At 40.5% G+C, this 72089-nt stretch overlaps 1 protein-coding gene across 1 annotated transcript; it reads right to left on the bottom strand.

Moving 5' to 3' along the window:
- Window positions 1-20372: 20372 nt before the first annotated feature.
- On the bottom strand, window positions 20373-68879 carry LOC137383854 (ADP-ribosylation factor-like protein 8A). The gene is made up of 7 exons (XM_068057160.1): window positions 68457-68879; window positions 49814-49894; window positions 48206-48279; window positions 47471-47564; window positions 34006-34073; window positions 29342-29412; window positions 20373-22186 (listed from the first exon to the last, which is right to left on the bottom strand). The coding sequence occupies exons 1-7, from the start codon at window positions 68577-68579 to the stop codon at window positions 22137-22139; spliced, it is 561 nt and encodes a 186-aa protein (XP_067913261.1). The 5' UTR covers window positions 68580-68879; the 3' UTR covers window positions 20373-22136.
- Between the last annotated feature and the right edge of the window lie 3210 nt (window positions 68880-72089).

Raw genomic sequence — 72089 nt, 5'->3', positions numbered from 1 at the left:
CCAGAAGCATTTTCCGGCCCCTCCCTGCCACAACCCCCGACGTTGGGGAGTCTGTAAACTTCAGCCCTATATGTCCGAACAAGAATAGTAAACACACACTCAAAGCCAAGATAGACACTGGAGTTAGTGTCAACATTCTGCCATTAAGAACTTTAAAAGACATGTATCTTGACCGATGGGAGTCAATGGTACAGCCTACAATAGCCAGGTTAACAGCTTATAACGGGTCACCGATCCAAATGCAGCTATGGCAAGTCTGCAGGGTTATCACAAGTTTTCTACCTCGTAAACACGAATGGTCTGGCAGAAGCAGGATTACTGGTGTGTAGGAAGCTCAAAATTGTGATTATACACAAAATCAGTGGAAGAAAGTGTTAAAAATGACCTATCGAATCAGTCCTTGACTTAACAGCTGAAGTACCCAGACAGGTTCAATGCTGTGTGGAGTTTCAAAGGTGATGCTGTTTTGCATTTAAGAGAAGATGCAATTCCTTGAATTGACCCATCTAGGAACTGCAATGTACACATCCAGGAAAAGCCAAAGACTGAATTAGATGATATGGAATGAAATGGCATCATTTATGAAGTCCGTTATAAACCAGAGAACAGGGCGGTTACATCGGACACATTAAGCCAATTTCCAAATCCAAAGAAAACAGCTGAGGGGAGGCCGTAGCGCAGTGGTAATGTCACTGAACTAGTAACCCTGAGGCCCAGGCTAATGTCCTAGGGAGAGGCGTTCAAATCCCACTATGGCAGCTGGTGAAATTTAAAATTTAATTAATAAATTCAATTAATTAATACAAATCTGGAATTGAAAGCTAGTCTCAGTAATGGTTGTAAAAACACATCTGGTTCATTAATATCCTCTACGAAAGGAAATCTGCTGTCCTTACACGGTCTGGCCTACATGTGACTCTAGACCCACAGCAATGTTGCTGATTCTTAACTGTCCTCTGAAATGGCCTAGCAAGCCACTTGGTTGTCTAGGGCAATTAGGGATGGGCAATAAATGCTGGCCTTTCCAGTGACGCCCACATTCCATGAAAGAATTGAAAAAATTATTAGACCTAAAAGTTGACAGTATGAATATAGAGGTTGAAGAATTACTTAATGTTGACTTAACGAGCTTTGGACAGCACAAGTGCAACCAGTTTAGAAAAGAAACAGCCAAAGATCCACGGCTGAAGACATTGTCACGGGTTTTTGTCTGATGGTTGACCTGATACGATACAGGAGGTTCAAGACAACCTAAGATCCTTTTGGCCGTGTAGGGACTAGTTAGGTATCTCAAGAGGAGTAATATTTAAAGGAAGACAGGTGCTGATTTCTGAATCGCTTTGTCAGGATATATTGCTGCAATTGCACTAGGGTCACATGGGCATCGAGCTAATGAGATGCCTGGCGAGAGAAACTGTGAACTGTGTACTGGCCTGGGATTAACTGCATGAGGATGTGCGAGACATGCCAAGAGCATCAGCCAAACCAGCAAAGAGCAACATTACACCCTCACGAAGTTCATCGCATCCATGGTTGAGGATTGCAACTGGTCTGTTCACTATTCATGGTGACGATTTCCTCTTAATCACAGATTACTTTTCAAAATTCCCAATCATCATACAGTTGAGAGATACATCAAGCACATCTATAACGAATATGATGAGTGCTATATTTAGTCTTTTTGGTACACCGGAGGAGATTATATCAGATAATGATCCATATATTACAGGCGAACCATTTCAGGATATGTGTGCCATGGGGGGCATACACTATGTAACAGCCTCTCCACATTATCCTAGATCCAATGGCCTTATCGAGAGGATGGTTCTTTTGGTTAAATTGCTTATTGTGAAGTGCAGGGAAATGGAGCAAGATTTCCAGGTTGCTATATTGCATTTACGGGCAACACCATTAGACATGGGATTACCGTCACCAGCAGAAATCATGTTCAGGAGGCAGATCAGAATGACACTTTTGAGTCATCATCTCTCCAGGTTTGCATCAGTGCAGAAAAGACCACTGGAGAAGCAGATGAAGTTTACACATGATCGACATGCAGGTGCGAATTGCCTAGTTTGGGACAAAAGGTTCAAGGTATTCACCCAGGTGGAACCTGGCTCCCCACAGAGGTATCTATGATTTGCAGCCAGCCATGATCATATGAAGTCACAACACCTAATGGAGTGACATTGAGGAGGAACACATGTCAACTAAGGGAATTGTCCAACTGCATCTTATCCAGTAGCGACAAGAACACATTCGCAGGTGAGGTCTGCGAGTGAAATTCTGGAAGACCAATGTGAAGACAACCAGCAAAACGCTAATGTGCAGGATACCCATATGTCTATGTCGACGAATCAAGAACACCACAGTGATGATTCTAGATCTCAGAGGAATCTTATTATTATGAAGTTTGGTACTCTTCAATCATGGGTGGAGGTCTAACTTTTATGTAAATAGTGTTCACAGCAATCCTGTTATGTTATGTGATTTATTTTTATTAAGGGCGATGTTGTGATATTGTTTGAAAGGAATATGTAAATAATTGTGCATCATCACTGCAGGAAGTTATGTCACATGACACAGGAGTAGGGGTTGTGTTGTAAGATGTGCATATAATATAATATAATGTGTATATAATATTGTGAGTCTTCAATAAAAAAGAAAGTATTTGTTACCATTCATCAGTGTGCGATTGGTAAGTTTGTGTGAAGAACCCAGTAACATAACACCTATCTAACTAAATTATAAAAGGCAGGATTGTATGTGTGGGGTGGGGGTGGTGGGCAGGGGGAGGGGGGTGCTGGGGGTTGGTGGGTGGTGGTATAGTGGCATGTAATGAAAATCAGGCAAGCTGAATCGATAACGCCCATTTTACACTTTCACCCAAAAGTCAAAATTATCCCCAGTAACAGAGAGAAAAAAAATCTAAAAATTGCAATCAAAATAAATCAGCAACAAAGAAAGCAGAAGTGAAACAGATTGCAAAAAAAAAGAATTTCAATAGGAGAAAGAGTAATTGTAAATGTTATATCCAATCCTGAACCAATTTTTTTTCTTGAATATTCACCATTGAGATCACACCAAGAAAATGATAGCTAACCTTTTCCATATTTTTCCTTGGTTTGTTCACTCTTGTGAGTACACAGAAAAACATAGGGAACTTAGGTAGCAAATATAGAGAATAGGCAGCAGCACACAAGATCATATTTATTTACATAAATATATATACATTTATGTATAGATATATACTAACAGTGATCATATTACAATCTTGCCAAAAGAGATAGTTCCAGTTCTATAAGTATGACAGGTCTCAGGTCAGGAATAATGGATTCACAGTAAGGGTATATTAAATTTTTCAGTACCAGATTTAGGTCCAAAACATGTTGGAAAGTTGCCCCAGTGTGCCATTCCATAAATGGAGACTAGAGTATTTTGTCACAATTTGATAGAGGAAGGGCAGCAGATGCATGGGAACACCACCACCTGAAAGTTCACCTCCAAGCCACACACCATCCTGACTTGGAACTATATCACCGTTCCTTCACTGTTGCTAGGTCAAAATCCTGGAACTCCCTTCCTAACAGCAGTGGGGGTGTACCTACACCACATGGACTGCAGAACTGCAAGAAGGCAGCTCACCACCACCTTCTCAGGGGAAATTAGGGATGGGAAATAAATGCTGTCCTAGCCAGTGACGCCCACATCCCGTGAAATAATTTTTTAAAATGTGAGTCGTCCAGGCACGAGTGAGCTGCAGACAGGCTTAGGAGTAAGGATGGCTCATTTGCAAGCTCACTAGAGGTTGCAGATGAATTTTACTGCAGTGGACTCAGATGAAGATTCAATGGGGCGGCATACAGGAGAACGCTGATCGGCAGGTACACCGAGATGCTGGGTGCATTGGCTGGCCTGCCAGTCAGCCTCTGGTTACTGTCAAAGAGCATGGAGGAGTCTGGCTCCAAGTTGGCAGAGGGCATCGCATTGAACTTGCTCTCTCTGCAGCCTCTGCTCCATCTTCCTGTCGTGCTGCAGACCCAGAGGCACTGCCACTGCTGCTCCCATACCTATTGCAACCTTTGTACGGACAGGCCACCTACTGCTCTGCTATCCACAGGATGCAACAACACTGTCCGGCAAATCCAAGAACTTATCACAACACCTCCAAAAAATTCCAGAGTACTTCCGGACAGTTGCAATAGCAGAAGTTCTTAAAATTTACCTTATCTGTAATTGGGTATCTGCCCCTTTAAGGAACGCTTGTGTAGGCCCATCTAGCAATTTCACTGTTGTTTGAAGAGTGACACGCAAATTTGTTGCCTGGACCTGTGTGGTCCAAATTAGGGATCCTGGCAGCTCATCAGCTGGTTGGGTTTTGTGGCATCAAAATAGTATGCATTCACAGCCTTCCAGCACACGCTAGGATACCCCTGTGTGCTCCCATTCCCTGATAGAACGCCAGGCAGGAAGCAGCTGGCACGCTTCATGCCCCAGCAAAGCGGCACCACTGTGACACTGAACTTAGCGTCCTCAGTGTTTAAAAGAGCTCTCTCCAAACACAGTCAATACCTGGTTTCCTATTTTATGAACGTTTCTGTTATTATTGAACTCATACTATATAAAACAGAATGCAAGGTACTTCGCTAGCTGAATGTATTGCTTTAAGAAAGATAGAAATAACTTAGTTCACAAAGCAAATGAGACCAAGTCAGTGTTTGAACAATTAAAAGTAGCTGTAGGGATCTGCACATTTTAAGACAAACTGTTCATAAATTACATGGGAAGCTGATGGTAACAGACAGACAGAATTAATATAACATTTCACTTTATTTTCTGACAGATTTCAAAACAAATACACTCACTTTTGAAGATGGCCAGCAATTGATGGAATGCTAATTCAATTATGAAAAAATACAAAGAGCATAAAAAGCACTTGTGACCTTTTTAATATTCACTCCAGAATTAATTTATGTCATCCCCTTAGCAACTGTTCGCGCAAAGGGCTGCTAGAGATCTGAACATTTTTAAATGTAAGTGCACAAGTATTTAATGCTTTCATTTAATACTAAATTGTAGAATTTGAAACAAACAAGAAATGGATTTCTTAACATGGATGTTGTTCCAATTCTGTTTTAGTAATACTTTCAGAATTTGCTTATATTTTACCAATTATTTTTCCTCCTTCTTTCTCCCCAATCATTTCTTGCATGGCTCTAATGGCACAAATCACCCTCTGGCATCATCATTTAAGTGGTCTCTCTCGTGGTGACATAATCTGGAAGCAGAGGATCAAATTCTATATGCATACTGATAATACATAGCTTTACCTTTTCATCGACTGTCTTGCTGAACTACCATTTGCCAATCTCATGTTAAAAGGCCAATTGTATGACAAACATACTGTGTAAGCATGCTACTCTTAATTGCCTGTCATTAAGGATGTAAATTTATGGAAAGCACATCTATGATTTCTCAAATTCCAAGGCTCCCAACAACAGTGGAAGCCCAGAAAATTAGCCCTTAAGCCTTGGAGGGATAAAAAGAATTACTCCGGTACAATGTAGCCAAAACTGAAGCTACCTTTTTCAGCTCTCATTAGCCTCTGTCCTTAATACACCAACCTCACTCACCTCAGCCTAAGTCCAGTGGTGTGGGGCCTTGGTGTGTGGTTTGATCTCAAGCTCAGTTTTCTTATCCGCATCTGTTTCATCACCAATACCATCTCCTTCACAATACCACTCATCTCCACTTCTACTCTCTCTCACTGCCACCAATGTTTTAGTCCACATCTTTGTTGCCTTGATTCTCTACTTTTTAACAATATTCCTCTTCCACTGTAACTCATTCAGAAAGCCTCTGTCCATACCCTTACCCAACCCTCCAATTTTATCATCCTGATTCTCATTAGGATCCACTAGCTCCCCATTTCCTTGTGAATCAACTCTAAGATCCTGTCATCACCTTCAAATATCTGCATTGGCCTGTGTTACTCTATCTCAGAGACATGATCAAGATTACGTTCTTGATTGGAACCTTTGCTCTTGTGACACAAGCCTTTTAACATCTTCTCCTGCTAATAGTAGTACTTCCTATGTCAGTGGTGGCTTTTTATTTGTTGCGATGATTGCCGTACAAATGGAATTTACTATCGCAGAGGATGCTCTTGTGACACAAGCCTATCCCTCAGTTTCTGTCCTCTTCATCCATCATTGATATCCACTGTTTTCACCGCCATACCCTTGCTGTCTAGTACTCACTTCGAAAATCACTTTATTTGCTAAGTCCTCTTGCTTTCAAAATGTTAGCAAATTTTCTCTTCAAGATTCTTTTAGCCTGTCTCCAAATTCAAATCTACTCAATCTTTCAACTTATTAAATGTCTATTTTCTGCTCTGTTGTTATTTTGACTTCTTAGTAGTGAGAATGTGGGGGGGAGGGGGGGGGGGGTTAAGAAGGTACTGGGGAAGAAAACTAACTAAACATCAATTACCAAATAATTACATTTTTGAATTCTTCTTCATTTAGTTTTAATCTATGTGAGCATGAGTTTGAGCTTGGATGTGACACTCTCCATGGTGGAAACATGGTAACAATCAGTGTCTAGGTCACATATGAAGAATGTTCACACTGGAAGTCCCAGAGCACCCAGGAAACTGAGCACTAGCAAGAATCAGCTACTTGAGTTGAGGAGAGAAGGGATAAATTGGGGTGGGGAGGTGGCGGGAAAGAGTTCCATTTGGCTTGTGATTTCTTCAATTTACAATGTCCTCTGGCACTGTTATCCTGATTTTGCAAAAGAAAATAGCCTATACATCCAGCTTGGTGATGCACCTCATTATTTGAATAGTTACTGTTATTCCTGTTCTTATTTAAATGGGAACATGAACCAGGAATAATGAAAGTATCAAAGGAAAAAATACTCATAAATACAAAAATGGCAGAAAACACTGAAAAAGCAACTAATGCATTGAATAAATGCAGCAAAATATTAAAAATAAAAAAAGACTTTTACCAGCAACTGAAACTTTCATCTCCCTTTAAGAAGGCTGCTTGAGTAGCTGGTGGCCTGGGGTCCATTGTACGTATTTTAAAGGCAAAGTGCAAGAGGTGAGCAAAGCCTCAACTGAAGTTAACACCATTCAGTGTTGGACTGCCTTTAAATAGCATTATTGCCCAAAATTAGCCACTGCTAGGTGCAACTTTGTGTGACTATTAATTCAGTCACCATCTATCATCAGTGAGATCCTGCACCACTCCCAAGGCCTTACAAAATCTGCCCCATATTACCTTAGATTACTCATTTTATTTGAGTTGGTAAGCATTTCAAAAATGAGCCACAAGGCTGATCCCTATTTTGAGGAAATACTGAGGGAGAAAACATGGGTTTTTCAAACTCAAAAGGAGACAAATGAGAGGTGAACTTATTGGGGTAAGCAAATGAGATCTAGAAAATTGCATCAAACTAAATTGTAAGATTAGGACAAGGAGACACAAACTGGTAAAGACAAATTGAGAGCTTATATCGGCAAGTTCTTCTTCACACAGCATGTGCTTCCAAGTAGGGTATTGGAGGCAAAAACCCTAGAATTGTTTATGAATCAATTGGATTCCTCAACAGGGGCAGGTGGATGGGTGAACTAAAATTGGCCAAAAAATCATTTTTATTTTGTGACCTTGTGGTTCATCTCTCAATTTGATCTTGCTGTAGGGTGTGAAAATAACTATTCATCTGTTAATCATGGGCTAACTGTGGGTTACTAAAGGTCTCCCCTGCTGGTATACACACAATTTTGCTATTTTCAGCTGAGACATGCTACAGCCATTACAGTGACAGTGCTGAATAGTGCTGATTTATAGCCCAGCGAGTTATAGGGCCACCAGAATTCCAGCAGGGTGATTGTAAAATCTGGTACTCCTTGAGATTATTCCAGCATCAAAATCCACAAACACTTCCATTTTAAAGGAATTCAATCAGTTAAATCTGTAACATTACCACTAAACTGAGCATGACCCTGATAAGTAACTCCAAAAATTATTGTCACCCCCTAAGCACACACTCCGTAACTTACTGCTGTTTCCTAGCAAACACTCTTTATCCCAATCCTTCTACTTGTTGCTACCATAACAGACTCCAATCGCTCCTTTGCCATGATCTCCTGCAATCTCCACCTCCCAATAACAGCAACCACTGTTGACTTCCTCAGGGCAGAGCACCTGCCCTCAGCAGTCAAATCGCTACTGACTGGCAGGATAGGACTATCTGTACTAGGATCCAGACACTATCCTCTCATCTAAAATAAAAGCAAAATACTGCGGATGCAGGAAATCTGAAATAAAAACAAAGTGCTGGAAAAACTCAGCAGGTCTGGCAGCATCTGTGGAGAGAGAAGCAGAGGAAGCAGAGTTAACGTAAAGCGGGGGTGGGGCAAGAGATAACAAAAGAGAAGGTCAAAAAGACAAGATCACAGAATAGCTGACCAGAAGGTCATGGAGCAAAGGCAAACAATATGTTAATGGTGTGCTGAAAGACAAAGCATTAGTACAGACAGGGTGTTAATGGACTGAAAACTGAACAGCCGCAAGTACAAACATGAAACAAAACAGTGGGTAGGCATAGTAGAAACAAACTGAACAAACGAAAATAAAATAAACACAAAATATAAAAGAAAAAAGAAAAAATAACTAAAGATAATGCTCTGAAATTATTGAACTCAATGTTCAGTCCAGCAGGCTGTAGCGTGCCTAATCGGTAAATGAGGTGCGATTCCTCGAGCTTGCGTTGATGTTCACTGGAACACTGCAGCAATCCCAGGACAGAGATGTGAGCATGAGAGCAGGGGTGTGTGTTGAAATGGCAAGCAACCAGAAGCTCGGAGTCATGCTTTTGGACTGAGTGGAGGTGTTCCGCAAAGCGATCACCAAGTCTCCGTTTGGTCTCCCCAGTGTACAGGAGACCACAGTGTGAGCAGCGAATACAATATACTACATTGAAAGAAGTACAAGTAAATTGCTGCTTCACCTGAAAGGAGTGTTTGGGGCCTTGGATTGTAGATATCCTCTCATCATCTGACAGAATTGCACTACAATGAGTCGAGTCAGTGCATGTCCGTACACAGCTGTCTTTTATGCAAAAATTGGGTGTAAGAAAACCTGCAAACTAATTAGCAATTGTAATGATGCAGTTGTTTATATGATTAGTGTGTGCTCTGACTTTAACAATAACAGAACACTTACCTCTTTAAAAGTGATGGATACTGTTTTGTAGGAAGCAGTAAGGGGCTAAGCACAATATAAACAAAATCCCAGTGGCAGCTTTGGGATCTGGCAGAGCCGCTCTCTGTAACCAAGTACCAATCAGCAGACAGAGTCAGCGACCCAGTCCTGACGCGGCTCCCCAAGCAGCAATCAAAAGCAGCTGGAAAAACTTGGAGCAGTAGCTGCTTTCACCTCAACTCCAAACTTTGCAAAGGTGCAGCAACTGGGCTGAAGTAAGCCAAATGAGCCAAGAATCCAACAAATGGCGACTGCCTCAATATGTTCCCCAAATCCCCAATTCAAAGTGGTGCCTTCAGAAGTTAAACAACTATCAAGAAGTCTCCTACCTGAAAGCAAGTTTTCATATTTGTGTGAATGCAGAATGTATTCCGAGGAAATCGCAAGACTTCAGTGCCTTCGCACGGGATTGTGAGGTTTAATTTTACTGACAAATCTTGGATAAAATGACAAAAGTTGGCATTGATCATTGTCTTTTCTCGCTCATCATTTAACACATTTATCCAATGTATTACTTTCTCATCCTCCCCGTCATGAGGGTGCACAAGTTCTTCCTGAGATACCTTATCAAATGGTTTCTGAAAGTCAAGGAGTGCAACAACCATCACTTTACCATCACTCACTAATTGAGTTACATGGTTAAAGAACTCTAGTAAATGTGTAGCTTTGATAAAACAATTTGGGTTTTGAAATATTGGCTTTAGTCTTGTTAAATGTATCTGAATTGCTTCCTTTACAATATGTGCCAGTGATTTTCCAGTTGAAGATAATTGAGCTCAAAGGCCTACAATTCCCAGCATCATGCTGCTAACCTTTATTTTTTGAAAGGAACAGTGAGATGTTTTTCGAGTAGTACGTTCTGTGATTAACAAACAACCAAAAAACTTCATCACAATTCCTCCTAGTTCGATCCTCTTTTTCAGTATTCTTGGCTGATATTTCATCTTTTCCCACTGCCTAATGAATATTCAAACACTTCATTACCTTAATGAGTGTTTTATTACTAATTTCTATTTTCTCCATGAATTTGCATTTATATCCTGCCCCACTACTGCAAACATATCACTGTTTTCAATAGTGAAAATTAATTCGAAAGACATTCCCACAAAGGTTTTTTCACTTATTGTTCCACTTTGTTTAATTTTAAGGGACCCCATTTATTTCTTCAATACTTTGTTTAATATTTTGACAATATCTTTTTATTCATTCTAATATTCCTCAATATATTTTTTCAATATTTTTCTCAAACTTGGGATTATCCTTTTAGCAGCTTTAGATACTTTCCAATCTTTTTTTTTTATTTCCAAAATATACTTTATTCATAAAAATCTGTAAAAATTACATTGCCAAACAGTTTCCAAACAGCACCAAAAAATACAAACATTGCAAGGTAGATCAGTTTCCTTCAATACTGTCATGAGTTTCTTCCCAACCCTTCCGTTTCACAATTGTCATGTCAATTACAGTTTTACATTTACAGCAATTGAGAATATTAATTATACAGTTCGAGGGGTTTCCCATGGATCCAGCCCCTCAGTCCAGCTTGGTGGGGGAACCTTACACTATGGTCTTTCCCCATTGAGCCTTTGCTGCGGCTGCCCCAAGCTTTAGTGCGTCCCTCAGCACGTAGTCCTGGACCTTGGAATGTGCCAGTCTGCAACATTCGGTGGTGGACAACTCTTTGCACTGGAAGACCAGCAAGTTTCGGGCAGACCAAAGGGCGTCTTTCACCGAATTGATAGTCCTCCAGCAGCAGTTGATGTTTGTCTCGGTGTGCGTCCCTGGGAACAGCCCGTAGAGCACAGACTCCTGTGTTACAGAGCTGCTTGGGATGAACCTTGACAAAAACCACTGCATCTCTTTCCACACCTGCTTTGCAAAGGCACATTCCAGGAGGAGGTGGGCGACCGTCTCTTCCCCACCACAGCCAACGCGGGGGCACTGTGCGGAGGGGGCGAGACTTCGGGTGTGCATGAAGGATCTGACGGGGAGGGCCCTTCTCACCACCAGCCAAGCTACGTCTTGGTGCTTGTTTGAAAGTTCTGGTGATGAGGCATTCCGCCAAATGACTTTGACGGTCTGCTCAGGGAACCATCCGACATGATCCACCGTTTCCTTTTCCCGTAGGGCCTTGAGGACATTCCGTGCAGACCACTGCCTGATGGACCGGTGGTCAAAGGTGTTTTCCCGCAGAAACTGCTCCACGAAGGATAGGTGGTACGGCACCGCCCAACTGCATGGAGCGTTCCGCGGCAATGTGACCAGGCCCATCCTTCGCAACACCGGGGACAGATAGAACCTCAGCACGTAGTGACACTTGGAGTTTGCGTACTGGGGATCTACACACAGCTTGATGCAGCCGCACACGAAGGTGGTCATCAGGATGAGGGCCACGTTGGGTACATTTTTCCCGCCCTTGTCCAGAGATTTGAACATCGTGTCCCTCCGGACCCGGTCCATTTTAGATCCCCAGACGAAGCGGAAAGTGGCTCGGGTGACTGCCACGGCGCAGGAGTGGGGTATGGGCCAGACCTGCGCCACGTAGAGCAACAACGTGAGCGCCTCGCACCTGATGACCAGGTTCTTACCCACAATGGAGAGAGATCGCTGCCCCCACATGCCCAACTTTTGTCGTACCTTGGCTACTCGCTCCTCCCATGTTTTGGTGCACGCCCCCGCCCTTCCGAACCATATCCCCAGCACCTTCAGGTAGTCTGACCTGACGGTGAAGGGGACAAAGGATCGGTCAGCCCAGTTGCCAAAGAACATGGCCTCACTCTTGCCGTGGTTAACTTTGGCTCCTGAGGCCAGTTTGAACTGGTCGCAGATGCTCATCAGTCTGCGCACGGACAGCGGATCCGAGCAGAAAACGGCGACGTCATCCATGTACAGGGAGGTTTTGACCTGAGTGCCTCCGCTGCCTGGGATTGTCACCCCTCTTATGCTCGCATCCTTCCTAATGGACTCAGCAAAGGGTTCAATACAGCAAACAAACAAGACCGGGGACAGAGGGCAGCCCTGTTTGACTCCAGATTTGATCGGGAAACTTTCAGATTCCCACCCGTTGATTGAGACTGCGCTACTGATGTTTGTGTAGAACAGTTGGATCCAATTGCAGATTCCCTCCCCAAACCCCATTTTGGAAAGCACGTCCATCATGTAGGTGTGCGATATCCTGTCAAAAGCCTTCTCCTGGTCCAGGCTGATGAGGCAGGTGTCCACCCTCCTGTCCCGTACGTAGGCGATCGCATCCCTGAGTAGCGCGAGACTATCAGAGATCTTCCTGCCGGGTACAGTACAGGTAGATACTTTCCAATCTTCCTGCTTTTAGAACTGCATTTCCTCTCACTTAACCTTTTAAGTCTATGCTCTGACGTTGTCCAAAATGATGTAGTTTTAATGTGCACCTTTCCTTGAATATGCCAAAAATATTCTATATTTCACACCTTTGTTCCCCATATTTGCCACCAGCGCTTCACCCTTGTATCTTTCCAAGCTCACACCTTCCATTGTAAGCTCCTCTACTTTAAAATCAGGTTTCTGAAAATGTGGAATGTTAATTTTATTGCCTCCATTGCTGCTACCCATTTTACAATGTGAAACCCAATAGAGTCATAGAATCAGTTACGGCATAGGAGAAGGCCATTCGGTCCATCTGACTCATGCCGGGTTTAGATAAGGTAGACAAAGAAAAGATGCTCCCATTAGCTGATGGTACAAGGACTAGGGGACACAGATTTAAGATTTTGGGAAAGAGATGCAGGGAGGGAATGTGAGGAAGAATTTTTTTTTTTTTACGCTGAGCAGGAATGGCCTGAAACTCGCTGCCTATGAGGGTGGTGGAAGTGGAGACAATGAATGATTTCAGAAGGAAATTGGATGGGCAATGGAGGGAAATAAACTTGCAGGGCCACGGGGATATGAAGGAGAATGGGACTGACTGGATTGCTACACAGAAAGCTGGCATGGTCTTGATGGGCCGAATGGCCTCCTTCTGTGCCATAATGACTATGATTCTAATTCCATTAAATTAAACCTCTCCAAGTGCCTGTTGATTTTTCCCTGATTATTGTTTCTAAAACTTTACTCACCACTGAGGTTCAACTAACTGGACTTGTAGTTACTTGAACTATCCTTACACCTTTTCTTGAATAAGAGGTCAGATTTGTCACTCTCCAATCTTCTGGCACCTCCCCCATATCAAGGGAAGATTGGCATTTTCATTATTGTTACACAAGTATTCCTCTACCTTCAAATATTCCACCTATTATATTAATTAACTGCATCCTTTGTATACGAGTCCGCAAAGCAATGTTCCCTCTAAGCCGGGCGGCTACACAGCGGCTCAAAGGTCCTCGCACAGGCCATGCACAGTCAGCCCTTGTGGTCCGCACAAAACAATTTAAAGAGGCTGCGCACTTAAAACAAGTTGCCTGTGCATTCCAAAACAAATTAAAAGAAACATTGCTGCAAAGCAGTAAATAATTTTAAAAAGTAATTGTCACAAACTGAAAGAATATTCTTACACAATAGGGAATCTATAAACGACAAAGGAAGTAACTAAGGAGACAGTTATATTGCAGATAGTGATTTTAGAGTTGTACTTCTAGCTCTTGTATCTTACACTGTCCAATGACAATTAACCTCCAACTGCTTCTGAAAGCTAGTTAGCTTTTACTATTAAGAGCTACTGAAAGATTTAAAATTAAGTTTAGGAAAACTTTTTATAACTGGCAAAACTGCTTTGCATCAATCCAAAGCCATCAGTATAATAAATAAAGGGACTAATTTTGTTGTGGGTTCACAGCGGGCAAAGTTGGGTGAAATGATTGCACTGCCCACCCGATGGCACCAGCGAGAAGTTTGAACCACTTCATAGTTGAGCCTCAAGACAATACTTATACTCAATTAGCGCTGATGGACAGTTTGCTGATCTGGGAGAGGTGAGAAATGTGATGGTTCTTCTACAGTTGAGCTGGTAGTAGGTTCTTAAAGTAGGAGGAATTACAGGGGATAACAGCCACCTAGTGCCGAGGGGTGGGGGGAAGATTTTTGTTGGGCATGCTCCTTCTGGCTGCAAAGAAATCAGTAGCACAACTTTTTTTTTTAAAAGGCGGCTTTTTCAAACAGTCTGCAGCGGTCATTCGAAGGTCTGTTTGTTTGGCCGCATAACAATCAGTTCCACTGGATGCACACTTCGCCCTAATTGAATGCCAAAATTATATCAGGAACCTACAGATGAAGTAGGACTCTAATCTGCATATGTAAGCATGGTCCCACCTCTTTTAGGTGGGAGTGCTGCTTGCTTGCTTTCTGGGCCACTGAAAATTGCAATGGGCTGGAGGTAGAAGGGAATGGGTGGTAAGTAGTGCCCCAGTGATATTTGGCCTACTGCCAGCCTATTCCCACTCAAACAAGGGGACAAATATTTCCCCCAAAATGTTGTTTAGAATTCAAGGTGAGCAGGTTTGAATGGACAATCTCAGGAACAGGGCTGAAGCTAATCCTTTTCAATATGCATAAGTAAACTTTCTTTTAGTACAGAGCTCCTGAATTTAAATAAAAGATTTTCCCAGGGAGTTCAGACTTGTTGTACTGCCAGCAATCAATGGTTACCTACACCAAAGCAGCATAAGAGTCCTTTGTTCTGGGTACTGAAGGAGAACAATAGGCACAATGTTCAAGAGGATAAAAAAGAAAAAAATGAAAGCAGCAATCTGAATTAATGAATCTACCAGCTAAGATACTTGAGAAAAACATTTGCTGGTGGCAAGGTCAAGAACAATCTGTGCACAGCTGAAAGCAAAAGGTTTTACTTTGTAGTTTTTCAAAATCTGTCGAGTGTTATATGAATGTGAACATGTAGTAAGCTCCAGGCAAAACAAGATGAACAAAAATGAAACAATATTGAAATTCATTTTAATATAGTATTATATGAACATTGATTAGTTTCTTCCAATTAACAGCATCATTCAGCACAAGTGCTATTCAACATAGAAGTCTAAAGGAAATCTACATCTTATTCTTAACAATGCTGTTGGCACTGCTGTGACATGAACACGAAGTTGCTATCTTAAAAAATTTAAAGCCAACATTGCATTTATTTTTATTTGGCTGGAAAGTTTTCCTGAACTTTGAGCTTTTATAGTTGCAATGGCTATTTGTTATATGATGTATATGTTCAAACCACTAATTACAAAATGCATTGTCGACTTTTTTTGTTTTTAAATAAAGTTAGAATGGCAATTTTTAAATAGGGGACTTTTTAAAAAAACATTTAAAATAATTATGCATTTTATACATACAGCTAAAGTAGACTTTATACAGTTGTAATCAGTTTTACATACTACACTACAATTATAGATTTTTTTTGATTAAGCCGAGAACTGCAATTTAGTATCAAATTGCCTAGATAGAATTAGACACTTTTCCTTTGTAGTACCATTGAAAGAGTCATGCATATTAAGGAAATTAAAATATCTAGAGAACCTATATTTTTAAAATCTTGTTTATGACACTTCCTGCACCATTTTTCATGTCAACATTTATATTGGAAAAATCATATATAAATACTTGTCATATTTTGATGACCCAAATGAATCCCCTAATTCACAAAATAATAAGTCTAAAATATCAAATTACACAAGTTAAAAAGTAAATATTTCACAATAAATTTACCCACTGTTGTCTTTTCTACCTTTTTATTTTTTAATTGAAGTTGTTCCTTCAAGGTGACAGATGCTCAAAAGCCTGGACTCAACAGTTGGAGGGAAGCTTCAATTACATATGTGCAGTTTACAGATATTCCCAGTATGTAATCCACGTATAGGCAGAAGTTGAAGTAGATGTCCCTTCATCCTGAGAGCTTCTTGTGGCTCCATAGAAATCAGTAATACAGCCCTGTGATCTCAGAACCACCTTCAATGGTCTTCCACTAAGCCTAGGTATCATCAGTACCTCTGCATTCAGATAACCATTTTGCCTTTCCCCAACTCGTGTATAAATGGGATTAGTGGTATTATCTATACACAGAGAAATTCACTTTGATTTCAGTTTGGTAAGTTAATCCTTCAAATTCCTTCTGCAACCTATGTAACTTAATTTAACATTTATACATCCTTTATTTGAAAATAGAATTTCAAAGAATTAAACAAGAAAACTTCAACGGTAGCCTAAGTATTGATCGCAAATAGAGTTGGGTATTTATTACACTCAGTTTGCCAGAAAAGTTGTACTATGGTAATAAGGTTAGTCTGATATAATCACCGGGAATTTCTTTCCGGGTTATCCTGGTCAGTAAAACCCTTTAAGTTATGCAAATGGCATTTTCACCGAAGTTTGGAGAAGTTATGCTTCACCCAGAACATGCCCTGTTGGATCATATCTGGAGTACTGTGAGCAGTTCCAGGCACCATATCTCAGGAAGGATACATTGACCTTGGAGGGATTGCATCTTAGATTTACCAGAATTTTAAAAAATTATCCATTCATTGGACGTGGGTGCTGCTGATAACGTCAGCATTTATTGCCGTTCCACAATTGCCCTTCAAAGGATGGCGGTCAACTGCCTTCTTGAATACAACCATGTGACTTGCTTGGCCATTTCAGAGGGCAGTTAAGAGTCGAACACATTACTATGGGTTTAGAGTCACATTTAGGCCAGAGTGGGTGAGGACAGCAGATTTTCTTCCCTAAAAGGACATTAGGGAACCAGATGGGTTTTTATGATAAAATGGTAATTTCACAGTCACCATTACCAATACCAGCTTTTTATTCCAGAATTAGTTAATTTTGAGCTTCCCAGGTGGGTTTGAACTCGTCTCCTGATTAATCCAGGCCTCTGATTACTAGTCCAGTAACGTAAGTACTATGCTACTGTCGCCACATGATACCTGGATTCCAAGGAATAAATTAAGAGGACAGATTACACAAACTAGGGCTGTGGTCCTCAGCATTTAGAAGGTTAAGGGGTGATTTGATCCAAGTTTTCAAGATATTACTTGGAACAGAGGGTAGAGGTAAACTATTTCTGCTGGTTAGGAAGTCTAGGACTGTACAGCATAATCTAAAAATTAGGAGTGAAATTAGGAAACACTTCTACAAAGGGTGGTAGAAGTTTGGAACTCTCTTCCACAAATAGCAATCGATGCTAGATCAATTGTTAATTTTAAATTGGAGTGATAGATTTTTGTTAACCAAAGGTATTAAGGGGTATGGGGCAAAGACAGCTTTCTGGAGTTCAGTCGAAGATCAACAATGATCTCATTGAATGGTGGAACAGGCTAGCAGGGCTAAACAGCCTACTGCTATGTTATTGCTATGCTCCTAATTCCCAACAAATCACAAACTCTCATTCTTCCCAAGTGCAAGCAATATGCCATCATTTTTTTTGCCCTCTATATCCTCACTGTTGAAATCATGTTTAGTTGTACACAATCTCACTACTCGATTTGCAAATTAGTCAGGCAATCTAACAAACAAATTTGCTGACAAACTGAGCATAAGAGGAGTCAACTGTTTGGAATCAATATTTAGACTACTGGAGATCAATGTAGATGTTTTACAATTCCAAAATGGCTACATGTGCTGCAATGCTGTCTCACAGTGAAAGAATTCAAATCTTAGTAACAAGATCAAAGCTTATTCCAAAGGAGATATGAATGCCAAAATGTTATACCTTTAACAATCAGTATTGGTTAACTGCTATGTGCAATACATAATGCATGACTGGAACTTTTAACTTTAAACTCATTGCTTAATAACTGGTTATTGCTATGAAGGTGCAAAGAAAAAAAAATCCTACAAGACATGTACTTTGAAATATTCACCCTCATTATAAATCGCTCCATGGTTTTGTTCTATTCTACCTTTGTAATATTATCCAGCCTTACATCCCAGCTGGCTCTTCTGATTCTGGCAGACTGTGCATTCCACCTCTCTCTACTTCACCAGTTGTGTCAGAGCCTTCAAACATCATGCCCTGAACTCCAGAATTCTCTTCTACCTTGCTATAATCTTTCCCCAAATCCAAATACCTCCTCAAAGCCTATGCATTCCACCACAGCTTTAGTTACCTCTCCAATATTTCCTTCAGTTCCTGCTTAGTGCCCATTCATTGCCCTCTTCTATAACATCTTCTAAAACATGCTATAGTAGTCCAAGGCCATCTAATTGCACCCACCACCTCCCATCCAAAAAATGCCACATCTCTTAAACCCTTCAATTATTAAACATATGTAGCCCTCTTACCCATTTGAGTAATCTACTTCACACATTGACCACACTTTATTCAGTTAAATCTCAGCTTTGTTCACCTTTCCTTCTTCAGCACAAGTCTGTGCCCCATGGTACAGAATTTGGTATTATGCCAAACAATTTATCAGGGTTCAGTTTATCTGCATCTCAAAATCTTGAAAGCTTCAATGAAGTCTCCTAATTATTCTTTCAATTGGAAGCATTCTTAGCTTCCTTTGTAGCTCAAGTGCTTAATCCCCATGAGTTTAATTGCCCTCCTCTGTAGCCACTTAAAGGCAAGATCATCCTCACCATAAGAGGCCAGAACTGTATGCAGAAATCTAGGTGGAGCTGAACCAATGGGCTGTATAAGCCCATTAACCGAAACCTCTGATATACACATTTTAAGATTATGGCTGTTTTACTGTTGTCAGAGTACACTGACTGCTTCAATGAGCAAACCATGATCACTTCAAAGTTTTATAATCCACTATTATTCATCTTGTATTCTCATTGGTCATTCTTGTCCCGCCAGATTTATGACTGTGCATTCCTTAACCATTTTGGGCATGCAGAAGTCTAGAAAAATTTTAACTCCTCTGCCCAACGCTCTTCCCCTTTATAGACATCCTAAATAAACTTTGCATTCATAAGAATTAGGTTTGAGCCCTCACATGGTGGCTTATAGTGCATCCCAATTTATTCCCAGCTTTTCATATTCATTCACTTACCTCGATCCAAAATGTTGCCACTTTGTCAACACCAGTATTTCTGCTTCAGATTAAAGAGCCACAGCCCTCCTGATCTCTGGAAAGCAATTTAAATCCTGCAAATGTATCCAATTTAGATTACTGAGCCAAGTCTCAATGGTGCCCATGAGATCAAAGCTTCCCTTGATAGAATAAACCTCTAGTCTTTTATTCTCAAAACTCCGAACATTTGTGTACAATTCTGAGGCACATTACCTCACTACCTTGCCTTCATTGTCCACACTCAATCTGCCATCTATCATGCCTCTCTCCTCCACAACATCTGGCTTCAATATTTTCTAGCTCCAGCATTCAATATTTATTGTTTTTAGTCTGTCTGCTTTCAGTGTCCTCTTACTAGTTTAAAATGACCTCCACTGACCTGCGTATCTGTCTAAAAGGGCAATAGTACAAACTCCTACTTGTGAATTCTCCCTCTCTTTGGTCCACCATTGGCAGCATGCCTTCAGTCACCAAGGGCCACGCCCAAGTTCTGCTGTTTCTCCATCTGCGTTTCCTCCTTTAAGGGTCTTGTTGAAACCCACTGCTTGGATCATGCTTTTGGTAACCGCTCCTCATATCTCCTCCTTTAGTTCAATGTCAATTATTGTACTTAGGGCACCATAAAATGCCTGGCAACATTTTTTCTATGCTAAAAATGCTATATAAATCCAAGTTGTTCTTTGAATGTTCTTTACTACAGCCTCAGCCTTTCACCTTGATTTTGCCAATTTGAAAGAAACCTAATAATTTGAACATTTAAATGGTCATCCCATGCTATTAAATATGCAGCTGACAAACAGGTAATACAAACTGATTACTGATTTAGACCATTGTAGATGCAGCAAATCTGGCATTAGAAGCTGACAAAAACTGAAAATACATCTAATCACAATATATCAGACCATGTGAAGTGCTTGCACATCCTCTAACCCCAACAGCAAAAGTACATGATCCCAAACTTTCTACCAAGTTTGAGCCAAGACCAAACTTATCAATGCATCTGACGTGTTTAAATTTAGACTAACTTCCTTAAGAATAAAATTGTGCAGTAACATTGCAAGGGAAATAAAATCAATGCTCACTGTGTGAAATGACAAGAAAAGATGCAGAATTTGTGTGTGGATGTATTTATTACAGCATTAGCTTCATCAAAAGACAAGAGCAATAGTACATCAATCACCCACAGGACAATTATTTGACAAGTTGACTGTACAAGTCAACAAGCTATTATATGTGACACAGTATGCATTAACTTCAATTATTTATCAGTTTCTTAAAACTGCAGGATAAAGGATTCACTTAAAATCAGTTACAGTTCAAGAAAACACGCTACAAGCTATTAGTCCGTCATTCTCCTTATACAATAGCAAACACTGCTAACCATTAGCTTTTACAGCCAAGTACCTGTATGTAAGCAAATTACTATCTAATACAATATTTATCACAAATTCATTTGTACTTTTTAAAAATTTCAACGATTTGGTTTAAATCTGTATGTACAAAACTGCAATTGAAAACAGATTGTAAACTTATTAAAAAGTCACAACAAAAACCAAAGCTCATCGCCCGTTATGTAACCTGTCAAAAGTAAAACTACTTCAATGTGCAACTATAGAGATGTGCTATTAAAACAGCAGCAGTTTAAACACTTAAGGAACCATGCGGGTAAAAAAGCCAGAAAAATTAAAAAGCAGATAGTAGTAGCTTGTCTCATTTCCCCATCCTGAGTAGATTTCTATGCTTTAATGGCGCTTTAAAAAAAATACATGCATAATCAAAGAAAATCTTCAAATCAGATTTCAGCTATTAAGCATGAACACAATTTATTGTATGTGGTAAGGATATCAGTGAAAGCTAGTTCAAGCTACTTCACTGGACTAGTGATAGTGCTTAACCCTTACAAGGTCACAATGCACATCTTACATGCCAAATAACAGATACCAAATTGCAACTTTATACAAAGTTTCTCTGCAGTCCACAATTTGCCATTGTTGGAAATGACAAACAGAATAACAGGCTTTGAGTAACAGAATATCCACAATTGAAGGGTAAAATTAATCATACTTAAACTCAAGGCTATATTGTTCCCTTTAAAATTTTCCCCAATTAGGTTTGCAGATGGCATTTGCTAATGCTAATCACTAGAGTATTGGAGGGGTGTTGAATTTTTTTTTGTAATGAGTCAGTAAAACATTAATCACCTTAATGTGTATGGCAGATTATATAAGCACAAAACATTTCTCTCCATTATTTACCAGTAACCGGCATTCATTGACTGGGCTCTGTTTATATTGACATCTAAAATGTCTCACAATTAAACATACAAGAGATATGGCTTCTCTGTAGATGACCTGCATTGACTTTTCTTTATATAAATATGTTAGCCACTGTATCAAATAGCTCCAGACTATTATTTGAGGTGCAAATAACAAGACTAGGCTAGTTAGGTGAAATAATGAAACATTATACAGCCTAACAATGGGCCGCTGCAAGAATCCCCTGAGCATGCTCAGTTGATGCAATGGAATCTAAATGTGCTTCCTCAACAGGAATAACTGTGGCATTCTGGGAGAAGGCATTCCATCCTACAAGGGGCTTTCTATAAGTATGCATATTAAAAATAAAAACATTCCATTTATACAACAAAACCCCTTTCAAACCAACAGTAAATTAATTTTCACAAGATCAGCTTTAGTAACTCAGCTTAATTATATAAAAACATAAAAAAGTGCAAAATAATATTGTACACTCTCTTGTGATAAAAATTTTAATTTGACCTCAGTGTTGGTCAGCTTTCTAAACTTTCTTTCCAGGGAAGAAGGTCGGAGTTAACTATGGCAGGTCCTGGGTGAGTAAGAATTCAACATCCTTGCTCTCAGCTGCGTTTGGTCTTTGAGTGTTGAATGAGCCACTGTAGTGTTATATCTGAAATTAATTTGTAGAAAAAAATTAGAACGGCAATTGGTATAAAATTCCATACAGTGCTTTTAAATATAAAATGTCACTGAAAGTCAAGTGTAATTTTAAACGCACGAGCAGCAAATCACAAACATGAACCATTTTCTGCATTTGAAGATTACTTGCAAACAGTTTTTTCTTCATTACCCATTGTAGTCTTAAAACTTTGTAGCCTCTTCCAAAAGACATTGCTGCAGCCCTGCCTATGGATATTGTGTTAAACCCAACCAGAATTCAATCTATTGATCAGTGCAAATACATAGCCCCCAACTGTATAAAAAACAAAAATATATATTTATAACATATTGATTCTTTGCTTTTTGTAAGGTGTACTAATAAACACTCAATTTTATTTTAATAAGTTACACAGGCTCGAAGAATCTTTTTCATCCCTAGTGCAAAAACAACATGCATAGTTGAAATGACAAGATCTGCAGAGAATGCTTTTTAAAAAAATTCATTCAGGGGATATGGGCATCACTGGAAAAGGCAGCATTTATTGCCCACCCCTAATTGGTTTGTTTGGCCATTTCAGAGGGCAGTTAAAAGTCAACCACATTCCTGAGTGCCTGGAGTCATACAAAGGTAAGAACGAGTAAGATTGGCAGATTTCCTTTGCTTAGTGAATCAGTTGGGTTTTTAGGACAATCTGCTAGTTTCATGATCACCATTGATGATACTAGCTTTTTATTCCAGATTCACTTAACTCATTGAATTTAAATTCCCCAGAAACCATGCTGAGATCTGAATTCATGCCTCTGGATCATTAGTCCAGGGCTTTGGATTACCAGTGCAGTAACAATCACTATGCTACCATACCCAGTTAATGAATACATCAATGCTACTACTGAGCTCCAACACAGAATCAAAGTGCAGTTGATGAATGACAATTCAACATTCATCAGTTTATGTTTCCTCAGCCTCTCAATATATTTACTACCGTACAACATATCCCACCTTGCTGATATCGGCATATTAGTGGAATTTGCCTCTATTGTACACCAGGTCAACAACAAGCAATATAAACTGCAACTGCAAGGCTGTAAGTTTACAGCTCATCTACTCAAGTGGTAGAAAAAGAGTAATAGTCCAGGGAAGGAGACTTACAAAAAGCATCTTTCATTTTCAAAGATGCCCACCTGGGCTTCCAAGAAAATTAGGAACATAATTGGGTCACAGTCTTGATTTAGTGGATTCCCTACTTTGTACTGATATCCAACACAAAGAGGAGTGCCATAGAATTCCTATATTTTGGTTCACTATCCAACTACAGCCAAGAAAAAACAAACAAAAAAAGAGACAGGTTTCAAGCAGATTTTTTAAAAACAAAATTGGAATACTGCAATAGCCATAAAAAATGTTTTGTGTAGGTTTTATGTGGCGAAAGGGGCTTAAAAATAGTACTTATCCTTGATCACAGAAACATATTGAGGCAGTACTTGGCTTGTTGACATTGAAAATGGCCCTCTCCCCCTCCCTTTCAAGGCCACTGAACTGAGATATATAAAACTGATGAACTGGGAGAATAAAATCAAGCCTATCCCATACAACCCTTTTTGCAAATATGCATCATGATCCCACCAGCAGCCACATAATCTCAGAGACACGATCCTAATTCTGCTTCTCATACCCATCAATAACCTGTAACTCACTGCTGACTAGGCCATCCTCCAAACACAAGTTAATTCCTCTTCTGCAAGACAAGTGGTGTAAAATCACGATAGAAAGAGATCAATAGATTGGACAATGGGAAGACAAATGCTTCATTATTTTCAACAGCGACCACTATGACATAATGGTCAAGAAAAACTAACAATGGGGCCACTAACATATTGTTGCACTGTTAAGGTAGCAAACACTCAATTTACAAGATCCATTAACACTCCATTAACTGCCGTTAACACTCTCTCTGAAATATTGCTTTGTCTTTTAATACAACTATTAGCACTCCCTTTGCCTTTGTTCCATGACATCTTTGTCATTTAATCTCTCCTGCCCCATCACACACCTTCCATTTGTTGTTCTCTCCCTTCCCCTTTTCACTTGCTCAAAACTTCTTACAGTTCTCATCTTTGCCAGTTCTGATGAAAAGTCACAGACCTGAAATGTTAACTCTGCTTCTCTTTTCACAGATGCTGCCAGACCTGAGTATTTCAGCACTTCCTGTTTTTAATACAAAATCCTGGACTTGATGATCTCATCTGGCTTACCCTGGGAAAATAACTAGCAAAAATAACTGGAAAAACTGCCAGAAGCGCGGCAATCGTCAAGAAAGCGGAACCTTCCTTTATCGCCATTGAGACGTCAGTGTTTAACAAATCTTATTTTTGCCTGAAGGTGGAATATTGTAGCCCTACATGCCACAGAGCAATTTGATCTCTTTCTCCTGCATTCAACAGTCTAAAGGCAAAGCCATATAGAGAAATGGACTGGATAAATTATAGTAATCCACTCGTGTCAGATTAACTTAATCGACTGCACTCTTGCCCAAGTCAGATGGTTGCAAGATTAATTTCGGTTCCAGGACATAATGTGGTGTATATGGATTTTAGCAAGGCGTTTGATAAGATTCCCCATGGTAGGCTCATTCAGAAAGTGAGGAGGCATGGGATTCAGGGAAAGTTGGCTGTCTGGATACAAAATTAGCTGGCCCATAGAAGAGAGGGTGGTAGTAGATGGAAAGTATTCAGCCTGGAGCTTGGTGACCACGGAGCTGGTGTTCCGCAGGGATCTGTTCTGGGACCTCTGCTCTTTGTGATTTTTATAAATGACTTGGATGAGGAAGTGGAAGGCTGGGTAAGCAAGTTTGCCGATGACACGAAGGTTGCTGGAGTTGTGGATAGTGTGGAAGGCTGTTGTAGGTTGCAACGGGACATTGACAGGATGCAGAGCTGGGCTGAGAAGTGGCAGATGGAGTTCAACCTGGAAAAGTGTGAAGTGATTCATTTTGGAAGGTCGAATTTGAATGCGGAATACAGGCTTAAAGACAGGATTCTTGGTAGTGTGGAGGAACAGAGGGATCTTGGGGTCCAGGTCCATAGATCGCTCAAAGTTGCCACCCAAGTTGATAGGGTTGTTAAGAAGGCGTATGGTGTGTTGGCTTTCATTAACAGGGGGATTGAGTTTAAGAGCCGCGAGGTTATGCTGCAGCTCTGTAAGGCCCTGGTTCGACCACACTTGGAATATTGCGTTCAGTTCTGGTCGCCTCATTATAGGAAGGATGTGGAAGCTTTAGAGAGGGTGCAGAGGAGATTTACCAGGATGCTGCCTGGACTGGAGGGCATGTCCTACGAAGAAAGATTGAGGGAGCTAGGGCTTTTCTCATTGGAGCGAAGAAGGATGAGAGGTGACTTGATAGAGGGGTACAAGGTGATGAGAGGCATAGATAGAGTGGATAGTCAGAGACTTTTTCCCAGGGTGGAAAGGGCTATCACCAGGGGGCATAATTTTAAGGTGATTGGAGGAAGGTTTCGGGGAAATGTCAGAGGTAGGTTCTTTACACAGAGAGTGGTGGGTGCGTGGAATGCGCTGCCAGCGGTGGTAGTAGAAGCAGATACATTAGGGGCATTTAAGCGACTCTTGGATAGGTACATGGATGATAGTAGAATAAAGGGTAGATATTTAGTTTGATCTTAGAGTAGGTTAAAGGTTCAGCACAACATTGTGGGCCGAAGGGCCTGTACTGTGCTGTACTGTTCTATAATCTAGACGGACATCTCAGTGCAGTACTGAGGGAATGGCTGCATTGTCATAGATGCCATGGTTTGGATTAAATGCTAAAACGAGGCCCCATCGGTCTGCTCCATTGATTTAGGTGAACATTAAGGATCCCATGGCATTATTTGAATAGAATCAGGGACTACCAATATTCTAGCCAATATTCTTCCTAAAATCCTCAAATTAAACTAAGTCAGTCATTCACACGTTTGTAGAATATTGCTGTAAGCAAAATGGTGTAGCATATCCCTTGTTAACAGTGGCTGCACTTCATAATTTATTGCCAGCAAAACATTTCGGGAAGCTTCTGAGAAGACACTATATGAATACCAGACTCTCAATGCCAGAGTCCATCAGAAAGATGCAGCTGGACATCAGTCCTCTACAAGATTATAGAATATTACAATTATTTTTGCTTAAACTAAAACTCCAAATTAATGAAACAAGATAAATTTTTCAACTGCATCTCCATGATTCAAATCACACATGAATTCTAATAGTAGAGTTTGTTAAAAATGTGTGAACTCTGCTAGCTTCAGAGGTTACAATATTGATAGCAAAATGTCTTGAATCAATTATGAACAAACTAATGGGTTGTGTAATTTGTAAACCGAGTTGAGCTATGGAACAAGCGCACATTGTGATACTGTAATATTTCAATCAAGCACATTTTGTTTACCCAGGAACCCACCTACAAGAATCCAAAAGCAAACATCATTGTTTTCTTATGCAGAAACTGAGATATTTAAGACTCCCTAGAACAGAATGCTTGGACAACACAAAATGTCAAAAATGCAGGTAGCTTCTCCCCATCACACTCACCAAACTCATCTGCTCAGAGATTCACTTCCTAATCTGCTGACCACGCAGCTCCAACTTCTAACCATTCAAATATCAGCCCTTGCCTCTTTCTTTCAAAAGCTATCAATCTTGCCTTGAATAGCCCACCTTTAACCTGTATAACCAGTTGTCACCTCCCTGATCTATGCTCACCAGTTCCCTAATTCAGCATTTAAATCCCTTCATCCACTTTTTATGCTACCCATTGCAGCAAGACTGGTCAAAGACTCCAATGACATCCTTTTCTCTATATCATCCCTCCATGATCTGGGCTTTTCAACAGGGTCAACCTCATCCTCCTGCTCTACTACATCTCCTCTATGGTCGACCTCCCCTGGACAGCTCTTAAGTACTTTCAATTAAACTGATTCTACCTTCTACAACCTCTTTCAGCTTTACGTTCCAACTTGTGTCATTAAGACCTCAGACTCAGGTCTTGTGCACTTTCCTCCTGCTACTCCCCCATTGGTGGAACACCATTCAGCCATTTTAGCCCTATATCCTGGGCTTTTCTCCATAAATGGCTCCACCTTTATACCGCCCTCACTCCTTTTAAAAGCTTCTTCAAAACATCTATGATAATGCTGTTAGTTATCGCTTCCGTTTTCCACTACTGCTCAGTATGGGCTAATCCTCTACAAAGTATCCCAGGACATTTTCTACATTAAAAACGTGTTTATAAAAATGGGCATTTGTTCAGTAGTTCATTTTTAGGTCTGTGATTTGCCAGTAGAACTCCAACGTGAGGCTTTGATTTCAATTCCAATTCCAACCAATAGGCACCAAAATTTGCCAAGAAGTCAAAGACAGGCAAAAGTAGAGACTTTACTACCTAAAGATATTTCTTGAAAATGATATGCAACCCACTGCAAGCTACTTATTGTACTTCTGAGAACTGAATTGATATTTTCTGAATTAGTTTATGCTCAAACTTCCATTTAATACCAAGTATCTGAATTGAATGCACAGGATAGCACAAAAGTGCATTTAATTTTGACTGCAGATAGGATCATCGTTAACTCTATGGATTATGCAACTCAACAATGGCAGATTATTAAAACAGTGCAACTTCCAGATTCATGAGGACAAGGTTTACAGGAGCTGTAATAAAGCTACTGGAGAGAGAAGCATGATTAGACAGAACAGGAGCTAGACACCGTCAAATGGCTTCTCAGAAGCAATTTTCTTTTCATTCATCTTAAAATTAGCTTTTGTGGGTCTTTATAGTGTGCAACAAAAAAAAACTGCCTTTTGCACTGCTATGCGCAATATATCCTTGTTCTTCTCGCTTTTCTAAATTTGCACTGAGTGCATAGAACCAAAATTGTTGGTATTTGAAAGCAGAAGGTGTTACGATCGAGGCGGGAGGAGTGCACTGTCTTTTCCAGTTCCACTTCTCTACAGGTCACATCATATATATATATATTTTTTTAACATGTTTACCCAACTACCGATTCAGTCAATGATATACTCTTTATCCAAGAATAAAATAAACCAGGTTTCTTTAATAAACAACAAAATTATCAGGTTATTATAAAACAAGACTTAACCAGCAACGAAGCAAAGCATCAACACAGATTGAAATATGAACGTTCCCCTTTTTAAATTCCCCACACACAAACTGAAAAAAAATATAGAAATTCCCTCTGTAGAGGCCAGTTACAAAAAAAAAGGCAAAAAAGAATACTTTGGCCAAATACTTGCTAATTCTTGGAGAGAAGATATGGAAAAATGCCAGTTGTCCCTTTTTGGTCTGGCGTCCCAAATACGTGTAGACAGCTGTCGCTGGGATCTTTCTAGAGCAATTCTTCCAGGCGACATTGAGGTTCAGTTTGGCAGGCTTTCCAGGAGAAAATGCTGCATCAGGAGTTTCTGGCAGGCTTTTCAGGAGAAATGCAGCATCAGTTTCTCTATTTCTCACACTTGTTTTTCAGGAAGTTCTCATGAGATGGAAGAGGGTGAGCTGATGGTGGCTGCTCTCTTGGCTGGTTTGGTCCAACTGTCTTCAAAAACTGTTCACACCGAACACACTATCCAAATCTAAACCAAAAATAATATCTCAAGAGTCAAGCCTCCTAACCCCTATAAATCTTGCCCCGTCACTTCTCTGTAAACATCTTCACCGTGAACATCTTCAGCAGGCCACCAAGGTTTCTGTTGTTTATTACTTAAAGTACATGACTTCCAGCAAGGCTGTTTTCAAACAACATTTCAGTATCCTTTCACTGAACTGTCAACAACAATGCAAAGTCCAGCTTCTATGAAATCTTTACCCTTCCAATGAATTCATCTTCACAATTTAAATATAAGTCCTCAAAAGCATATACTTAAAAAAAAAAAATAGAAGCACTTTTGTAACAAGGGGGGGGAAAAACCTTCTTACAAAATGTGGCCATGACTGTAACAAAACTGGACTCCAACTGCCCTGCACCATGGAATGGAGAACAGCTAGGCTGATCAAAGGAATTGACTTGCAGCTTTATTTTTCAAATGACCTGCCTATTCTCAGTTTCCTAATGTATAAAAGATGACTCTGTTATTCATCAACTTCCCACAAGCGCTTACCTATGTTATCCTTTTCCTTACAGGAGATGGAGTAACAACAGATTTCTCGGTCTTGGATAGCAGACAGGTTCCTAGTACCATGAAAGAAACGGCAAATTTAATGTTTTTAAAAAAAAAAAATCAAAGTATTAAAAATGCAACTAGCAATATCCATACCAAAAATTCAATATTAACAGTTATAGACTAGTGGTCCGTGTATGGAATTAAATACATAGTGAAATGCATGAAAAATTACTAGAAATTTTAAAATGTTATCGCAGTTTAACAGGATATAAAATGACTTTTGCTTTTATCATGGTTAACTAAACAATCCTTTAATAAAAATGAAGAAAAGATATGCAAAGACTAATATTTTAATTTTGAAGTGTAAAGATGTGATCTCAGTTTTCCAATGTCATTATGAAATTAAATAATTAATGGATGTAAAAGTAAAACAGGACAATTATTTTTGTTCCATCCAACATGGGGCATATTCTATTGCATATCTGTAAAATGCTTTCAATTCCAAAGCTCATTATTACATGCAGGACTCCACAACATGCATTTCAGTAGTCCTCATTAAAGTAACCAGCTCTGAAAAAGGAGGATGGATAGGAATTTTAGTTGTGAATCATTTCAAAATGAAAATAATACCTCAGCCCAGAAATACTAAATTAACACAATAAGAACAGAAAATGCTGGGAATACAGTTCTAATGAAAGATCATGGACCTGAAACATTAACTCTGTTTCTCCACAGATGCTGCCTGACCTACGTATTTCCAGCAGAGTTAATGTTTCAGGTCCATGACCTTTCATTAGAACTGTATTCCCAGCATTTTCTGTTTTTATTTCAGATTTCCAGTTTCTGCAGTATTTTGCTTTTGTACTAATTTTGGCTTACACACATTAGTTCAGTTGTGGCAAGGACAGAAAGAAGAAATTAAAACAATGTCACAAACTAGTTAACACAGCAAATAAAAATAATAAACTTCATGCATGCATTACAACAACAATTAGCATTTAGATAGTTAAAGGTTCCAAGGCACTTCACAGGAGTGATATCAAACAAAATTTGACACCGAGCCATGTAACGAGATATTAGGACAAACGACCAAAAGCTTGATCAAAAAAAGTACATTTTAAGGAACTTCTTAAAAGAGGAAAGAGAGGTAGAGAGACAGAGATTTAGGAAGGAAATTTCAGAGCTTACAGCTTCAGTAGCTGATAGCATGACTGCCAATAATGGAGCGATTAAAATTGGGGATGAGCAAGAGGACAGAATTGGAGGAGCTTAGGATGTTACAGTGATAGGAGGGATTTGGAAAAGAATAAGAATTTTAAAATCGAGGTGTTGCTTAACTGGGAGCCAATGTAGGTCAGCAAGAAGTGGGTTGGTCAGGTCTTGTGGTAACAAAGGCATGGATGAGGGTTTCAGCGGAAGAGCTGAGGCAGGGGCATAGTCAGCAATGCTAGGAATGTAAATAGGCTCCCTTGACTTTAACTACTGAAGGATGAGCAATAGATGCTAAATTAGGAATATCTACTTGACTATTGACCAATAAACATTGTTTTTATTTAGCAATTTAAATTTAAAAAATGTCTCAAGGCCTGAGGAAAATAAATGACAAGCCAAAAGGGAGATTAGGAGTGGTTTGTTTTTCAACTCAAGCGGTTCGATTTTCTTTTGAAAACATAATTTAAACAATTGTCAACCATTACAAGATATAAATAACCAGACTTTCACCAAGGATCACATTAGAGAAATACAATTCAAATAATTACAAATATCAGAGATATAAAACAATATCACATCACTTAGAAATCTGGGATTAATCACTACACAAATACACTAAGTCGATCTATGAACAGCCTATTGTTTTCATAGTTTAAAATAAAATTGTCAGCTGTGCCTGAGGGGTAAAGGGATGCCTACTTATTTACAAGTGGTGCCTTGCAGATTAGAAAGGATTCATGCCGAAAACTTTTATTGTTTATTTTACGCACTAAGTTTTCTTTTTAAACCTTTAAGACTTGACTTAAAATTCAATGTACAGTTCTGCAAAATGTGTCAAATCCAGCTATCAGAACATACTCCCTATGAGCAGTGAGGTGTTTGAGACACAGTCTGAAGTAGAAATATCCAATTCACTAAATTCTGGATCGATATTAAGTTTGAGGTACCACCAGGAGGCGCTTAGCTCCACACTAGATCTGCCTCTACAACAATACATCTCCAATGCCAGAACTACTTGAACAGTTCACTGTCCTAGACAATGACAGAGTTTCAAAAAGCTATCATTTTGGAGTTGTGCATTTCATAATGTTCCCACAGAACTACAGAAACTGCCAAAAACAAGCAGCGAAACACTAACTTTTTTTCTTTACAAAAAATCTACATAATTAACAAACCGCTTCATAATTCACAAAGAACAAAGCAGCTTCAACGAGAAAGTTCATCATTGAGATTCAGGTAGTTAGCTGACCAGAATATCCCTTGCACAAGGAACAGGGTAAATGTTTGGATGGCTAGATCACAGAGTGATTACACAAACTATAGGTTTGGTCAAAGTGCTACATTGTCCTTAAAAAGTAGGTTCATTGTGCTTGATGTGATGGCATCTGTAGTTGCAAAGCTTGCTTCTTTTTAAGATCCTAACTGAGATGAAAAGAAGAATTAAAACAGAAACCAAAACTGAAACAGAAGCTGGAAAATCAACTTCTGGTTTCTGGGGAAACTGACACTGCTTGGAATCAGATAAAAGGAGACAGAGTCCTCCTCAGATCAAGCAGGAGTGGAGAGCCAACAAGCAGAAGTGAAGACTGAATCCAGGAGCTGTTTCTGTTACTTAAAGTAGCCAACTAACCAGACCTGACCATACAGTGCACAGGTAGTCACTGAAGGACTTGAATAGAGGGAAGACTAGTAAATCCATGCCATCAAGACTGTCGTGAGCAGAGCTTAGGATGTTCTGGAGAAATGTGCCTTGTGGAGAAGACTGCACCCATGGAGAGTTCAGATTGATAGGGAACTGCTGTCAGAAGATAAACAGCAGCTAAGTTCTTGAAGAAAGGAGCTGAAAATTTACCCGAGGAGCTTCAGAGTTGTGAAGAACTGTATGACTGTAATTGTTGCCATATATGTTCGGCGGACTGCCCAGTGAAACTGAGACACCCATCTCTGTTGTATTTGATAGTTAAGGTTCCATTTAATGCATATATTGACCATGATCTGTCTTTTGCTTCATGTTTAATTTATGTTGGTTTTGGTTTGAGTGTTAAAAGTAAAATTTATAGAAGTGGACTCATGTCTGTTTGGTTTGTTTGCCCAAATTGGGGCCAGTCAGTGGATTCGAATCTTTTCATTTGTGGATAGTCTTCATGGGGATCATAACATTGGTCTTCCAAATGCCCGTGGCACTTCTGACATAAATAGTTTTAAAAATAGACATTGGATAAGATTAATTAAAAATGAAAGCACCATTAAAATCTTTATGACTATATAAATTACTCATCTTGTCTCTGGTTCTTTTGCCAATTATCTTAAATCTGTGTCCTCTGATTACCAACACTTCTGCCACTGGAAACCATATATCTTCCAAGATCCTTAAATGCATAGTATTGCATAGCTCTGTACTCTGTACAGTTCTCTGTAGAAAGTCCTTCAAATCTAGTTTCCACTCAGCTGATTGCAGTGACACCACCCTGGCCAAATCACCAATCACACTTCGTGACTCAGATTGTAGCACATAATCCCACTTTAATCATTCTATGACAGTCAGATCATAGAGCGCTCGGTCATCCACCACAATTTACTTTCATGGGACTGTCCTGACATGGTTTCAACAGAGACAGATCTTCAGCAATGGACTTCCATGTGATCACTACCTCCTTCTCCTGATTTACATGCTGTGTGTTCCTAACACAATCTTTTGTTGTACCAATTTCCATATATAACTAAAGTTATATAAACATTTGGGCATACAGGAACTTGAACTACTACTCGGCTCCTGCCAACTGGACCTTTTCCCTTCCCCTATTTGTCACTCAGACTGAACCAGTTATTATACAGGCTTAATGGCCTGCAATGCCATTTCCTTCCACCTTCACATCACTTACCTCTGCTCTTATCTGAACTCCACTGACATCCTTATTCAAGCTTTCAATGACTGCAGACTTGGTTTCTACCACACTCTCCTCAGTGGCCTCTCATTTTCACCAAACACTACAATTAAATCAAAACTTCACTGCAAAGTGCTAGTCAACCACTGGTTTGCTGCCTTTCTATGCACAATTAAAAATCCTCACTTACAAGTCGCTTCATAGTCTCATCTCAAACTAGATGTGCAACCTCCTCCAATTCTACATCCCAACCTGTACCCATCAGTCTTTTATGGCCTCCAATGCATCCCTTTCTTCCCCATCACCAGTGGCATTCTTCAGGCATCTTAGACTTACGATCTAACATGCTCTCCTAAATTTCTCTGCCTTTAAAAGCTTCAAGACCTACCTTGTTGACCATGCTTTCTGCTACCTCAAGTTGCCTACTACTGTCTGACAGCCATTTCGGCTGTGTGCAGTACTTTGGGATGTTATCTATCAATGCTATACAAATACAGGCAATAAGCATTGTACTTGAAGGTTAAACACAAGATACAACTGAAAGCATGAAAACATGCTACTCACATTCTTTCAATAAGTTCCTTTTCATCCAATGCTTCAGGTAGGTCTCGTTTGTTCCCAAGAACTAGCACCTAACAGAAACAAAAGACTCATCAGATTATTCAAAATGTACAATATTTATCAAATAATTTTTTCACAGCAGGATTTATATCACATGCCTTGACTCCACCTACAGCCCATCCATGCAAGGATCGGCAAATTTAAAATATTGGCAGTAATAAAATGTGCCTCCAAACAAACGCAGCTCACCATTTCTATGACTGATCATTTAAAGTAAGTGTTGCTGTATTGGAGCATTTTCATTCAAATTAAAGATTCTCATCCATTTTATCTAGACAAATTACAAGAGGAGAAAAAACAAATGTACAGCATCATTTTAAATTTTGTCTTTCCCACCAGTCATCCAGTCTTTTAGATCGCTAGGTTCAGAAAGGAATTGCTCAGCTAAAGCTACACTACACAGAAAGCATCAATTGCCTTCTGGTTTCATTCTAAATGCTGATTAAGAAGCAAAGGGCTCTTATGCCTTAAATTATTATACTTTCAGCCTTGCATGTCTTCCAATTTGGTGTTAAGAATAAAAAAAGGATTTCAAAGTACATCACTACTCCTTGTGCAGCCATTTGACATCAGCAGGTGGTGACTCTAGTGACGAGAAATAAGGTGTCTCCAGAGGAGGCTAATTATATGTTGCAAATTTCAAGCATATATCCAAACTATTAAGGAGATATTAGTACCGCATTTGCATTTAATAATGGAGGCCAAATGCTGTGTGGGGACTTCACAAGCAGAATTGAGTTGTATGCGTCAGCAATTAAAGCAATCACTGCAGCCATTATTGTAGATCTCAAGGATTCTACCCTCATATCTACGGGGTAGGTTCCATGCTGGCACCAGGCTCTGATCCCATATTAAATTATACTGGCAAATTGCGTGGATATTGAGTGGATACCCCAGAGTGCTCAACACCATTCGCGACTCCTCAGATACTGAAGCAGCCTGTGTCCTTATGCAGCAAGACCTGGACAACATCCCAGCTTGGGCTGATAACTGGCAAGTAACATGTGCACCACACAAGTGCCAGGCAATGACCATCTCCAACAAGAGAGAATCTAATCATCTCCCCTTGACATTCAATGGCATTACTGTGCCTGAATCCCTCACTATCAACATTCTGGGGTAACCTTTAACCAGAAACTGAACTGGAGTAGCCATATAAATACCACAGTTACAAGAGGTCAGAGGCTAGGAATCCTGCGGCACGTAACTCACCTCCTGACTCCGCAAAGCCTGTTCACCATCTACAAGGCACAATTCAGGAGTTCGATGGAATACTCTCCACTTGCCTGGATGGGTGCAGCTCCAACAACACTCAAGAAGCTCGACACCATCAGGGACAAAGCAACCCGCTCGACTATCACCTCATCTACCAACTTCAACATTCACTCCCTCCACCACCGACGCACAGTGGCAGCAGTGTGTACCATCTAAAGACGCACTGCAGCAATGCACCAAGGGACCTCATACAGCACCTTCAAAACCCGTGACCTCTACCACCTAGAAGGACAAGGGCAGATGATGCATGGGAACACCATCACCTGTAAGCTCCTCTCCAAGCCACACACCATCCTGACTTGGAACTATATCACCGTTCCTTCGCTGTCGCAGGGTTAAAATCCTGAAATGCCCTTCCTAACAGCACTGTGGGTGTACCTACCCGACATGGACTGCAGCAGTTCACGAAGGCAGCTCACTACCACCTTCTCAAGGGCAATTAGGGATGGGCAATAAATGCTGTCCTAGCCGGCGACACCCACATCCCACGAATGAATAAAAAAAAGTAATGTTTGATGTTGTTAACATCTGCTTTTTTGCAGTGATAAATGAGAGTTATGACCTCAGAGTGCGACAAAAGCCTGTTTCGTAATCTTGTCTCTCCCAGGTCTCTGTGGACCAAAACGTCACTTCATATCGTCATGCTGTTTAGACTGGACTCAACTCGATGGAAAGAATAGTGGCGCAACCCACAATACCACACAAATGACATTGCTCATTTTCAACCTATTTTACCCCTCTTTTGCATGTCAGCATTCAAAAGCTAGTTGTCAATACCAGCATTATGTAATTCAGTGAGCCTTGGGGTCTGGGACAGTCTTCACCATAGTCTTTCTGCATTATATAGTCTTAATGCTCAAGGTTTATTAGGGTTGTTTATGTATAACTAATAATGAAGCTGAAGTATCTGCAAAATCATTTAATTCTAGAGATGCTTTCTTAAGCACAATGGAGAAATAAATTTCATGTTATTCAATGCAATGATTTGAAGGAAAATTGTCAAGTTGTTTTTTTTTTTAAACTTCAGTTTTACTTGCACTGTATTTAACAGAGATCAGAATGCCAATTCTTCAATTGTTGTTAAAAATTGTATCAGAGCTATTCGATATAATTTCATGCATTGCAATCGACAGATCAAACTGATTTAACTTCTAATTAGAAGCCATATTCCAAGCCATCTATAATCAAGCTTCAAAATGTATCTGCTCATGTACTTACAAACTGTACTTAACTGACATTAAAATTGTTTACAAATATAGGTAATCAAAGCTCAAGCTGGTTTATGCCTCTCAAGATAGTGAGTTGGGCATAGGGCTAATGTCATATTAATTACATCACCAAGATTACCTTTCCCAATTTGGTGTTAAATACCTAACACATCCATGAACATGCAATAAGATAATAAAGGTAGGTAGGATTTACATATTTAATCCAATCTAAATTTACTCGACCCCATCAGTCCTTAGACTTAAAACATGTCTGCTTAAATGATAGCATCTTTTGAATCAATTAATCTATGAGAGACAGTAACAGTACAAATTTGCATCTTTTAACTTAGTGCAACAGTAAAAAATTGAAGCATCTGAGGTTATACAATTGTGTGTATATATCATATATTATGTACATACATATATAATACATATACAGATATACACAGTTATAATAGTGTTCAACAATGCAGTAAAAACTTCCATAAATAGGCAAAACAGTCTTAAAAGAGAATCACTGCTACTTCACAAATAGAATTCATTAAAGTCAATTTTTAACTGCAGATTTAAAACCTTGGGTTTTGTCAGGTGTTCAGTTTTTAATCTTAAAATCAAAAATGAGAAAAATCAAGGTGAAAAAACCTGCAGTCCTCCAAAAAACGTTGCTGGGAGGAAAAAAAACGGTGAAACTTTAAGTCAAAGAACAAAAAGGCAGAATTAAGCAAAATGACAACCCAGAATTATTTGCAGCAGCCTTCTGATACAGCTACCCATTTGCTCTCATTCATCTGCTGTGCTAAATTTGTTTTTCAAAGATTTGTCCATTTCCTTTTTAAAAGCTATTTGTGTGCACAATTTGTCTGCTGCTTTGGACCGAGCTCATTACTACTATTTCCCTACTTTTCCCTCTTACTCCCTTTCAGGAATTTCTCGCTAGTCACCTCCCTTTCATGATGCTTAATCATGCCACCTTTCATTTCTCCCCTGTTGGGCACTTCACTCCTCGGTATATCTCCCCACCCCCGCCTTCCAAACAAAAACCATTGCTCTTTACTGCCTTTCTATCCCGTTGTTCACACGATGACGGGCTCATCAAAGCACCAGTCACCAATCAGTATACCTCCCAACACCCCCGCCCCCCAAATCAAAACCATCACTCTTTACTGCCTTTCTATCCCCTGTTGTTTACACTGTGAAGGCTCATCAAAGCACCAATCACCAACTCCTTATAAGTAACATCCCCAACAGTTCCATCCTCTTCCCTTAACAACCTTCTTGCCCAGCAGCTTGCTGGGATCCAACATGGTCAACCTCCTTACCTTTCCATTTTCCCCACCCACCACTACCCACCTTGGAATCTGCCAGTGGAGTCACTGATCTTTCCTTATATACCCTCCAGAAAATACTGTTCACTTGCGAGCAAGGCTCTTGCCACGCATGACCTTATTGTGGATGGCTGCACTGACATCCTGATTTTGACTGAAACCTGGAGACACCTTTCCCCTTACAAAGACATTCCCCACTTCACAACACTAGCCACTATCTAACCCTGCCCAAACCATGCAGTAGTACGTGGCCCTTCTAACCAAGTCACATTTTGGATTGTCCGCTACTCCACTGGCATCTCCTCCTTGGAGCACATCACGTTGTTCCATCCCTCCCATCTCTCCTTGAAAGCCATGTGTGTCTACCAGCCCATCCAAAGCCCTTGTCGCAGTTTCTCCCAGAAATAGCCCCCCATCTTTAGTGGTTAACTTCTGCACGGAGTGACTCAGTGATTTCAAATCTCCATCTTGCTCTTGCTTTTGTTACTCTTAATCACTGCTCTGTTGTAAACCCCTGCCGCGCCACCACCCCCAAACAATCCTCCCCACATGCATGGCTGCCATCCTTAATCATGCCATATTATATGGTCTGTCTACTCAGATGGTTTTTAATCACTAACAAAGCCATCTGTGATCTCTTCCTTATATCCATCAACACTCACATCCTCCTATCCTTTTCAAATCCAGCACTTGCTTTAGCCATCCAAGCTTGAGAAAAAAAACTTTCCAAGTCATTTACCACACTTTCACATTCCTACTTGCCTAGCTTTTTAATTTTCCATTATTTTTGCAGTTGTTAATTTGCACAGCCAATCCCTCACATCAAGCTCAGTTGTCCTTATCCTGGTCACTGCCCTAGTATTGCCCCATTTTTACACACTCAAGTAAAGTGGCATCAAATTTTTTTTTATTTGTTCATGGGATGTGGACGTTGCTGGCTAGGACAGCATTTATTGCCCATCTCTAACTACCCTTACGAAAGCGGTGCTGAGCTGCCTTCTTGAATAGCTACAGGCTTGGGGTGTAGTACACCCACAGTGCTGTTCGGAAAGAAGTTCAAAGATTTTGACCAGCGAGAGAAGGAATGGCAATATAGTTCCAAGTTAGGATAGTGTGTGATGTGGAGGGATACTTGCAGGTGGTGGTGTTCCCATGCATCTGCAGCCCTTGTTCCTCTAGGTGAAAGAGGTTGCGGGGTTGGAAGGTGCTGTCGAAGGAGCCTTGGCAAGTTGCTGCAGTGCATCTTGTAGATGGTATATACTGCTGCCATTGTGTGTCAGTGGTGAAGGGAGTCAATGTTGAAGGTGGTGGATGGGATGCCAATCAAGTGGGCTGCTTTGTCCTGGATGGTGTCAAGCTTCTTGAGTGTTGTTGGAGCTGCACCCATGCAGGCAAGTGGAGAGTATTCCATCACACTTGTATCTTGTAGATGATGGACAGGCATTGGGGAGTCAGGAGGTGAGTTAAGCATGTCTGGCACACAACTGGGTTATCCATCCATTATCTACATCAAGTGCCATCAGAACTTACAGTCCTCTGTCAAAACTGCTCATTACTCTAGAATTATCCTTGAGAGCAAAGATAATTCCCAACAACTTTTCTCCACTACCAATCATCTCAAACTCAGCTCCCCTACCGCCTTCACTCTCATCAACAAGTGCAAAGAACTAACTGACTTGTCATTAAAGATGAGATGATACATTCAGCTACTTACGTTGCTTTTCTCTTCTTGCCAACCAAGCCAAAGCTCTCTACAGGCTCCTTCAGCCCTCAGTCTGAACCTATGTGTCTCTAGTTTCTCACCCATGCCCTTTCAGAGTTTCATCCAATACACCCATCTCCTGCTCCCTAGTCCCATGAAACAATGACTGCCCAAAGTTCCTTTATGGATTCCATACTAGCCAACACTGAACATTATTTCCTCTCCTCAGTCTCAGGACATCACTGCAGGAGTTCCTCAGGGTAGGGTCCTAGGTCCAACAATCTTCAGCTGCTTCATGAATGACCTTCCCTCCATCATAAAGGTCAGAAACGGGATGGTCCCTGATGATTGCACAATGTTCAGCACAATTTTCCACACCTCAGATACTGAAGCAGCCGATGTCCAGGCGCAGCAAGACGTGGACAACATTCAGGCTTGGGCTGATAAGTGGCAAGTAACATTCATGCCACACAGGTGCCAGGCAATGACCATCTCAAAGGAGAGAGAATCTAACCACCTCCCCCTGATGTTCAATGGCATTACCATCGCTGAATCCCCCATTATCAGCATCCTGGGGGTTACCATTGACCAGAAACTGAACTGGACCAGCTACATAAATACTATGGCGACAAGAGCAGGTCAGAGGTTAGGCATTCTGTGGCAAGTAGCTCACCTCCTGTTTCCCCAATGCCTGTCCACCATCTACAAGTCACAAATCAGGAGTGTGAAGGAATACTCTCCACTTGCCTGGATGGGTGCAGCTCCAACAACACTCAAGAAGCTCGACACCATCCAGGACAAAGCAGCCCACTTGACTGGAACCCTATCCACCACCTTCATCATTCACTCCCTTCACCACCAACACACAGTGGCGGCATTGTGTACCATCTACAAAATGCACTGCAGTAACACACCAAGGCTCCTTCAACAGCACCTTCAAAACCCGCGACCTCTCCCACCTAGAAGGACAAGGACTGCAAATGCATGTTAACACCACCACCTGCAGGCTCCCCTCCAAGTCACAAACCATCCTGACATGGAACTAAATCACCGTTCCTTCACTGTCACTGGGTCAAAATCCTGAAACGACCTTCCTAACAGCACTGTGGGTGTACCTACAGCCCAAGGTCTGCAACAGTTCAAGGAGGCAGCTCACCACCACCTTCTCAAGGGCAATTAGAGATGGGCAATAAATGCTGGCCTAGCCAGGGACGCCCACATCCCACGAACAAATAAAAAAAGGCACTGCCCTTCAAAATTCTGCCTCAAAAATCCACCCTTGACCCCTCTGCCTGAGAAAACCAATGATCCATCAACAATTTCCCTTTCTTCTCCAAATTCCTTAAAATCAGTCACCTCCCAAAACCCTGCCGATTTTCCCCACAAAATTGCACAAATTGGCTGCCGCGTTTCCTACACTACAACAATGACTACACTTCAAAAGCATTTAATTGGCTGTAAAGCACTTTGACACATCCAGTGGTCGTGAAAGACGCAATATAAATGCAAGTTTTTAAAAAAATACAAGTCCCTGCTTGAATCTCTCCAATCAGGTTTTCGCCCTGCTTCAGCACGAAACGGCCCTCAAAGTCACAAATGATATCCTCTTCGATTTTGGTGACTGTACATGAACCCGCTTTGTCTTATCTGTAGCATTTGACATGATCGGCCACACCATCCTCTCACAATGCTTGCCCTTTGTTGTCCAGTTCAGTCAGACAGCCCTTTCTTATTCACTCTTAACTATCTGATCACAGCTATAGCATTGCCAGCAATGACTTCTCTTGCTGCGACCCCCACCTCATCTCCCCCAATTTCGTACTGAGTCCCCCATGGATCCGTGCTTGGCTTCCTCACCTACTTACTTATCCTTGCACCCCACCCAATCATAAATGCCACACCTCGTTGCCAATTTCAAATCCCTATCTGCTCACTGTCACAGGTTGAACCAGCTTGTTTGCAACCTCAGCACCCTAATCGATTTTGAGCAGGGTTTTGGATCCCATGTTCATTCCAGCACAAAGACCATCAACTTCTACCTTGACAACATTGCCACTCTCTGCACCTGCCTCAGCCATGCCTCTTCATTGGGCTGGCCATGAAAGCAGCATTTCCTGCTGGTGTCTGCTCTTTAGCCCCAGATTTAAACACAAAGGCTAAATGATTTTTCCTCAATGCCCACTTTGCTATTGTATAATAAATTTCTGCCTCCTGCCATTAAGCTAGTTCCATCCTATAAATTTCAAAACCCTACTGAGCTGCCTTAACCTTTTCTGGTACCACCTCATCTTTAAGTACTTGGGTGTATCCTCAGATTTCAAAATCTGTTTCCCATTGCTGTCTGCTTTTTGAATAAGACAGTTGAACATTATACAGCTCTTACCTTCCTGGGTACAACACAAGGTGTTGCCCATTAGGTAGCCATAGATAGAGATAGAGATGTACGCATGTGTGCGCGTGCAATCACAAAACAATGGACCTGCTGTGGCTGTGATATCTATTACCACTGCATATTAATTTACTAATCAACTGATCTAGTGAGACAGTTAAGAAGGCACTTCTTAAACACTTATGAGAATCTGAAAATCATTTAAGAGTACCTGACCAGAATACAAACTAAAATAAATCCCAAATCTGTATTTGGGGCACGTTAACTTGGTACATGCAGATGGTTTTTAATGAACTGGACTAGAATTTGTTTGCACCTTTTATGTTAACAGACTTCTGGATTTGAATGTGGCCAAGATCAACGGGAATAGGATACTCATGTTTTAACTCGGGGGAAAAAATTATTTTGTCAACAAAAAAAAACATAGTACAGAAGAGAGGAGAATTAGGGGTAAAAATAAGAAATGCTGGAAATACTCAGCAGGTCTGGCAGCATCTGTGGAGAGAGAAGCAGAGTTAATGTTTCGGGTCCTTTATTTCAGAATTGTGTGTCCTGGTCGGTTGGAAGACCTTACACAAATAAATGATCCTCGGAAGACCGCTATCATTAACAATGAGCTCAGTAGACTCAATGTGGACATTGCAGCACTTCAGGAGACACGCCTCCCTGCGCGTGGATCTCTCGCAGAGCAAGACTACACCTTCTTCTGGCAGGGCAGGGATCCTGAAGAACCAAGACAGCATGGAGTGGGCTTCGCCATCAGAGACTCTTTGCTCGGCATGATAGAGCCATCTTCAAATGGCTCGGAACGCATACTGTCCATCCGACTGCTCACCGCCTTTGGTCCAGTACACCTACTCAGCATCTATGCTCCAACACTCTGCTCCCCACCTGAAGTTAAAGACCAGTTCTACGAGGAACTCCATAAGATCATTAACAGCATTCCTAATACCGAACATTTGCTCCTGCTGGGGGACTTTAACGCCAGGGTGGGGCCAACTATAACTCATGGCCCTCCTGCCTTGGGCATTATGGCATTGGAAGGATGAATGAGAATGGACAGAGACTGCTGGAGTTGTGTAGCTCTGCATCACCAACTCGTTCTTTCATACTAAACCCTGTCACCAGGTTTCAGAGGTTTCACACCCAAGATCATGTCGTTGGCACCAGCTGGACCTCATCGTCACAAGGCGAGCCTCTGTAAACAGTGTCTAAATCACACGCAGCTTCCACAGTGGGGACAGCGACACCGACCACTCCCTGGCGTGCAGCAGTTAGACTCAAACCAAAGAAGCTATAATACTCCAAGCAGAAGGGCCGCCCGCGCATCAACACTCACAGAATTTCTTATCCACAGCTGTTACATAAGTTTCTAAATTCACTTGAAAAAGCCCTTCAAAACACTCCTGCAGGGGATGCAGAGACGAAGTGCGCCCACATCAGAGATGCCAACTATGACTCAGCAATGACCACCTTTGGCAAATGCGAGAAGTAGAATGCAGACTGGTATCAATCTCACTTTGAAGAGCTGGAATAGCCGCCAAGCGCACTGCACTGTTGAACCATAAGAAAGCCCCCAGCAAGTTAACATCCGTAGCACTTAAAGTAGCCAGAAGCGCTGCACAAAGAACAGCCAGGCGCAGTGCAAATGACCACTGGCAACACCTATGCAGTCGTATTCAGCTGGCCTCTGACACCGTGAAACATCAGAGGAATGTATGATGGCATTAAAAGATCTTTTGGGCCAACCATCAAGATCGCCCTCCCCCCCCCCCCCCCCCCCCAAGTCTAAATCAGGGGAAACGATCACTGACCAATGCAAGCAAATGGACCGCTTGGTGCAGCACTACCTAGAACTGTACTCCAGGGAAAAAGTGGTCACTGATACCGCCCTCAATGTATAGAACATAGAACAGTACAGCACAGTACAGGCCCTTCGGCTCACGATGTTGTGCCGAACCTTTAACCTACTCTAGGATCAAACTACCTACATACCCTTCATACTACTATCATCCATGTACCTATCCAAGAGTCGCTTAAATGTCCCTAATGTATCTGCTTCTACTACCACCGCTGACAGTGCATTCCACACACCCACCACTCTGTGTAAAGAACCTACCTCTGACATCTCCCTGAAACCTTCCTCCAATCAGCTTAAAATTATGCCCCCTGGTGATAGCCCTTTCTGGTGTAGCACAGTCTCTGCCAGTCATGGATGAGCAGCCAACAAAATCGGAACTCAGTGACGCCATTGATTCTCTAGCCAGTGGAAGAGCCCCTGGAAAGGACAGCATTACCCCTGAAATAATCAAGAGTGCCAAGCCTATACTCTCAGGACTCCATGAACAGCTTTGCCTGTGCTGGGATGAGGGAGCGGTACCACAGGACATACGCGATGCCAATATCATCACCCTCTATAAGAACAAGGGTGACATCGGTGACTGCAACAACTACCGTGGAATCTCCTTCCTCAGCATAGTGGGGAAAGTCTTCGCTCGAGTAGTTTTAAACAGACTCCAGAAGCTGGCTGAACGTGTCTACCCCGAGGCACAGTGTGGTTTTCGAGCAGAGAGATCCACCATTGACATGTTGTTCTCCCTTCACCAGCTGCAGGAGAAATGCTGCGAACAACAGATGCCCCTCTATGTTGCTTTCGTAGATCTCACCAAAGCCTTTGACCTAGTCAACAGACGTGGTCTCTTCAGACTACTAGCAAAGATTGGGTGTCCACCAAAGCTACTAAGTATCATCACCTCATCCCATGACAATATGAAAGGTACAATTCAGCACAGCAGTGCCTCATCAGACCCCTTTCCTATCCTGAGTGGTGTGAAACAGGGCTGTGTTCTCACACCTACACTGTTTGGGATCTTCTTCTCACTGCTGCTGTCACATGCGTTCAAGTCTTCAGAAGAAGAAATTTTCCTCCACACAGGATCAGATGGCAGGTTGTTCAACCTTGCCCTTCTTAGAGCGAAGACCAAAGTACGGAAGGTCCTCATCAAGGAACTCCTCTTTGCTGACAATGCTGCATTAACTTTCGTATTACTGTTGTTAAATAAAGTCATGTCAATTAATGCATTTCTGCCTAACTTAGTATTTGATCCCTCTGGCATCCAAGTTTAAAGTTGTACAGCACTCAATGATTAGACGAGGGCATTAAGTAACTCAGTATGGCATCAGAACCCAGGACAATTGTGCCAGTGTTGTAACACACTCCAAAGTGCTACCTATTAAATAGTGTGCTAATACTATTGCTGAGATTTTCAGTTGTTCATGTGCCTGACGGAATTAAGATCCTTGATCCAATCCTGCCACTTTGCCTACATACCATTGTAGCAAATCTTTTCAGTTGGATTTACTGAGAAAATATTATTGATCCTTTCAATAAGGATAGATCCCAACAATGTAACATTAATGCAATGAGGATAAAAGAATTCTTAATGAAATACACTTTCAAGAACACACTGAATTAAATGTTTTTGTACAGATTGTAAATGATCAAAGATGAACACACATTTAGAAAAAGGGTGAACATTTACATTTTGGTTGAAAAGTTTTGGTACTTAGGGAACAAGACATGATAACTGAATAATGATTTTGCCTTCCATTCATCATTTAAATATTGTGTAGCAGCAAAATTTCCAGGAAAGCACGATTGGCAAATAAAATGAAAGCAGTTCTTTGCATGGAGAGAAAATGAGTGCAAGATTTAACTATTATTGTACATATTTTCCTGGACAGAGAGAGATTGAGGTTAACTGAGATTTCACTCTTTGGAAATGCACCCCTTTAATCTAAGTTTTAAAAACAATACAATTTCCTAAACCTCAACAACATATGGAACCATCCATATCTGATGAGGGTTCCATAAGTCTGCCACAATTGACAGGCATACATCAATCTCAGTAGTAGAGTAAAAGTAGAATGTTTGCATGTTATCATAAACAGTGCACTGTTTTGAATGGTATTACAATGAAACATTTAGTCCAAGTAATACAATAGTAGATGTAATTTATGCAAGACCATGTCACTACTCCTTAATGGCTATGTAAGAGTCAGACAGTCTAGAATAGATTCCATCTTCTGATTTATTTCCATCTCCTGAAGTATGTCTTTCCACTGTCAAAACAGGTCCACAAAATGTTTAACTGCAGTCTTTAGATTTACTCAGGTTAAAATGTTTTTATTAACCAATTAATTTTAAATAGATGCACTAAGGCAAAATACTGTGGATGCTGGAAATCTGAAATATAAACAGAAAATTCAGGAAATAGTCAGGTCAGGCAGCATATGTGTAGAGAGAAATAGAGTTAACCTTTCAAGTCAGTGACCGCTCACTGAAGACTAACCTGAAATGTTAACTCTTTCTTCAGAGATGCTGTGTATTTCCAGCAATTTCTGTTTAACTTAAAATGAATCTTCAACTTACATCGTGAATGTGCTTTAGCAATTTTGGGTAGTTTCTGAAGTTGAGTTTTTTTTTTATATTTCTGTTTGAAAGAGGAAAATAGTCAAATACACAGGTCAAAAAATTGTACATAACCTTCTACTGTTTCAAACTATCAACTACACATTTGCTTATTGGATGTCAATCAGCTCAAAACCAAAATTGTGAAAAAAAAAGTAATCTTTTTCCTAAAAAATCTTAGAAAATAGTTCACTTCTAATAGCGTGAATGCTGACAATGAATTGCTGCTGTTCTCATTGAAAGGCACTTCTCTTCAGCATTGTTGCTGTATAATAGTCATGAATAGTATGTTTCTAGTGCATTATATTCCATTGCTCTTATTTCATGCTTTTAACCGTTTTATTAGAGCCTTGCTGTCAACCAATGACTAAGATAGCTTCAATACATAAAAGATAAATCAGAAACTATACCAGCACCATTGTCTCATACCACAGGCAAATGCTTTTCAAGATGACAGGATACTATACCAGCAACAGCTAAGTACTAACTAGTTGCATACAAAACACTAGTCTTTTGTCTATATACTAAAGTGCTTTTGCTAAAATGTTTTAGTCATGACTTCACCAATATTGAAATGATGAATAGAAGGCAAAATCATTATTCAGTTATCATGTCTTGTTCCTTAAGTACCAAAACTTTTCAACTAAAAAGTAGATGTTCACTCTTTTTCTAAATGTGTGTTCATCTCTAATCATTTAAGATCTGTACAAAAACATTTAATTCAGAGTTCTTGACAATGCATTTCATTAAGAATTCTTTTATCCCTCATTACATTAGTTTGAAAATATTCATAATGAATATACTGGAGTTTTCTTTTTTTTCCCCCCAGAATTTAAAATCCTTCAATGCAGTTATTGCACAATGTATCTTTTGTAACCAAAACAATGTTCGAACCCCCAAGCCGCTGATCAGAATGAAACAAATGAGCTCTAAGGCAATCACTTCCCGTTCTAAGAGGACTTTGAAGATTACTTTTCTTGTTAAATATTCAGAATATCTTGGTTTGACTCATTATAAATTGAAAAGGAATAGACGTACCGGGATGCCCTGCAACTGTGGTTTATCTAATAAATTATGCAATTCATTCTTTGAAGCTTCCGTCTTCTCATGGTCTGCAGCATCCACCATGTACCTGAAAAATGCATCAACACAAAAGACTTATTAAAAATTCTATTTGGAGCGACTGTGGAATGCCATTCAATGAGTAACTGACCCAAACACCTCCTGTTTGATCTATACTTGTGCTGAGCAGTTAATTTTAACTAGAATAGTAGGGGTACTACAATTGGCTTTGGTGCCCTCTAGGTTAGAAACAAAACAATTTGGCCAGTAATTCTACTCTCAATTGCTGCTCAGCAAACACTGTTGGATGCAAGCATTTGGACATCAGATTAGCACAGGACTGGGTTGGCTTTTATGCCCCTCCCAGCCCTCATCAAAGACCACACTTCATTCATTACATCAATCAATCAATCAATGGAGCAGGGTTTAGCACCCACAGCACCATAAGCAAGCTGATGTTTTAGGAAGAGTGGAAGGGGATGAATGGAGAGAAAAAAGAACATTGTTTCAAAGGACAAGATGTAGAAAGAAATGTTGTTCAAAAAATGTGAAATGACCTCTGACCAGAAGGAGAAGAGGAAGAAAGAGATGACCTAATTAGACAATTGTGTTACGATATCGCCAAATACTTTAAGCTACAGAACAAGAATCAAATCAAATATGCACTGTACTCAATTTTCCCCATTTAGCAAAGCAATTTAAAGTACTTACACAATTGCACTGACTCCTCTACAGTATCGTTCCCACATGCTTCTAAATCGAGGCTGCCCACCAATGTCCCAAAGCTAAAATTAAGATAGGCAATTAAGTATAATATAAAGTATTCTTTCAAAGTTACATTTACAGAAAGAATGAATGTAGTCCAAGTTTTATTCTGTTCAACCTTTGTTATATCCTTTTTTGTGTTTCCTACCATGTGTTCTTTTGTAAAATTTTCTATGGCTTTCTCTACCACCAATGATGGACAATATGCCTGCCCTTACTGACCACCATGCAATCAATTGGCTACTGATTCTTCCTTCACTAATGGACAGTTTAACTATGAGATGTTCGAATTTGCAGCACAGCAAAGATCAAAAATAAATACACGTCCCCAGAGACTACCCAATATTGAAAGGCAGATGGAATTCAAAGCTATGCAATTTAAGTTGAGGTCTTAGTGGACCATTTTGCAGACAATCAAGGTGCAACTACTATGGAAGTTACTAAGTTTTTGTGATTTCAAGATCCTAAAGCCCGAAATCCAAAATGGTCCAAAGTATGACAACCAATATGGTGATCTAGTAGTGGAGTACCTATCATTTCCATTTGAATATTTGCAACTAAAACACCAGATAACACCATGTGCATTATGGCTTACTAACACGTGCCACAGCTGAAGTCTATATCTACTGAGCCACATTGAACTACTCAAACACAGCAGCATGGCTAGTATTCACTGTGTGCTTCAATTTCAGACAAAATAAGTTATATTGCACAAAAGTAGACACGAATATGACAACACAGTACACACGAGGTGGGTCTGAATTTTAGAAAAAGAGCATACAACTCTGAAGCAATATTAAAACTGTGTTGTCATCACTGTGCCAGGTTAGGTTAGATATAAGATTTAAAAGGCATTACTCTAGCAGTAATCCATATCAGTTCTATCTGTTGCATTAAACAGTAAAATTGCTTTTCCAGCAAAGGAGAGTGCTTACACTTCCCAGCAATGTTGTATATTCGATCCACTTCCAAACCAATCACTACAACTTAAACTGAGGACAGCTTTCATTGGCAGGCTGTATCTATACCAGACCATTACTAGCTTGAACTGACATTCATAACAGAATAAGAGAAAATTTGGGGGTTTCATCTACAGCTGTTTAGCAACAAGATCATGCTTGTGGGGATGATGTAGTAGGAAATGGGAGAATGTTCCATTCACATGAAACAAAAGGTTAGCAGGTTGCAACCTTCAACCAGCTTGCCACCCTCAGCTCTCTAATAGAGTGCTTGCAAACTATTATTGGTCACATTGATTTTCAACAGTTTTTAATAGAGGATCTGCCATACAAAAATATGTCAATATTTACCAGTTTTTTAAAAAAAAAGAAACAAGTTTTAGAAAGCTGTAATGAGAAATGTATTTTATACATATATCTTGCTAAACTGTTAAATACTACAATTGTGAATTTGAAAATGCACTAAACACCTTGAAACATTACATGGTGATAAATTCAGGATACATAAGCTAGTTTTTGTATTGCATATTTTGACTGATTAAAAATCAGGCCACTGCAAGCACAGTATACTGGAAAATCAGAAGCAGCTAAGTACCTTGATGGTAACATTTCCTTTGGTAATTTTTCTCATGTTGAATCCAACTGTTGGTATCATATCTTCACTGAACTGTCCAGACTGTTGGCATAAAAACACACAATATTTAATGAAAATAGGAGAGATGGTCATATAATAGAAACACTCCTTACTATAGAATGAATCAAGTGTATTACAATATGTTGCAGCTCTGTTCAAACACTGCTTTACATTTAGCTCCCTTATCACTCATGAACATGGTGGGTGGCTTTTGTCAAAACACTTTGAAATGGATTTCCAAATGAAAAGTTATAACAATACCATTCAACTATATTCACAGAAAAGCTGATCGAGAAAACAGGTGATAACTTTAAAAAAAAATATTACATCTCAAAGCATAGTTATATGGATACAAGTATGGGTATCGGCATATTTCAGACTTAGAGGTGCAGTCAAAAGACAAACATTAGAATTATAAGGGCATACAGAATTTAACTTATGAAAAGGCTTCCAAAGGAAATAGCAGGCCAAGGTCACCATAAGGGCCCTTCTCAGTGGAGGGAGTTTCTAGTGTGTTTTCAAGCTCTTTGCAACAATTGTTAATGTGCAGAACTTAGATTGCTGATGGTCACTGGATTTGGGGAGTTATAGGTGTCTGTAAAAACCAGCAGTGAGGAGAACTAATCCTCTGTCAATCGTTGTAATCAGACTCATACATTGCAGAAAAGAAATAGTTGGTGGTAAGGAAAGAGATAGGGGAAGAATCTACCTATATTTAATATACATCATATGAAACCTGCAACACCAGCATTTATCAGAATTTGGACATCAAGACTTATATAGACACGAAGGGCAAAATATTCTCAGTGAAGCACTTTCAATTCATTGGCTTTCTGTTCACAGCTGTTGGAGTTGGGGTCACTCTTATTCACTAGGCACATAAACTATTTGGTCTTAGGAACTAATGGAACAAAACGGACACTTTCTGATAGCGAAGACAGCATAGATAGAATGGCATGATGGGCAGGCAGGCATGAAATGCAAAGTGACAGGGAAGGGAAGGGAAATACACCTTAAATGAGGAGATTTTAAATGAATTATTAAGCAAAGTCCTGGGCATTCCCTGTAGGAATATAAAAGCAATGGAAAAGGTGCAGCAAAGATTCATTAGGACATTACCAGAGATGAAGAGTTAGTTATGAAAAGAATTGAAACCTGAAGGGTTTTCTCAAGAGCGAAGATGATTAGAGGGTGACCTGACAAGAGGTCTTCAAGGTCATGTAGTTGTAGCAATAACAGATTGTTTCTACTGGTCAGCAACACAGTAACAAGAATAAATTTAAGATAAATTATGAAAAGAATGAAAGCAGACATATAAACATATGAATTAGGAGCAGGAGGCGGCCACTCGGCCTTCGAGCCGGCTCCACCTTCAATAAGTTCATGGCTGAACTGATTACTCCACATTTCCATCTACCCTCGATAACCTTCCAGCCCCTTGCTTATTAAAAATCCATCTACTTCTGCCTTAAAAATATTCAAAGACTCTGCTTCCATTGCCTTTTGAGGAAGAGAATTCCAAAAGACTCATAACCCTCAGAAAAAAATTTCTCATCTCTGTTTTAAATGGGCGACCCACTATTTTTACACCATGACCCTGAGTTCTAGATTCTCGCACAAGAGGAAACATCCTTTCCACATCCACCCTGTCAGGACCCCGCAGGATCTTATATGTTTCAATCAGGTCGCCTCTTACTCTTCTAAATTCCAGTGGATATAAGCCTAGCCTGTCCAACCTTTCCTCATAAGACAGCCCGGCTGCCCATTCCAGATATTAGTCTAGTAAACCTTCTCTGTACTGCCTCCAACGCATTTACATCCTTCCTTAAATAAGGAGACCGGTACTGTACACAGTATTCCAGATGTGGTCTCACCAATGCATTGTATAGCTGAAGGATATCGTGCCTATTTTTGTATTCAATTCCCCTCGCGATAAATGCGAACATTCTATTAGCTTTCCTAATTACGTGCTGTACCTGTATACTAACCTTTTGCGATTCATGCAATAGGACATCCAAACCCCTCTGCATTTCAGAGCTCTGCAATCTTTCACCATTTAGATAATATGCTTCTTTTTTATTCTTCCTGCCAAAGTGGACAATTTCCCACTTTCCCACATTATACTCCATTTGCCAGGTCTTTGCCCACTCACTTAACCTAACTATATCCCTTTATAGTCCCCTTATGTCCTCTTGACAACCTATTTTCCTACCTATCTTTGTGTCATCAGCAAATTTAGCAACCATACCTTTGCTCCCTTCATCAAAGTCATTTATATAAATTGTAAAGAGTTGAGGCCCCAGCAGATCCCTGTGGCACACCACTCGTCACATCTTGCCAACTAGAAAATGACCCATTTATGCTTACTCTGGTTCCTGTTAGCTAACCAATCTGCTATCCATGCCAATATATTACCCGCTACACCATGAGCTTTTATTTTCTGCAATAACCTTTGATGTGGCACCTTATCAAATGCCTTCTGGAAATCCAAGTACAATACATCCACCGGTTCCCCTTTATCCACAGCACATGCAACTCCCTCAAAGAACTCCAATAAACTGGTTAAACATTATTTACCTTTCACAAAACCATGTTGACTCTGTCTTATTACCTTGATTTTTTCTAAATGCCCTGCTATAACGTCTTTAATAGCTGCTAACATTTTCCCCCCCAAGACAAATGTTAAGCTAAGTGGCCTGTAGTTTCCTGCTTTCTGTCTCCCTCCCTTTTTGAATAGAGGAGTTGTATTCGCTATTTTCCAATCTACTGGAACCTTCCCCGAACTTAGGGAATTTTGGAAAATTAAAACAAACGCATCAACTATCTCAAGAGCTACTTCTTTTAACACCCTAGGATGAAGTCCATCAGGACCTGGGGACTTGTCAGCCCGCAGCTCCAACAATTTGTTCAGTACCACTTTCCTGGTGATTGTAATTTTCTTGAGTTCCTCCCTCCCTTCCATTTCCTGACTTACAGCTAATACTGGGATGTTACTTGTATCCTCAATAGTGAAGACCGATGCAAAATATCTGTTCAATTCATCTGCCATCTCATTATCCATTAATTACCCAGACTCACTTTTTAAAGGACCAAAGCTCACTTTGTGAACGTGGAAAATAAAATCATTCGCAGACTTGATGGACTGAATGGCTTGTCTGTGCTGTAACGTTCCATGAACCCATGCAAATTGGCAACACTTTCATCCATGCTTGCCACTCCTGCTTGTAATCAATCTCTCAAAACCAATAAAGCTTTAAATAATTTTTAGGTTTCATGTGGCCTCGTCACCATTTTATTTCATTAACCAGGTTCACAAAGATCACACTATTACAAACTACAATTTATCATGAGTTTTACAAATCAGTATATTACAAGAGCGCTTCATGTTATATAGAACTTTCAAATGCTCAAAAAGATCACCTAGAAAATGAAAGTGATCAAAAAGACATCAGAATGCTGAAGCCATCAACTGACAGCATTATTACAGTACTGGCAGCAACAGAATCATGCCGAGTCAGTTTAGTGACTACCTTTATTGGCAACATATCTACAGAGGCAATGGAGGTAAAAGATCACTAGTCTGTTATCACTATACTGAAGATTTTCATATGCCCCTGTGATCGGGGCAACAAATACTACAAAAAAGTTACGCAATGTATAAATGTACTGTGTAAATAAGTACTACCCACATACACTAGGCAACCTGTGTCTTGCCAAAGTCTCCTAAAGTTAATATAAAATATTGCTCAATAAAATACATTTCACACAAATTTCTTTACAATTCTAACTTAGAAAATTAGCTTTCTTTCAAGAGATACTAGCAAAAGCAATGCATAACAAATACATGACTAAACAGAGAAGAATTCTGGCCTACAATATTGATGAAAATATAATTTCAGTGGTACCATTTTCCTTATGCCAGTCGTAAAACTTACTGAGATTTTACCTCTCCTATGCTACAATTTACATGATTGATGCTCTCAAAAGGTACTGAATACTTCAGCACACAGAGTATACCCTAATTAGAAAAGGAGCTTTATTCTGAACTTCTACCAACACCCTTGATCATTTCCATCAGTGAATGAAAGCATCCTAGGCGTACAACCCACTAAAAAGTCTCTTGTACAAGAAATGCTGGAGTCACTCAGCAGGTCTGGCAGCATCTGTGGAAAGAGAAGCAGAGTTAACGTTTCGGGTCAGTGACCCTTCTTCGGAACCCGAAGTTCCGAAGAAGGGTCACTGACCCGAAACGTTAACTCTGCTTCTCTTTCCACAGATGCTGCCAGACCTGCTGAGTGACTCCAGCATTTCTTGTTTTTGTTTCAGATTTCCAGTATCCGCAGTATTTTGCTTTTATTAAAAAGTCTCTTGTGTTCACTACCTGTAAAAAGGCAACCAGATTTGGCCTTGCACCCATTTTTGACCATGGCAAGCCAGGGATCTTGCTGTATGGCAAACTGGACAGGAAGGCACTGTTCCATTTCAATGGTGCTACCATATCTCACAACGAAGGATCGCAATTTCACATATCACATATGCTTTAAATGCGTCTCAAAAGTCACTAGAGGCAATTAAGACTGCAAGTCAATTTAGAATAAAATTGATTAGATATTTAAAAATACATTTTGCATTGTGAGTGGATAACTTACAACTCATCAGTAGACACATGTCTGAAAATTTGAAATTGAATTATCTAATACAATTTGAATCAAGCAATATTAATACCCAAAGAGGTAATTTATTGCTGAAAACAAATATGAATCAGATCATTCAAATTAAGCAATTTTACTGAACAGTTCTATTGAGAGCCCAGTCAACTGAGTTTATCTGGTATGCAGCTGTTCTGTGGAGGTCCCAGGTTTGATTACTAGTAGAAAAATGACTACACAGTAGAAAGATGTACATTACTTATGAACTTTGTGTTAATAGGTTTATTGTAGTTAAATGTTACTTCTCAGAGACCCTATCAGGCACTTTTTGCTGATAGAAGCTGGTGATGAATATGGCACTAGCAATACTAGGCGCTTCCGCTGTTTCTCCCACTACAAACAAGCTGATAAAATTAACTTGTACCCGTCAGCATAAAAAAACAACACATGATAATCTCAAATCCTGCATATGGAAGTGGCGACGAACTAGATCAAAATAGAAGCACCTTTTGCATAACAAGAAAAAGCATCAATAATGATGTACATAGATTAGGGAGCTTGATATTCTTTGGACTATAATAAACTGAAGTCACATATATGTTTACTTAGCTTGGTTTTAAATACATGTACTACAATTGTGTAGGATGCTCCCATAGTGAATTTTTTTGTATCAAAAACAGTTGCATCAGAAGCCTTGGACAAATCACTACAAGATTGTGCACAGGTATAAAACTAAAAATGCTAATGGAATGTTGACCGTCATCGCATGTGGGCTGGAAGAAGTTACGCTTCAGCTGTATGACCTTGACCAGACCCCAGCTGGTGAACTGCAGTCGGTTTTGGGCAGGCACGTCGTCAACGACCGCCACCACTGCCACCGCCACAACAACAAGAAGTATTTATATAGTGCCTTTAAATGTTATAAAACATCACAAGATGTTTTACAGAGATACTATAAAACAAAATATGACACTAAGCCTCATAAGGAGATATTAGGGCACTTGACCAGAAGCTCGGTCGAAGACGTAGGTTTTAGGTAGTATCTTAAAGGAAGAAAGAGGGGTGGAGAGGTGGTAAGGCTTAGAGAGGGAATTCCAGAGCTTAGGGGGTAGGCAGCTGAAGACACAGCCAATCATGATTAAAATCAGGGATGCTGAACAGGCCGGAATTAGAGGGGCGGAGAGATCTGAGGGCTGTAGGTCTGGAGGAGATTAGAGACAGGGAGGGACCAGACCATGGAGGTATTTGAATTTTCAAATCGAGGCGTTGTTTAACCAGGAGCCAGGGGCGATGAAATTTGATGTGAGTTAGGACACGGGCAGCAGAGTTTTGGATGACCTCAAGCTTATGAGGGGTAGAATACGGGAGGCTGGCCAGGAGTACTTTGGAATAGTCAGGTCTGGAGGCAACAAAGGCATGGATAATAGTTTCAGCAACAGAAGAGCTGGAGCAGGGGCAGAGACAGGTGATGTTATATAGCAGACAGGATATATTGTTCTTGGAGGGGGTATAGCAGTTTGATCAGAACGACAGCGGAACTAAGAGGGTTAAATTATGAGGACAGATTGCATATATTTGGCTTGTATTCTGTCGAGTTTAGAAGGCTGAGTGTTGATCTAACTGAAGTGTATAAAATGATAAAGGGATTCAACAGGATAGATACAGACAAGCTATTTCCACTTGTGGGGAATCCAGAACAGGCATAATTTTAAAATTAAAGCGAGGTCATTCAGGAGTTAAATCAGAAAATACATTTTCCACACAAAGGATAGTGTATATCTGGAATTCTCCCCTCCAAAAGGCTCCAATTACAAGTCAATTGAAATTTCCAGACAGAGATCAATGGATTATTAGGTGAAGATAGCAAGGGATATGGATCACAAATGTGTTATCGGAATAGAGGTTCAGATCAGTCATAATCTACTTGAATGGTGGAACAACTTGAGGGGCTGAATTGCTAAAAACAAACTGCAATTCAGTGGTCAGAAGTCAAACAAACCCACATGAACTCATCTTACATGGAAACGTATTTTTTTTTTTTTAAAACACCATAGCCTGAAATTTATGTTTGAAAATTGGTTCTGACATAAACCAGGTAACAATGACCTCATAAGAAATCAGATTTTTCAAAATAAAGTGCTTTACTAATAAATGTTAAATCTACTGTACTTGGTAGTACCAAAAGGTGCTTTCTGCCTGAAGGCACTGATTTATGTTAAGATAATATAAACCAGCCTCCAACCCCTACTCATTCCCATTCAAACCAAAATCCATACTTTTCTCATTTCCAGACTCAACTTCCCCAATGTTTTTTTTTAAGAGATACAGCACTGAAACAGGCCCTTCAGCCCACCGAGTCTGTGCCGACCATTAACCACCCATTTATACTAATCCTACACTAATCTCATGTTCCTACCACATCCTCATCTGTCCCTATATTCCCCTACCACCTACCTATACTAGGGGCAATTTATAATGGCCAATTTACCTATCAACCTGCAAGTCTTTTGGCTGTGGGAGAAACCCACGCAGACACAGGGAGAACTTGCAAACTCCACACAGGCAGTACCCAGAATTGAACCCGGGTCGCTGGAGCTGTGAGGTTGCGGTGCTAACCACTGCGCCACTGTGCCTCCCATTTTCTGCCCATCATAAAATTCACCTTGTCTAAACCCCAGAGACCCATACCCTGTACTACATTAAGTCCTGCTCATCTATCATTTTTGTATTTGCTGACAGAATTTAGAATGCTCAGACATTTCAAATCTCTCCATGGCCTTGTCCAAACCTGTATCAGCAATCACATCCAACCTTGTGCTAACACCACATCTTCTGGTCTTTGAACTCTACTTTTCGTACATTTTCCCCCATCCACTACCTTTGGTGGCAGTGTTCCCAGCTCTAGCCATACTTTCTGGGGTTCCCGCTTTAACCTCCTTTGCTTTTCTACTTCTGTCACCATCTATAAAAACCTTCTCAAAACTCAAGCTTTGGATCACCTTTCATAACTCTTACATCATGATTCAATGCCTATTCCTTGACTGCTTCTTCATTTTTCCCTCCCTCTCCCCATTGCAAAGCATCTTCTCAACATTAAAAAAGGTGCTATATAAATCAAGATACACAATGTGGTCAACTGGATAAACACAATGCTCCTTTCTTGTTATCAACCATTCTTATTAGGCATGTTCCACATATACCTATGGAACTAATGATGGAGGATCACTGCACAGACCTTAATTACAAGTAGAACGTGATTATGGAAAAGGTCAGACGCAAAACACAACTGAACTGAGTTTCTTGCATCGCTTCAAAAAAAAGCTAGTTAGCCCTATTTGCATGAGCTGGTCTCCCTTCATGCACAGAGAAGGAAAATTATTTCACACATCTGGTGATTCAGCTTTCCACGCCATTAATACTCTACTAGCTACTACACCAAATACCAGTTACAAGTTTTAAACATTTAATTTCATATGTCTGACCCTTGGCAATGATGAGGAAGAAAAACGCTGGTGAGTGGGAGAGAGAGAAAGCAGCACATGCATGCCTTGGATAGGTATACATCCAACTGACTAGAAAAGGGCAGGAGGAAGAAATGATAAATATATCTGGCCAATCTCAAGTGGTCTGGGAAGGTTGTATCTGTGAAGGACTGCAATGATTCTGTATCCATCTCAATCAATCTAGATGGAAGGATACGCAAACTCACAAATTAATGGGAGGTAGAAGCTTTGGAAGTGTTGAGCCAAACAATTAGTTCCAGGACAAATTTAATTCCAAATGCAGTTTTAATTCAGACACTGGAATTTCTTCTCAGTAAGCACTTTATTACATTCAAATTCACAATATCTGCATTGCTTTATGAAGCTTCATAACTGTTTTTATAAAACTGTCTGAACTATTTATTTATCACTGTAAAGGAAACTGGATACTCTTTCATTTCCAGTGGAGAATTGGAAAAGTTGCATTTAACTAGCAGTTCCGAAGAAGGGTCACTGACCCGAAACGTTAACTCTGCTTCTCTTTCCACAGATGCTGCCAGACCTGCTGAGTGAATCCAGCATTTCTTGTTTTTGTTGCATTTAACTAGACTGTGTTAATATTTAATGCTAATGCAAACAAATGACACATTCAAGGGGTCCATCACTCAGCCCCACTTTTTCCATATCGCAATGCTAAAATCAAAATCAGGTTACGGAAATATTACACAATTTAGAAAGCAAAACAGGGAACCGAGTGGTGTAGTGGGGAAGATACTTGCCTTTGATCTCAGCCTGGGTTCAAATCCAGCCGAGACCTGATTGGATGAAATGTCTCCTCTGTCTACAGTCTGTAAGTGTGTGCTGCAATTTTCAATCCAGTTCCTAGTGAGCATGGGCCTTTAAATTAGAACTGTCCCTAACTGCCTAATTTGGTATACTCATCGAAATAGCTGGTGTGCCAAACAAAAAGTGCAACAGGCTGGGACATACTTATGGGCAGAGGGATTTTACTCTGGGCGGCGCAGTGGTTAGCACCGCAGCGATCCGGGTTCAATTCTGGGTACTGCCTGTGTGGAGTTTGCAAGTTCTCCCTGTGTCCGCGTGGGTTTCCTCCGGGTGCTCCGGTTTCCTCCCACATGCCAAAGACTTGCAGGTTGATTGGTTAATTGGCCATTATAAATTGCCCTTAGTATAGGTAGGTGGTAGGGAAATATAGGGACAGGTGGGGATGTGGTAGGAATATGGGATTAGTGTAGGATTAGTATAAATGGGTGGTTGATGGTCGGCACAGACTCAGTAGGCCGAAGGGCCTGTTTCAGTGCTGTATCTCTAAAACTAAAACATGTGATGTGCAAGTGCTTGACGCTGACACTGGGTTCCTGAATTATAAAAAAACCCCAAAAAACTATCACAATATTTGGTTAACGCTACCAAAGAGCAGATTTAAGTACAATCAAAAATTTAGCACTTTCTTCAGTCAATCTACTAATCCTTTTTAGTGTTGTCATTAGGAATTTAGCAAAGCACAATGATGGGCATGTGAAATTTTTATGCCAAATCCACTTGAAAAAGCTATTCAGCAGTGTTATTATAGATTTTGATCTTCAAAACTGGTGTCTGCAGAGAGCTTTCCGAGTTGTATAATACTACGGTCAGGTACTGATGGTTATGGATCTGTCAGTGGTGGAAGCAATTTAAGAAGAATTAAGAGCAGCTTGCAAAAAATTATTGCACACCATTAAAGCACGCTGGCTTGTAAAATTTTTGCTGCAGTACTTTGGTGACAACAGTCAATAATTCAAGTGGTAACACTGCAATGCTACAGTTTATTTAGGTAGTAATAGAACTCTCAGGTAGGAACCTCTCTTTCAACTTATATGCCTACCTAAACAGAGTTTTTCTGAACAGATCTTAATGCAGAAACATTATAACCTTTATTGGTTAAGAAAAAAATGGACCTTAGAGATCTTGGGCCTACATTTTAATATGAACTTCCAGCAGTTTTACATTGGGATATTTCATTAAAAGAGATGATATTAAGCAATTTAAGACTAATATGCTTTTTGGGAATAGCCCTTTTGCAATTAAACAAGAGAGATGCAGAGAAAGAGTAGGAACAGAAGGCAGAGTACAAAAACGTGAGGCAAATGATCCTCAGCAGGTAAAGCAAAAAATGGATTCAGGATTTGGAGAATTAGAGATCATAGAATGTTGTGTTTTCCTGCTTCCAATAGACAGTGGATAAGTCTGCACAAGTTAACTACCCAAGTATATATTTTACAATATATAATTACATTAATGCTGCTCATCTTGCAGTGGCCTGTGAACACAAAATTTTTGAATTCTGTATTTGTTGATTTTGATATTTGAAATCTTAATTACATGACAATTCCAAAAGTCCAACCCAACTGATAATTTCTTCATAAAGTAACTTACTCCCACCTGGAATAATCTTTGTCGCCATGTGCTGAACTTAGTCATCGAGAAATTGTAGCAATGACACAGTATTCTCAGAGTTGCATGCTGTAATTAAATGCAGCAGCATTTTGTTTTAAGCAAACCAAGTGTTTAGTCAAGAAACAGAATTTGTTGGAGCATGCGCAGTTTGTCAGATGTTTTCTCTCACCCTTCAAGCAGGAAAATGTTTGCGCTGCAATTGCCAAAAGAGGATAACGGAGCAGTGAGGTTAATGAGGCATCTGGGTCCTTGGTAAACGACAGGAACATTCTATCTCCTTAACTAATAAAATTTAAGGTTAGAGAAAGAAAGCAGAATGATGGAGAAGGGAAAAGGGTGAATTAAGATACAGAAAGAGAAAGAAACACATGAGAAAAGGAAAACATTTAAAAAAATTTTAAAACCTGCAGGAACAATTTACGGCCTGCAGGAGTGAGACTCCACACTTTCAAATGTACTCTTTCTGGGCTCCGAGGTTAAGTAGCATTGCAAGAACATAAATCTGGTCATCAAAAGGGTCTTTATGCTGTTAACTACCAACAGTAACTTTCTGCATACAAAAGGTAGGTGGAATGTTCAATGATGCAAAATATTTGTAACCAGAAAGTCATGCCTAATGAACCTAGTTAATGTACTTTAACAGCGCAAATGCAGCAATTTCTTGAAACTTATGGGAAGGCTGACAGTGAACTAATATGTAATGGCTCAAACAGTCCAACAATTTGTGGTGATTCACAACTCACACCAACTCTCTTCATCGACACAAACTGCTGGATGATTTACACATTAAAAGGCTGCACATTTAACACTTTTATTTTCCCAGTAAATTCAGGGCTTACCCACTCCAGATATTTGCCAAAATAATACTGTAATCTGGACATTCTATCAGGACATGCAGATCACTGCAACTGAAGAGGCAAAATCCAACCAAAGGCATTGATTTGTACAGGTCACATACCTGCTTCTCTTCATTAACAATTTCTCTTTCTGGCCTTTGTAATCTAATTCTGCACTATTAGAATAAAAATTACATGCAAAACTTAATTAAAATTCGGTAGGCCCTCTCACTGATTGGACGGAGTCTGAAATACACCCAGATCCTTTGCTGGATGGCACATTAGCAGCATCCTAACAGCCCCATGTGCCAACTTCAGATAAAATCATTATGCAGCGCACTAGTCGCTCACATGGAAACTCTGCTACAAAGACTCATGGACTTCTCTCCCATGCCTGTAACTTGTTCTCCTGTGTTGCATCTCTGGCTCCGATCACACTCAATAACACCTCACTTGAAGTGGTTAGAAAAATCTTCTACTTTGGGTACATGGTGAGGCCTGTGCTCTTAGCATCTTGCTGTTTGGCCGTGAAATATGGGCGACTTAAAGCTACCAGGAAAAGCAGCTCAATAATTTCCATTTTCGCTGTCTGTGGCACATTATGGGTATATCCTGGCAGAACAAAATCACAATTACGGCAGCCATCTCAAAGGCAGAGCTCCCAAGCGTGTTGGCATTGATCAAACAGAGGTAACTTTGATGGATCGGACACATCCGTAGGATGGAAGAGAGGACCTTCTGTATGGTGAGGCAGCCGGGGCCAGACAATCATGGGGTGCACAAAGCGCCGCATCAAGGATGCTTGCAAGCATGACATGACGACCCTAAATGTCAACTATCGCACCTGGGAGTCACTAACTGACAAAAGAGGGAAATGGCGACACAGCCTGTGTACTGGTGTTCACTACCACAACGACCAGTTGCTACAGCAACTTGGCAACAGGCGCCAACATCAAAAACAGCTCACAGCATCACTTGGAAGCATCACGTGCAGCACAAACCTGCAATCTCAAGGATTGGCCTTCACAGGCACCAGCAAAGGTGCACCAAGACACCCCACCCAAATGGATTGTTTGCTGCGTGTCCACCATCTTTCACAGATGGAAGGAAATCACCCAAACAGGGCAAGAACTTGCAGTGCACTATTGCATAATACATCTCAATTGATAAGAGGGCCAGTATCAAACTTGTAAAACCAGCAGTTTCCCAAACCATAGAATTAAGGGATGGCGTTGGCCTACGATTTTTCAATATGGCAAGATCCTGTCTTTAGCCAGGCTGTGTTCAGTGATTTATTTTTCTGTTAGGAGGGGTTAGGAAAATGACTCACCCAGTTCCACCATCATACTTGATCACTTATTTGTAGGTCTTGCAAGCTAATGTCTGCAATCAATAAATAGGTCTGTTACAACCCGGTGAGAAAAAGGTCTAGGGTTCCCTTTCAGCCTTCACTTGGTCTTTTCGTAATAGGGTTTAATTTTAAACACATTGGCTGGAATTTTACGTCACCCCAGCGAGACGGATGGGGGCGGGGGGTTCAAAATTGAGCTGGAGGCCTTCCCGGCTCGCTCCTACCTCTGCCCCACTTTAAGTGGGCTGCAGGGGCGCGTGAGAAACGGGCCACCTGCCTGAAGGCCAATCAAGGCCCTTAAGTGGCCACTTAACAGCCAATTAGGGGCCTTCACCTGCCTCCACGGTTATTTTACTCGTGGTAAGCGGGCGTCCAGTAGATGTGCAAGGCTGCCCAGCGATACATAGCACAATAACTAACAGCTGCTGTTATTTTCTGGCAAAAGAGATTCGACTTCTGCTTATGTCAGCTCACATGATATGTCTGGTCATGACATCTGAGTCATGTAAAGTAAATGTTTTAGAAAACCATTGTGGCAAATACTGCAGAAAAATATTGACTCATTTCAGCTAATGTTAAGCCCCAAGATAAAATAACTATCAGAAGCAGGAAGTTGCATAATGTCCAAATGGCATTTCCAAACTGTTCCAAGTTGCAGGTTGTGAAAAAAAAATCTGAATCTTTGTTCAACAAAACAATTAATCTACATCAAGCTTGATGTCATTTAATTACATCTACTTGACTTATCTCGTCTTCTCTCTTCCTTTGTTCAACCTTGCACTACGAGACTTGACTTTTCAGCTGGGATTTTCAGTTACAGAGAAAAGCTACTACAGCAACAAACACTAATTATCCAGTCTAAACATTCAGATACTGCATATTCTAAGTGCAAATGAATGGATGCATTGATTGTGGCAAGAAATTTTGCCCCCGATTCCTCGTTAAGTGTTCTGAGATATGGTTCAGGGGATACTGGGTGGGTGGGAGTAAATTAAAAAGTTAGCAATCCAATCGAAGAGTTTAGATATCATATTCTACAAAAAATTAATCAGGCTGTCAGTTAGCTGCAATTCAAGACTGAAGGATCAACTTGGCTCTGAGCCACAAGATTGTGGGCTCCTGGCTTACACAAGGACTTCAGCATATAACCCAGGCAAATACTTCAGTACAGTACTGGGAGAGTGCTGCATTGATGGGGGTGCCTTCTTTCATTTGAGGCGCCCCATTTACCTGCTCAAGCAGTACAAATTATCCCACAGCACCTTAAAAAAGCAGGGAAGTTGCCCTTGTGTCTTGACAGACATTTAGAGTCATAGAGATATACAGGACAGAAACAGGCCCTTCGGCCCAACGCGTCTGTGCTGACCATCAAGCACCCATCCAACCTAATCCCATTTTCCAGCACTCGGCCCGTAGCCTTGTCTGCTATGGCGTCTCAAGTGCTCATCTAAATACTTCTTAAATGTTGTGAGGGTTCCTGCCTCTACCACCCCTTCAAGCAGTGTGTTCCAGATTCCAACCACCCTCTGGGTGAAAACAGTTTTCCTCAAATTCCCTCTTACCTTCCTGCCCCTTACCTTAAATCTATGTCCCCTGGTTATTAACCCCAGAAGGAGTTAAAGAAAGAAATTCCAGGAAGAATGACACAACAATTCCACGACACATCTGATACTAATTCAGTGCTTCAAGATTCCTAGAAGAGTGTAATTAAAACATCACAAATAAATCCCAGAGGCAGAAGCCTCGTTCAGATGATATAGGCATGAGAGTACTCCATTTATTCATCACCCAAACCATAAAAACAGATTTATTTGTCCTTCATCTCATTTGATATTGGGACTTTGCTGTACACAAACTGACTACTGCCTTTGGTTACAAAAACAATGACAACACTTGCAAAATAATTTATTGCCTGTGATGCTCTTTAAAATGTACCAAGAATGTGAAAATCACTATATAACTGCTTCAGCCACTGATCTAGCATCATATCGATTATATGCAATATTTTAACCTTTTGCATGTTTACAAGACAGACAGTTGAGGAGGTGACCTGACACAGGTTTACAACATTAGGAATGATTACGATGGGGTATCCACTGGTCTGCGAGGCAGTACTGGGAGAGTAGATTCAAAATAAATCACAAAAAGAATTAAAGGGGAAGTGTGAAAAAAAATGTTGTTACACATGGAATTATCCACCACAATTTATTGTCGAAGCAGGGGTTTTAGAACAGAGAATATAAGTAATATAGGACACGGCCATGAACAAGATCACCAGTTTAGACTATGTGGCTCATGTGGAGGAAAAAATATTGGTGCTAACTTAATAATCCAAAATGGCCTGTTTCTGTGCTTTAATACTACATTTTCTGCAGCTGCCATTGGTTAGCCTTGCAAAATTTTACAACCCTCACAGAAAATGAATTTGGTGGCATAAAATTCACATAACATCGCAGGATATCAGCATTCAAAAGATGATGAATTACAAAAGGAACTCTTGTTCCTCTATTTAATACAGAGAACTAAAATATCCCACTGTATAACAGAGCAGTAAAGTCTGGTGGTTTGATAAATCCCAAGAATAATAAATTAGTTGTGCTTCTTCTACCCTTCAATCCTCACTTCCTGAAAGCAGTGGCTCTTATTGGGGTCTGGTTTTATAGGTGCAGACAGCCATCTGGTGTTTCATCCAAGTGGCCATCCTGTGTGAGACGCTGGATCGTAATTCTCAGTTACTTGGCTGCTGGAAGGCAAAATCAAAGCCAAGCCACAACTGTTGTGTTTGAGTGTGTATATCTCTTTCCAGCTAGGTTAACTGGATAGTGATGTGGGAACCTTGGATTGTTTTCATATTCCTTACCCAGGGATATCAAGGCCAACTATAGCAGCAATCACCCCAGTGGAGACGAGGGATCAAACCTAGCGTCTTCCAGGTCTGCATAGTTCAGTATCATTACCAGGCAGCATATATTTACTCAAAGTGCTATCTGAATTTTTAGATTTTAGATTTAGAGATACAGCACTGAAACAGGCCCTTCGGCCCACTGAGTCTGTGCCGACCATTAACCACCCATTTATACTAATCCTACACTAATCCCATATTCCTACCACATCCTCACCTGTTCCTATATTCCCCTACCACCTACCTATACCAGGGGCAATTTATAATGGCCAATTTTACCTATCAACCTGCAAGTCTTTGGCTGTGGGAGGAACCGGAACACCCGGAGGAAACCCACGCAGACACAGGGAGAACTTGCAAACTCCACACAGGCAGCACCCAGAATTGAACCCAGGTCGCTGGAGCTGTGAGGTTGCGGTGCTAACCACTGCGCCGCCCTGAATTTGAGAACAACTTCAAAAACTCTAAAATTACAAGGTTTAATTTCAGGACCGCATCTTCATAATGATGACAACAGTACTTACCTTAGTTAAATGCGTGTTTATCCTCCACAAAAAACTCAAATTGTACATTTTTTAAAAATCACCAAAAACAATTCTGGAAGAAGCACAAAACTGGCATGATTTCAGCTGGCAACAATCTGTACAGTATCGATGTTCAATAGAAAGATGATATTAAATCAAATATTTGGAAATGCCTTCATAATTCTACCAGGTAATTTACATATCTACAGCTGATATTGTAAAAACGTTTCATGAATACAAGATTATGAACAAAGTTTACTGATTAATAAACCAGCTATTAAGTGAAAATGGTTTTATGGGTCATAAGGAAGTATGTTCAACATAACTTCATATAATTTATTTTACTTCCTTTGCAAGTAAAAGCTTAGCTGAAGGGTTCCAAAGAGAACCATTTCAATTAAAGGGAAGTGAAGGTAATGTTCTCCACTGGAGTCTGACATGAATCACAACTTTAATATAATCTCTCTTTACAACCAGTCCATATGGTAAGTGGAAATCTCCACTGACTTATGCTCTGTTCATATCAAAATCTTAGCTCTTACCTCCTAATTAGAGCGTTATATATATTTTTTATAAATAAAATCACTGGCACAAAGTGAACTTATTCGAATATTGCCAAGTTCTGTTACAGAGCATCCATTTCAATTCCCTTGATTTAACTATCCTCCCTAAGCCCCCGTCAAACTCGACCGACAGGCCCAACAGCCAGCTTTTCTGATGGTTTAAATGGACAGGTGAGCAATTGTAGAACTGAGCCATTAGATAGGAAGGTTCTAGTTTCCATCCTCAATCTGTGCTGAGCTAGTTGATCTCAGCTAGGCTAAAGTATGGGGGAATAAAAACTAGACATTGGGTCAAATCAGGATTAGACTAGACTGTAAAGACCCCAAGCAAGCGAATCACAGGCTGGGCTCACATGAAACTTGGAGGATATACTGAAGGGTAATTAGTGCTCATGGAAAGGGGGGGGAAAAAAATCATTTTTAAAAAAAAATGGCTATTAAGGATTTATTTGTGATTTAGTGTGGGGGGGGGGGGTATAGAGTACAAAGATATTTGTTATAGATTGAAATTATTTATTTAGAAGCTGATAGAATTAACTACATCAAAAAGGAGAAAAACTCAAACTTTCAACACAGTTGTAAGATATTAGCCGTGGGCTGGAAATATCCTGACGATATTGTAAAACCATTTGACAGTACAACAGACTGGGAGCAGGGGACAGAAAAGACACAATGTGGCTGTGTGGGGAGGGGGCAGGGTGGAGAAGGGGGGGACAGACAGAGACATGCAATGGGGGTGGTAGAAGAAAGTGGGCAAAACTACTGAATGAGGAAGCAAGACAGACAGGAAGAGGTACTCCTGTGCAAGGACTGCATTTGTGGCTCTTCTGAGAGTGGGAGACACAGCAAATATCAAGACTTAAAATGAACACAGGTTATAAAATAAATGTATTCGCCAACTCACTATGGTTAATGTCACAGAATATCCAAATATTTGTAATGAACATTCGATTAAGTCGCATGCCGGAATGAGAGAGAAATCTAAAGTAGATTAAAGATCGCTTCCATCATAATGATTTGGTTCATGTTGCCTCGCTAATCCAGTATAAATACACTGGAGTGTTATGCAACCACAGTGAGTTGTACAAACACACCACCTAGATAAAGTAGGCCCAGGGTCCTATAAAACCTTATTGACTTGACTTATGATGCAGTTAAATTACAATGAAACTCACTCATACAGCATACACCAAATCTACACTTATGTAAAACATAGCAGAGCATCGTTATTTTAGTAAAATATATCTGATTGTTTATGGGTCATCTGAGATTGGATTATACCCAATCAGAACTCTTCGTTTTAGGGATACAGTTTAATACTCCTCGACAGATTCTCCTCTTCAAAGCCCTCAGTGTTACTTCTGTATTTTGCAAATATTTTAAATGTTTCACATTTTCGGTGTCTGCCTATTTTAGAAATGACTGTACAAGTAAATTTCAGTACGGACCTATTCACCCATGGAATGGGAAGAATAAAATGGGAGTAAAAAAAAAGGCCACGTCCAAGGCAATGTTAGCTGACCATACTGACAGGGCGCAGAGGGTAAAGAAACTAGTCAGGAAGTTACAGCTGGAGGTGCGGATCATGCGCAGAATTGCGTTCTTTTTCTTATTAAAGCACCATCTTTTATAACAAAAATACTAAATGGAAATGTACATTTTCAATCACTGAGAAAACAAAGTATTGCAAACGTAGCGAAATTCGTTAAAATCGTTTTCGCACTTAGTTATTTAATAAGACGTGATTCTTGAAACAAAACGTAGTTGAACTGGGCTGATTTCGATGGGGTGGCGGGCAGCATCTCCCTCGCCTTCATCTTATTGTTGCTGATACTCTTACCGCTATCACATTGACAAACGTCGTCTTGCCCGAGTACTGGAGTCCCACCAGCGTCAGCTCCATCTCCTCCTTCCAGAACAGCGACTTGAACCAGTCCAGCAGCTTGTTGAAAAGGGCTAACATCTTGCCGGCGCTCGCTCGGTGTGTTTTCGTCTTGCTCGGCCGGGGGGGGGGGGTAGGGAAGGGAAAGGGGTGGGTGGGAAGAGAAGCTGTTTGACGGTTGGAAAGCAAGCGGTTTTCTTTCTTAATCAAAAAAAAAAACCACAGCCGCAGCTACAGGCAAAAGGCCCGGCCCGCTTCCTCTGCTTTGCTGCTTCACGAGAAGCCGAGGAAATACGCTTCCCCAAACTGACCGGCAAGAGGGCAGCTGGCTTGCAGGCCCGGACTCCGCTCCGGTAAACACACCGCCCGAGTCCTCCCGGGATCACTGGCGCGCCCCCTGGCCTGGAGGAGTACTCGCACTCCATCCACTTCAGGGAGCGACAAGCGAAGGTGCAACATCCAACCCAGCTGGGATTAACTTTTCTTGCAGTTTTTAAAACGCAAGTGATGAAATAAGTGAGATTTCTTTTGGCAACGCATGGGAACATTTCGTCTTACTTTCCCCTGCCAGCTCAGGCAATGAGAGGGTATGGGCTGCCTTGGGAGGGAGGGGAGGTGAGCAAGACAAATCGCAATGGCCCAAGAATTGATGGCAGCATCGTGGCTGTTATTTGAGTGCCGGTCTCACAGCAACTTCGAGTGAGGGCAGATGCTCGGTTAAAAGCGGAAAACAAAAAGTTGCTCTCTCTCTTGTTAGCTTTGCGAAAATGGCATCTCACTGATTGGCTCCCCATTCAAATGCATAGAGTGGCATGAAGCTCCTGCACTTGCATGGTAGATTCGAAAATAAACTTGCTGAGGAAAGTTGTCATTCCGGGGTCAAGTACCCTCATAACGATATGATGTGTTAATTTCTACCAGTCAACATTTCCACCACTGAAAATTAACTATTACTAGTGTGGACTCTCATTCCTTCAGGTTTTAATGTTAGAATTTTTTAAAAACTTTTTTTTTACTTCTATCTTTTTTCTCCTATTCAATTTTTTCCCCTTTCATTGTACCTATTTCTTAACTTACCCTTCCTTTTTCACACCTTACATTGTTCATTTCACAGTGCTTCAATCCTTGCTCCTCTACCCACCCATTTCTTTTTTTTTCCTTTCTAAATTGGGGCAGTCGTGTTTTTTAATTCATTCGTGGCATGTGGGTGTCACTGGCTAGGCCAGCATTTATTGCCCATGCCTAATTGCCCTTGAACTGAGTGGCTTGCTAGGTCATCTCAGAGGACTTTTTTAAAGAGGCAACCACATTGTTGTGGGTCTGGAATCACAGGTAAGGATAGCAGATTTCCTTCCCTAAAGGACATTAGTGAACCAGATGGGTTTTTACAACAATCAACAATAGTTTCATGGTTGCCATTAGACCAGCTTTTAATTCCAGATTTATGAATTGAATTCAAATTTCACCATCTGCCCCCAGACCATTAGCCTGGGATCTGAATTATTAGTCCAGTGACATCACCACTACACCACCACCTTCCTCTAATTACGTAAACTGGTACTTTGGAGATATAAGTATTGTGTTAAATTTGTATCTAGTTAAACTACTTAATATAACTACAAATTACTGCTGATATTTTTATTTTATTTAGAGATACAGCACTGAAACAGGCCCTTCAGCCCACCGAGTCTGTGCCAACCAACAACCCCCATTTATACTAATCCTACATTAACCCCATATTCTTTACCACATCCCCACCATTCTCCTACCTACACTAGGGGCAATTTACAATGGCCAATTTACCTATCAACCTACAAGTCTTTGGAGGTGGGTGGAAACCGGAGCACCCGGTGGAAACCCACACAGACACAGGGAGAACTTGCAATCTCCACACAGGCAGTACCCAGAACTGAACCCAGGTCGCTGGAGCTGTGAGGCTGCAGTGCTAACCACTGCGCCGCTGTTTCAAAACATGAAGTCTAATTCGTTAAATAAAACATAATTGAGATGGCAGGGCAGGTGATGTGTTGCAGCTGTACCATGTGGGAGTCGGTGGACACCAGTGTGATCTGCAACCACATCTGCATTAAGTGTCTGCAGCTCGAGGAACTTCGGCTCAGAGTTGATGAGTTGGAGTCCAAGGTTTAGACATTGCGATACATCATGGAGGGGGAAAGTTATCTGGACATTTTGTTCCAGGAGGTCAGTCATGCTCCTTAGGCTAGGTACTCTATCTGTTCCCAGGGACAAGAGGGTGTGACTACAAGGGGATACAGAAGGTAGCAATGGAGAAGCCTCAGCTTTTGCACTTGTCCAACAGGTTCGAGATTCTTGCAGCTCGTGTGGACAAGAGCAGGGGCTATAGAGAGAATGAGAAAACTGACTACAGCATCGTGGTGCAGGGGGTCAGTCAAGTTGGGGAAGTAAAAAGGAATGTAGTCATAGAAGGGGAAAATATACTGTTGACAGCAGCTGAGAGCGTGAGTCCTGAAGGCTATGTTTCCTGCCCAGTGCCAGGGTTAAGGACATCTTCTCGGGGCTGGAGAGAAACTTTGAGTGGGGGGCGTCCATCTGGTACCAACGACATAGGTTAAGAAAGAGGTTCTGCTGAGTGAGTATGAGTATCTAGGGGCACCAATACTGCGGAAAGAGGGAGCTGTACCGTTGGAATGGCCTTCACCTGAACTGCACTGGGACCAGTGTCCTGATGAATCATATAACTAGTTATGTAGAGAGAGCTTTAGACAAAATAGTTGTGGGGGGGGGGTGGGGGGGGAGGGTTCATGTGAGGGGAAATTTAGAAAGTTAACAAAAAAGGACAAGGCAATAGTGCAGGGTAGCAATATGGGTAATGATAACCAGAGTGCGGCAGGAAGGGACAGAGGATACAAATGTGACAGTGCACCAGCAAATAAGGTCAGAGTAGGGAAAGGTGGTAAAAAGACTGGATTAAAGGCTCTTTATCTGAATGCATGCAGCATTCGTAATAAGATGGATGAATTGATAGCACAAGTCGAAATTAATGGGTATGATATGGGAGCCATGACAGAGAATTAGTTGCAAGGTGACCAAGGCTGGGAACTAAATATTCCCAAGTATTTGACATTTGGAAGGATCAGAAGAAAGAAAAAGGAGGTGGGGTAGCTCTGTTAATAAAGGATGAGATCAGTATAGTAATGAGAAATGATTTTGGCTTGAAAGATCAAGATGTAGAATCAGTTTGGGTGAAGATAAGAAATAACAAAGGAAAGAAGTCACTGGTGGGAGTAATTCATAGGCCCCCTAACAGTAGCTGCACTGTAGACAGAATATAAATCAAGAAATAATGGGGATTGTAGGAAAGGTACTGCAATAATCATGGATGCTATTAATCTTCATATAGATTGGACTAATAAAATTGGCAAAGGTAGTCCGGAGAATTAGTTCATATAGTTTATGAGGGTCAGTTTCTTAGAACAATACGTTCTGGAATCAACCCGGGAGCAGGCTATTTTAGACCTGGTGATGTGTAATGAGACAGGATTAATAATTGACCTCATAGTAAAGGATCCTCTAGGCAAAAGTGATCATAACATGATAGAATTTCACATT

The sequence above is a fragment of the Heterodontus francisci genome, chromosome 25 (genome assembly GCF_036365525.1).
Source record: "Heterodontus francisci isolate sHetFra1 chromosome 25, sHetFra1.hap1, whole genome shotgun sequence".
NCBI lineage: Eukaryota > Metazoa > Chordata > Chondrichthyes > Heterodontiformes > Heterodontidae > Heterodontus > Heterodontus francisci.
Note: the sequence above shows the minus strand (reverse complement) of the source record. Positions and strands in the feature narration are given on the sequence as shown.

What these genes read in the sequence shown, in the direction of transcription:
- LOC137383854 (XM_068057160.1), bottom strand. Translation starts at nt 68,579, where the DNA reads ATGTTAGCCCTTTTCAACAAGCTGCTGGACTGGTTCAAGTCGCTGTTC. An exon ending in AGAGGAGTCAGTGCAATTGT is followed by an intron (nt 47,565 to 48,205) that starts GTAAGTACTTTA and finishes TGCATTTTTCAG; the next exon opens with GTACATGGTGGATGCTGCAG. An exon ending in TAAGGAAAAGGATAACATAG is followed by an intron (nt 22,187 to 29,341) that starts GTAAGCGCTTGT and finishes AATTAATTTCAG; the next exon opens with ATATAACACTACAGTGGCTC.